The 67,431-nt window shown below is 48.2% G+C and overlaps 1 protein-coding gene across 1 annotated transcript; it reads right to left on the bottom strand.

The window, feature by feature from the left end:
• Positions 1 to 23,903: 23,903 nt before the first annotated feature.
• Positions 23,904 to 57,580, bottom strand: PIAS4 (protein inhibitor of activated STAT 4). The gene is made up of 11 exons (XM_074939163.1): positions 57,488 to 57,580; positions 52,709 to 53,138; positions 43,908 to 43,992; positions 42,114 to 42,155; positions 41,559 to 41,649; positions 41,047 to 41,175; positions 40,853 to 40,958; positions 37,399 to 37,472; positions 37,022 to 37,182; positions 31,175 to 31,305; positions 23,904 to 24,411 (listed from the first exon to the last, which is right to left on the bottom strand). Exons 1-11 carry the CDS (start codon positions 57,512 to 57,514, stop codon positions 24,206 to 24,208), a joined length of 1,482 nt encoding a protein of 493 aa, XP_074795264.1. The 5' UTR covers positions 57,515 to 57,580; the 3' UTR covers positions 23,904 to 24,205.
• Between the last annotated feature and the right edge of the window lie 9,851 nt (positions 57,581 to 67,431).

Here is a 67,431-nt window from a genome sequence, read left to right as displayed (position 1 = left end):
GTTTCATCAGTTTTATGTGTAAACTACTTTGTGTGGTATCTGGGTAATGAGCGAGGCAAGAAAAGCACAGAAAAGACATTCCATAGATTGTAACTTTGGTAGTTCTTTATAAAGTGTGGGAGACGAGAAAAAAAAAATAATAAAAAAATGCACTTTTTGGGGGCGTTAAAAAAAATAAAAGAGATATATTAAAAATATAAAAATGCAACCGGTTTTTCTTCTTGTATATAAGAACCACTAAACCCCACCACACAGCGATGTAACAATCTGCCCGTTACGAATGTGGGGGTAGTTTTTGGTTTTTTTAAAAACTTGTTTGAAATCAAAAGAGAAGAAAAGAAAAACTACAGCTGCATAAAAACTGCCCGTTTCTGGGCTAAAACTTGAGGTGAGCTAGGATCCTGGTGGGACGAGAGGCAGCAGCTAACACGCACACTCCTGGCATGTCACCAAATGCATGGCAATTCCAATCCCAATCCCTCACGATGCCCCAGTACTTTCCCCTGCATTCCTCAGGGGGGAGAGTTTAGGCCCCGTTGCAGCTGCTGTTCACCCCAGAGCAGAGAGGCTAACACCTCTAATGGCCCGGAGGCCTCGTACGGACTCCTTTGCACCAGGATGGGATCCAAGGACAGGCAATGACGGCAGGCTGTGGCGTTGAGCTGAACTGGTGCACGGGCCTAGCAGATGCCACAAGATAGTGGAGCGGATGCGGAGAACAACCCTCTTATGCCTCCCAGGTGTACAAACCTCACCCCCCACATCCTGGTCATTACCTGGCATAAATCACCTCTGGCTCTCTGGACTGAACGGAGCGAAGCCGATTTACGCCAGCTGAGGGTCAGGGGAAATTGTTCTGACAGGTGTTTTCATTGGAGCTGATTTCCCTTTTTGTTGATTTCACTTTTATTTGGATTTGGGCTGTTCAGGATCAAGCCAGGAAGAAGGAGGTTTGGAGCTTTGTTAACTAGGTTGCTGCTCTTGGATTCTTTCTACTCCTTTCCCCCCAGCGCTGAGCTTGGAACAGTGTTGGGGGAAATGGGGGGGAAGGATGGAAATTTGGGTTTTATATCCATGCTCTTGGCTTTGTTTGCTGAAGGAGGGCAGGGGAGTCTTTGGATGGGGCCATTGCTTGGTCATTTGCCTGCATCCCGCTCCTCAAGCTCACTGCACTCTGGCTAATGGCTCTTTCTGAAAGCTGCCTGTCTCACCCAGGTCCTGTTTGCTGGGCGCCTCGCAGCTGGACTTGTGACTTGTTTCACAGCGACCAGCCACTTTGGACTCTCCTTTCTGTCTGGTGCTATTTATACGAGGGAGCTGATCCCATTCGCCCCAGATGTGGGTCTGGCAAGTCAAATCCCAGTGCTGAGGAAGCCAAACGTAGGTGGGGGTGGAGGCAGGTCTGCTTTTCAGACCCACCACCCCAGTGGGTGCCTGAGACCACTGAAAATTAGTCCCCAAGACTGTGGGGCACAATCCTCAGCTGATGTAAATCCGCATCACTCAGTTGAAGCCAGTGGGCTGATGCAGGTTTACGCCAGCTGAGGATCCAGCCCTGGATCTACACTGTGAAAATGGCCTGTTGTTGGAAAGTGGGTGGCCGATATGGCTTTTCCCCACCACTGCACTCCTGTCAGCGTTCTCCCCTGGACCAGGATCTGAACAGTGCTGTGGATCTGTCCTGGTTCCCTCTGCGATAGGGGATGTTGATCTCATTCCTGGCCCGGTAAGACAGCCCATTCCCAACCCCAGCTGGACGGAGGCCGGGAAGGGCTGGTAAAGTTTTGGGGCCCAAACTCTACCCCGTGGTACCAGGTCAGTGGCTGTCCTCCCGACTGCCCGGGCTGGAAGCTGGAGTAGAATCAGAATCTGGCCCTTTGGTAGTCCTGGTATTGGAGAGAGGCACGTTTCTCCCAAGCTACTTGGCGCTATCGACAAAGTAACTCAGAGCTCTTTGCCTGAACTATTAGGTCCCATCTGAGGTTCTGCTCGGAGGCTGCTGGGTTCTAATGCAAACCATGTGCCTGGCCTGGCCAATTCCCCAAAACCAGCCCCCAGCCCAGGCAGGGAAAGGTCGAGGGCTTTGGAACCCGCTTTGTGCCCATCCTGGCTGGGCAGAGTCTAACAGCGGTCGATGGACCAGTTTTCGCCAGCATAGACAAGGCCTTAGTGAGCTCAGGGCCCCGACCGAGCCAATAGATTCACAGAAGTTTGGGATTATTCACCGCACACCGCTGGGGCAAACGCCCATCTGTCCTGCCCTGTACTAACTGCTGGGAAACACCAAGTCACCGCCCCAGGAGCTAACCGCCTGATTTTAATTGTTCTAGTTTGGTTTGGGACCTGCCTGCAATTGGAAACGACGCAGGGATCCCTGCCAGTCTGGTTCTATCCCAGGCCCCAAGATGAACCCCAAAGTCCTTTTGCAGGAAAAACTTACACAGGAGTGAGGACTGGAGAGTGGAAGAGGCCAGCGGCAGCGAGCCTGGGAAAAGGACAGGGGTGACACTTAGATTGGAAATCAGGCATTTGACTTCCTGGCTAAAGGCCAGAGTGGACTTGCCTCACCCCTCACTTCACTTGGGTTTTTTCTCCCCTAGTGAGCAGTAATATCCTGGAGGGACTGCTCAGGAAGGGAGTGTTTTCAATCACCTTCCTGGGGTGGATCCACTTGTTTTAAACTGGCTCAGTTCGGCAGCAGGCCTGAATTCCCCTCCCCACCTGCCCTAGAAGAAAGAAACCAACCAATGACTCCACCCCAGCCCCAGAATAATCGAAGAACCCGACTCATTTTGCCCAGGATCTAGCAGCAAACATGCATCTTCCTCGCAGACGCCCTTTTAAAATCCAAGCGACGAGGGGAGCGCGGTCACATTTTGTTTGGGCCCGAGTTCCAACGGTGGAAGAAAGTCAAGCCGTTGGGCCCACCGCACAGCTGTGTGGCTCGGACGCTTGGCTCGCTCCCCACCAGCCGCTGGTCCAACAGAAGATGGGACCTCGCCCCTCTTGTGGCTCGAGTAGCTGGGGCCGACACAACAATTTAAAAACCAAGTCAGGAGCCTTCCCCGCCCTGCCCGTCTCCTGCTGAAAGTGACAATGACCCCGGGGAGGCTGAAACAGGGACGCTCCCACCCCGCCTCCCCATAAAGTAGCTCCCTCCTGTAAATGGATGATTGCAGTAGTGCCAGACTTCACTGCGGTACCTGCTCCAAACTGCAGAGGAGGAGGAGAGCTGCACTGGCTCGCCGATGGCCTCGAACCCATCGTTCCAGGCCCGTTACCCTCAGAGCGCGTCTGCCCGAAGCGCCGGCAGTTCACGGTGTCGCTCTTTGGGCTGCCCTGAGACGCAGGGCTCAGGCCGATTCCGGTGTCGCTTCGGGCTCCCCCACGTCGCTCTGGAGTCGTCGTGTCTCCTTTATGAGTCGACTAGTGACCGATGGTCAGGGCGGCTGCTAACGCCCAAGGGGACGCGGGCTGGAGAAGGCCTGGCTGGTTTGCTGGGAGACCTGGGTATTTTTTTTTTTAATTATTATTATTAATCGACATCCAGGCTGGGGCAGCCACCACTAATTTCAAGTCTGCGCAGGCAACGTTCCCGTCCCCTGGATTTTCTGTCTTGTAAGGAGACGCCAGTCGAAACGCTGCGTTTGATTCTTATCTGCTCTTGTTCAGGATCGGCTGCTGACTGAAATGAAGGCCGTTGTCTGTTCCGTTCCCTATATTGTCCTGTAATAGAGAAATGGTCATTTTTGCACTCACAGATTGTTGTCTCTCTGACTTCCGGCATCTGCTCCGTTTACTTGTGTCCGACTCTCATTCCCGTGGCGGCTTCCTCGTGACCACTGGCGTTCACGACTCGCACGTGGCTCCGCCGGCCCGGGGAGTCGTGGCTCACGCCCTTGTGGCCAGTCCCTGCGCGAGCGCTAGGGCACCTGAGAGCTCCCTGCGTAACCACAGCTTTCCCAGCACCACCTGCTGGGAACCGGCCCCGCAGCCCACGCTCCTGCAGCGCCTCCTGCTGGAAGCTTCTTCACAGGCGCTCCTCCCACCCCAGCTCCTGCTGGGGGAGGCTGAGACTGGAGAAGCTCTGAACTCTCCCGGCTTCTCCCCCTAGAAATCAGCTTTGCAACCCCACTCCTGAGAGCTTCTGCCCTGTGACAGGCAGGGGAAATAAGGAAATCAAATGCCATCGACCCATGTGGCTCGCCAGCCCAGTTCCACCAGCTCCCCCCGAAGGAGGGAGGCTGGAGCTCTGCGACCACTCCCCTTCCACTAGGGGCTCCAACGCAGCAGGACCCCAGCAGGGGCAGGGGCTCCTTCCCCCCCCAATCCATGCGGGGAGGGGACGCACCGCGCTGGATGGCGCAGTGATCAGGGTGCAAGCCGGGGACTCAGGAGGTCTCTGTGCATAGGCCCCGATTCCCCCCGAGCCCTGCCGCAGAGGTGGGGGGGGGTGGGGGGCTGTGCTGCGGGAGAAGGTGGTGCGGGGCAATCTAAGGCCCTCTGGGAGATGCCAGCTCAGCCCCCCCCGCGCTCTGCAGTGACTCCTTGTGGTGGGAGCTGGAACAAACCCAGCAAGCGCCCGGTACCAGGCCCTGTGCAGCTGATGGCCCCTGCTGGGTGGAACACACCGGGGGGGGGTTCCTCCCCACCCCTGCCTCTTGCTTATTTATTGGGTGACACAATGTGGCCCATCTTTGCTTATTGTCTTAAAGGAGCTTTCCTGGCGCTCAGCGCTCTAAGCCGCTTGCCGGCGCTGGCAAGAAGTGCGAGGTGATGCTGCCGACGCCGGGATAGAAACACAAAGCACGCGTGTAATCCTCGTTTTGCTCAGCTTACTGCCTGAACGGCTGCTAATGCCCCCCCCCCTTTGCGCAGCGTGTTAAGGAGCTGGGCCAGAGCCGCTGCTGAGCGCAGGCCAACCTGTCGCCCAGCGGGAACGCGGCAGCATATGGCACGGGCTTAACGAGCCCCCCGGGGGCTCAGCTGTGGGCCAGGGCCGGGAGTCAGCAGCCCCGCTGCCGGCCCTTCACAAGGGGGGGTGGGGGCAGTGCATTAAGGCAGCCATTAAAACAGCAAGGATGGCTGGAGCCACACCGCCCAGGGCGGTCAGGCGTGGTTTTTTTACAGAAGGCCCACGGGCCATAAAGGCTCAACAGGCCGGGGCAGCCTTGGCCTGATGCACAGGATGGGGGCAGGGCCACGTCCATGAGCAAAAATGAAACTAATCCCACAGCCGGGCCGAGAACCTGAGGCCTGACAGTTGTTTCTCTTCTCCCCACCGCCCCTGCAGCCAGGAGCCCTGCCGCCCATCCCTGCCCCCCGCCCACCCCTTTCCCACCCGCCCGCTATGTGTCAGCCAATGCAAGCCCCGGGTTCTCGGCCGCTCCCTGCCTCGGAGCGCTGCCCCGCGTCATGTTACCCCACGGATGGATTCGCCCTGAAGCTCCAGCACCATCCCCCCCCTTCTCCTGCCCCCCCCACCCCCCCAAGTTGTGTGCTGCCCCTGGCAAGGGTTGGGCCACTCACGCTCCCCTCTCCCTCACTGCCGGGGTCAGCTGACGGCCCCCGGAGCACAGTCTCGCCAGCCCCAGTGTGGCAGCGGGGAGGTCTGTGGGGTGGCAGGGCGTGTGCGCCAGGCATGGCTGTGCTGATTAACCCGGGGTCTGCCCGGCCCGGGCTGGCTGGCTGAGGGCCCCACGCATTGAAAATCTGCAGCTGATCCCCCCTGGGCTGGGGGGGGGCGCGGGGGGGCTGCTCACGCCACCGTCCAGCCGGGGAACTCCACGCAGCCGAGCCCATCGCTGGCAGGGAACCCAGCTCTCGCCCCCAGCGCCCCTGCAGCCTCCCTGCTGCTGCTGGGGGCATTCACACCTTGCCCAGCAGCACCTGGGGCCGCGCCTGGCACAGCGCAGCCTTCCCCCCTGCCCCCCCCAGCCAGGCTATTTCAGAGCAGCAGTGGGGACAGGGGATTGGGCCAAGCCCTGCACCCGCAGGGGCCAGCTCAGCCCGGCCGCCGCTGGATAACCTGGGCGGCCTGCAGTTTGGGGGTGTTGGGATGAGGCCCCCCCCAAAAAAACTAAAGCACCTACATAGGCATGAAACCCCTCCTCCCCCCCCAAGCACATCCCTATACAAGCAGGTTTGCCTGGGCGGCCAAGGGCCGCAGCTGCCCCCCCGAGTTGGTCGCATTTTGCTGGCCCTGGAGCTATGGCATGTGCAGTGCTCCGGCCACTTGGTCTCGCCCCCCAGCCCGAAGGTGGGGCCTGCCTGAGAACAGGAAACCCTGGGCGGGTGGGAGAGGCCACGCCAGGGCCTGGGGGAGCTGGGGGGCGGGGGGGGGGCACACAGCTGTGTCATGCTTACATAACTGTGGACGCGAGTAAGCAGGAACGCAGGCCCTGTGAAACGCATGGGATTGGGTAACACTTCCTGCGTGCCAACCCCCTTGGCCAGCATGCCCCCCTCCCGCCCCCCGAGGCGGCCAATGGCGGATGCTGGTGCAAAGCAATCGCCCCGGGTGGGACATGCATGAGAGCCCAGCTGGCCCCGCACTAGCCTGGCCTTGCACAGGCAGCATAGCCAATGCTTAAGCCCCTGGCACCTCTGGGCTCGGCTGTTCCTAGCCCCCCCGGCACCTCTGGGCTCGGCCGTTCTGAGCCCCCCCCCGGCACCTCTGGGCTCGGCCGTTCCGAGCCCCGCCCCCCGGCACCTCTGGGCTCGGCCGTTCCGAGCCCCGCCCCCCGGCACCTCTGGGCTCGGCCGTTCCAAGCCCCCCCGGCACCTCTGGGCTCGGCCATTCCTAGCCCCACCCCGGCACCTCTGGGCTTGGCCGTGCCGAGCCCCCCCGGCACCTCTGGGCTTGGCCGTTCCTAGCCCCCCCCGGCACCTCTGGGCTCGGCCGTTCAGAGCCCTGGCACTTCTGGGCTTGCTGCATCAGTTATGAAAGTAAAATAATTGCTTGAGTCCCGGCCCCTCTTTCATTACAAATTAAGCACTGGGTGTATTGGGTCCTGGGGTAGACATGCCAGAGGGAAGACTCAGCAGTGGAGACTCCAACAACGCGCTGCAGGGCGCGAACGGGCGAGACGGGAGAGGAAAGACAGATGGTTTGGTGCCAGCCCAGGCCTTGGGCCCTCTGGGTTTAGGTCTCTTTGCTGAGTGACCCTGGGCAGGTCGCCTAGACCCACATTCTCAAAGGCATGTAGGCACCTAACTCCCATTGGACCCCATGGAGGAGCTAGGCCATAGGCGCTGTGTGCCTTGGTCCTGTCCCATGGGGACTACAACTCTGCCCGCCCGCACAGGGGAGGAGAGAGGCATTACAGATTGGCAGGCGCAGCGTGGGGAGACACGCCCCAGCCCCGGGGAGCCCCTGAGTGCTGCATCGTCAGCCTCACTAACACAGAGATTAGAGTCTCTAGAACTCCAGGGCTGCTGGTATTAGCAGGGGGGCAGTGACGCCCAGAGGCCCCACCCAAGAGCAGGGCGCTGCACGGACACTGAACGAGAGAGTCCCTGGCCGAGGGTTTCAGCCTAAAGGGGGCGGGATGGGGAGCAGATTGCTCAAGGATCCAGCGGTGGGATTAGAACTCAGCTCTCCTGCGGCCAGCAGGTGGCCCTATGCCCCGGTCAGGCGGCCTCCCTCTCGTGGGGCTCAGCGGGCCAGAAGATGAAGGCCGTGCAACTACAGGGCTAGGTTAGGGGAGTCAGGAGCTGGCTCTTTACCTAGAGAAACGGCTCCCCAGGGCAATCACAGCAGCTCTGCTCCACCTGCACCGCCTGGGCTCTGCCGCTGACCTTAGACAAGCCACTGCCCTGCTCGCTGCCTCAGTTTCCCCACCAGTACCCTGGGACAGTGCTACTGACCCGCCTCCTGGGAGGTCGGGGGTTTTGGATGGGAAGGTGCTTCCTCGTACTGCCAGGCCCCAGGAAGTCCAGCCCAAGCTGGGTGTTGGAGGGAGACAGGCAGACACCTGTAAGCATCCCCACCTCCCTCAGTAGCCAAAGGCACCGGGGGTGATGCTGCAGCCCCACAGTTATGTGACCATGTGCTCATCCCGCAGGGGTGAGACAGGCCCCAGCTGCCCCCCGGACACAGAATGGGGCACCCAGCCCTGTTCGAACGTTGCCCCTGCCCATGGGGGGGAACCGTGGTTTGGCCCTGCCAGGCGCCTTGATTACCAAGTGGTCAGAGGCTTGTTCTGACTGGATCCCACACCCACGGGCCAGGCTGTTCCTTCAAGAGCTTGCCCGGTGGCAACGTGGTTAGAAGCACAGCTCGCCGTCAGGGTCAACCAGGGCTATTGTGGTAGCAGAGGGAGGGGCTTTGATTACAGGTCTCACCACCTGGGGGAAACTGGGACAGCTCCACCCAGGACCCTCCCCAGGGTGGGCAGCGGGTGCAATTCCAAATACCCCAGGGCAGAGGCTGGTGCACAAAGCCGCGATGGGGGGGGGACTGGTTTGAGACCCAAACTCATTTCCCAAAGGCCCCCACCCAAGTAAGGAGGTAAAAGCGGCGAGTCTCAGCCTCTGCCGTGACCGCCCCCCCACCCCCCATGTCGTGAAGTCAGGACCCTCCTCCCATGGAGCCATGGGAAGGGCGGGGTGACCACCGTGTGCAAGGCCCCCTGCGGCCTTAAAGGGTCGAGAACAAAACTATCCCCAAGCCTGCAGAGAGAGGGGGACCCGCGTGAGAAATCGGGCTACTTTTCTTTGCCGGGGGAAGGGAAGCAGGTGTAGTTGGGTCTATCAGACAAAGCCTCAAATATCGGGACGAGCCCAACATTCTCGGGCCGTCCAGCCGCTCGCTGCGGAGCCCGGGCGCACGAGCTCGGCGTCAGGACCCTCGCTGGGTGGGATCCAGGCATTAGCTGCTAGTTAAAGAGAAAACAATCACATCTCCTGCTGCTTTAGCATAGCGGCGCCTGGTTCGCCCGGGCCCACTCACCACAGCCCTACCCCCACTCACCCTGGCACGGGCCACATTTACTCTGCTAGAGGGTCAACGCTCAAGCCAGGGCCCCCCCCCCGAGGTAGCAGGGGAGGGACTTGAGCTAGGAAAGGGCCCTTCTTTGTTCACAGGAGGGGCGTAGGATGTTCGGAGAGGACCAAGACGGTGGCTTCCCCCCTGGGAAAAAAAGATGAGGGCTTGCGGGAGGTGCAGTGGAAAATCGGCTCAGGAAAGGGGCAGGTAACTAGCAGCCGAAAGCCTTAGCGGCCGGACATTTTGAGAGAGAATTTCAGTGCACCAGCCCCCTTGCAGCCCTCGGGCCTGCACCTATATGTACATTTGACCCAGGGGTTGAAATGTGTTTCCCCAGCAGCCTCAATCCAAAGGGCACGGACCACGTTAAAAGATTAGTTTGTGTCATAAGCTTCCTATTTTGCGAGGCCGCTATAAGATTTGGGGGGCTTAGCCGCTGGGCTTAAACCAGCAAAGTCGTCTTTCTTAGCAAGGCTGCTAATGCCACTTAGGGCCTGGGATCTGCGATTTTCATTAAGGGCGTCAGGAACAATTAGCAGGGGGAAATCAGGGCAGGGTCGTTCTTAAATAAAAATGGAGGCTTATCCCATCAGTCAAATGAATTTCCAATCAAAGCACCGCAATACCCCTGCCCCCCATGCAAGGAGGAGATTTTAAGCCCCATATGTGTAAGCGGCTTCGGGGAGGGGTGGGAGGAACCTACATGTGCACACTTCTAGAAGTCAGGAGAGAAAAGGAAGTGGCCGTTCCCAGAGGATTCATTGCACTGTCCCAGGAACAGACTTTCACACTGAAGCGTTGATGCTTGGACAGCGCTTTAATACGAGGCAGGGTGGCGGTGTATTTCCACGCTGGGGGTGGGGTGGGGGGTTCGCTCGATTTCACTCCAGCTATGTCTGAAAAGTGTTCGTGCTGCACAAGACCTTACCCCTCAAAGAAACCCACCTGATGGACTTCACAAGCCAGCCAGGGTCGGAGTCATTAACACAAGAGGAGGGTGGGGGTCGCTGGCTGGGTGTCCGCAGGGAAGGGGTCACCCAAACCCACCAAGACAAAGCGCAAGGCAGAAGTAGAACATTACTGCCTGGTTCAAACCAAAATGCCACATCAAAGTCTCAAAGGAATTAAGAGCCTGCTAGGTCCCCGCTTGCCCGCTGGTGATTGTTCTCTGCAGCCCGTTAGCGAGTGCTGGGCCCAGCTTGGTTGTAAGTGGCATGGGAAGAATCATAGAAATGGAGGGGGAAAGGGATCCGAGAGGTCATCAACTCCAGCCCCCTGCACCGAGGCAGGACTAAGTCAACCTAGACCATCCCTGACAGGGGTTTGTCCAACCTGTTCTTAAAAACCCCAAATGACGGGGATTCTACAACCTGGTTCAGAGCTTAACTCCCCTGAGAGTTTAAAAGTTTCCCCTAATATCTAACCTAACTCTCCCTGGCTGCAGATTAAGCCCATTGCTTCTTGTCGTCCGTGGGCATGGAGAACAATTGATCACAGTCCTCTTTATAACATCCCTGGACAGATTTGAAGACGTATTAGGTCTCCCCTCACCCCCATCATCTTTTCTCAAGATTAAACATGGCCATTTTTTTAACCTTTCCTCAGCGATCAGGTTTTCTAAACCTTCCCTCGCTTTTCTCTCTCTCCACTTTGTTCACATCTTTATTACAGGGTGGTGGCCAGAACTGGACACCGTGCTCCTCACCGGTGCCGAGGAGAGCAAGACAATTACCGCCCATGTCACCATGACACTCCCGTTAATCCATCCCAGGCTGATAATAGCTGCGAAAAAGGCCAGTATCGCATTGGTGACTCACATTCAAGTTGTGATCCTCTGTAACCTGTTCAGCAGCACGGCCACCTAGCCAGTTATTCCCCAGGTGGTAGCTGTGTATTGGATTTTTCCTTCCTACGTGAAGTTCTTTGCACATCACGGGTAGCTGTGCTTCCATCCCATGTTCCCTCAGTCGCACGAATACACTTCTGTGTATTGCAACCCCGACTCCTCCTCTCTATCAATACCTTCTGGCTCCACCGCCAGGTGGGTTTGCACCGGCTGGGGGTGCAAATTCCGTCCCAGCTTCCCGGCCCTGAATAGGGGAATGTGGGCCAGGCTAACCCTGGGCTCAGCAGCTTAGCCTACAAGGCAACGTTGAGCGGATCAGTTGCCCAACTGGAAAATGGTTTTGCTTGTGAACATCAGGCCATGGCCCAGGGAGGGTCATTAGCAGCAGGGCTTGAAGGTGGGACCTCCGGCTCTGGCTGCCTGAGCTGGCGCACCCGTGTGCGTTCGCCATGGCTGCAGATGGGTCGTCAAGATCTATCTGTGACCCAGACGTCCCTAGGGGGGCCCAGAGCCCCACACTGAAGGGAGGCAGGTCACATTGTCTTTATCTTCGGCATCAACATGGTGCTAATCCTGGTATGTGACGGCCCTGCGTTTGGCCCCAGCCCAGCAGGAGAATGGAGACTCTATGACCTATGCAGTCCTTGGCCTGTCTCCAGAGGCTGCCCACAAGAGTGGTGTGGGATGCAGACAACTGGTTATCATCACGTTAATGCCCAGCCCAGCGAGCAGCTGGGGCCAATCTCCTCCCACCAGTACTGCACTTTACAGTCACCCACGAACCATCAGCGGCTGAGCCGAGCCACGCTTGAGCTCAGGAGCTAGATGTGAAAGGCTCTGTGCATCCCTTTACCGATGGCCTGGGCCCCCAGAGCAGGAGTGGCCAAGTCTGAGGTGCTCATAGACCAGAATTGGCAAAGCTTCTGGGCGCATTGCAGAAGACCTAGGGGACGGGGAGAGGATTGCATGCATGCCCCTGGAGCAATACAGAGGTGGACAGATGTCCTGTAGGTGGCTGGCAGGCTGAGTTCCTGCCTGCTTGATGGTTTAACAGCAGTGGGGTGCTACGGAGCTTTAGGGCCCCTTCAGTCTTGCGTAGGCCTCTTGTCTTTTGAAATCAAAACCACGGGGAGACACAGAAAGGAGCAGCCCCAAGCAATGAGGAAGGGCAGCCCGTCAGCATTCAAACGCTGAAGACGCTGGGCAGGTATGGCCATGAGCATGGACGGTTCCACGGCTGTACGTAGGGAGCCAGATGGAGCGGGGCTACTCGGGGGCTGGAGTTGCAAGAGTCACTTCCCCCTTTGAAGAGGGCGGAGGTGGGGAAGATCGCCAGGCCCCAGGGACCCAAAGGCAGACCATGCCGAGCTGCTCAGGGGCTGCTCCAAAGCCGCGTCCCAGGCCAAGCAGGGGAGGAAAAGCGCCCAAAGATCTCCTTGCTGGGACAATCCCTGGTGGCCCAAGGCTCGCCGGAGGCTGGCGAAGTCGAGGCTACAGGTACGGATGAGCCTGCAGGGGGCGATGGAAGTGGGGTCTGTGCCAAGGCCAGCTGAGCGGCTTCTCCTGCAGGCCTTTGTGGGCGCCCGCGGGAAGGTAGGGGTGACGCTGGGAGGCGGGCGGGTAGAGGGGGAGGAGGGGGAATCCAGACTGGCAATGCGCAGAAGGGCCGGGGCCAGCAGGGTGCGCGTAGGGAGGGCAGCAGAGGCAGACACGTCCCGGGCAGCAGCTCAATCCGTAGAAGGCGTACGGGTGGCAATAGCTCAGGTTCACCGCCATCCTGCATCGGGCAAGGAGAGGACAGTCAGACAGACAAAGGCCCCTGCTCCCAGCCTGGGGCAGATTCACCCGAGCTGGCTGCAGAAGGGGAAGATCGCGCCTCCCGCGGCGGCCAGCTCGCCAGGAGGGTTGGCCCTGATGGAGGGGAGGGAGGGTCGCCCCCGGCTCCCGCCAAGGCAGGGCAGCTTCAGCAACCCCATGGGAGGGTCAGTTGTCTCAGCTACGTCCCCTACTGCAGCTTCCACCCCACTGGCACAAGAGTTCATATTGGCCCCCAGGAGGGAACATAAGAACGGCCACACTGGGTCAGACCAAAGGTCCTCTGACAGTCCTCTGTCCTCTGACAGTGGCCAGTGCCAGGTGCCCCAGAGGGAATGAACAGAACAGGGAATCATCAAGTGATCCATCCCCTGTCACCCGTTCCCAGCTCCTGGCAAACAGAGGCTAGGGACACCGTCCCTGCCCATCCTGGCTAATAGCCATTGATGGACCTATCCTCCATGAACTTATCTAGTTCTTTTTTGAAACCCGTTATAGTCTTGGCCTTCATAACATCCTCTGGCAAGGAGTTCCCCAGGTTGACTGGAAGTGGGTCTCTCTCCAACATGCCCTGATTTTCCATAGTCCCCCATCTCTTCCCATGGGACCATTATTTTCCCTTCCCTAGTATCTTTCACCTGAGCGCCTCTCCGAACACGCTTACCCGACATCAGCCCTCTCTCAGCAGCTGGGGAGAGAGGTGAGCGTTATGCCCATTGTACAGATGAAACTGCGCCCCACACGCTGACTGGTCTAGAAGCTGCACAGCTGAAACCAGGAGTCCTAGCTCCCCAGTGTCCATCTCCTGCCCACAGAAGAGCTGGAGCCCCAGAAGCCAGAAACGAATGAGGCTGCATTTCATTAAATGGCCGAGAGCCTGCAGTGGTCCTTGGTCTCGTGCACCAAGGAATGTTTGGTAAACACGGGAGGCCAGGAGCCCTGGTGCACTGGGCAAACGCCCTCCCCGGAGACCTGACTTGGTCTCTTCACGCCTCACCACAAACCACCACCAGGCCGAGTCTCCCCAGCTGGCTGAGAGGAGACGTGGCAGTTTTTCTCCTTCCAAGAGCAGAAGGGTGATTTTAGAGCAAGGGTGGAGACGAGGTCACCTGCGGGACCAGGCTCCAGGGAAAGGAGAACGCGGGTAGCATTTGGGGTCTGGCAAGGTCAGATTCAGGTCAGCATGAAGGAATAATGATCTTAGCCCTGAAGGGGGAGTAATGCCGGCTGGTCATCAGGCTAGAGGCTAAGAGTCCATTAGGGAGGGGGTTACCGGAGGGATAAGCGGAGGCTTTGAGCGCCTGGCCCCACTCCCCCACCCTGAGCCACCTCTCACCTGCGGATGCGCCTCCGGGCTCGGCGCCGGTGGTAGTCGCCCTTGGAGAAGTCGTCCAGGTTGGCCGGGTGGATGGCCCAGAAGTGCCCTTTGCCGTTGTCGCTTCGCCCGGCCTTGATGAAGCATTCGTTCAGGGACAAGTTATGCCGGACACTGTTGCGCCAGCTCTTCTCCTGCAAAGCCAATGAGCGGGGGAGGCGGGGGGATTGAGATACGGCAAGCGGGGTAGGGACACAGGCAATCAAACCTCCATGGCAAAAGCCCACGGGGCGAGGCAGCGGCTACACGAGCCGCAAATCTCTGTTTTCATGCTAGGATCCCAGATCATCGGTGGGTCCCTCAACCATCCTGTCACGTCCCCAAGCTCTACAGATGGATAAACCGAGTTATAGGGGGCCCAGCAAAGGACTTAAAAAAATAAAGCCCACCATCTCTGGACTTGAGACTTACACACTCCTGCCATCTTTCTAATGGATAAAGGAAGTTTTTCCCTCCCCTGGTGTTTTCCCCCCCCAACTTTAGAAATATCCAGTCTGCTCTTCTCCAGTTTTGCTGGAGCAAGGGTGTGGCTGGAGGTGCTTGCGATTGCCGGGTGACTCTTAACAGAGACGTCTCTGCTCCAAACGGTTCATTCGCCAGTGGAATTAAAGCAGCGTCGAATGACCCGAGTTTTAGTGGTCGGAACAAACCGCTTCCCTCTCTCAGTTGCTGCAGCTTGCAGCCTCTCCGCTCATGTTGCTTTTGCTAGGTCCCCTCTCGCCCCGCTGCCATCGGAGATTCTTCCAGGGACGACCAGCCCTCACTTTGCACTGTGAGCAAGCAGGGGTTTTGTTGTAACTTATGGAAAAAACAAAGGCAGATGCGGGATATTTTTCTGCCTCCTTTGCAGGTCACTTAAATGACTCCCGCAGCAAGCCATGGGTTGGCCCCACAGCTTGGTTCCCTGCACCCTACTCGAAGCCCTAAGCAGAACCGACGACCCCTTTCCCCCGCACAGGGGCACCCCTCCCATGTACTCCAGATGGCAGTGTCACAATTCCCATTGTGTTTGCTCAATCGCTCGGACGACCCAGGGACGGGGACGCTTTCCTAGTACAGTCACAGTCCGATTGTTTTCAAAGATGAGTCTGACCTGAAAACAAACAAACCCCAACCCAACACCACTCCAGGCCCGAAAGCTATGGATCCTCTCTGCACCTGCACCTCAAACCGCTGCATTCTCCTGCCAGGCTGGAAAAGGGCCTTTGAAATGGAAAGTCTGCTCTAAACCTCCATTGCTGGGGGAATGCAATGTTTCCTGACCTTTTCCATCCGTTATAACCAGAGTGGCCAGAAGGCAGGAGCGGGAGCATTACCTTCACCCTGCCCTCTCTCGCAAGCGGCAGATCACAAAGAGCAAGTTTGAAAATCAGGAAGAGGAGACACAACAGCAACGAACAGGATACAGCACCCTGGGGACTCAACTAGTTCGGGGCGCGAAAGGGCGAACGGCTGAGAACTTTCCACTCGCCCTCAAAAAGAGGAGCTTTTCCCTAGTTCTAACCCACCGCCCTTCATCTCTGCTGGTCTAATTTCAGAGGCCAGGCGATCTCGTGTCTATTACTCACCAAAGAGGGAGAAGTTTGTATTGGACAATTAAATCCCCCCAAAATCCCAGTGAAAACATCAGAGAGAGAGAAGCAATGCTTTGCGATTCAGCTGTGCAAGCCCCCACGCCGATAGGCTCAGACGGGGCCGGTGGGTTTTATGAAAGAAAGCGTAACCGAGTTCTATAGAATCGCTCTGCTCCCCTTGGGAACGTGCCAGGGGCCAAAACACAGCCCCAAAGGAGTGACTCCGGAGCTAGAGAGGTTTGGAAAGCTTGAAGCCCAGGGTGTGAACGCACTGGGGACTGCTGGACCCGCTCCAGCCCTCACCCCGGCCCAGAAAGCCTACCAGCCCAAGAGAGGAGGAACTCACCTTATTTTTGAAGTAAGGGTAGTTATCCATGATCCACTGGTAAATATCCGAGAGCAGCAGCTTCTTTCCCGGGGAGGAGAGGATGGCTGTGGAAATGAGGGCGATGTAAGACTGGTTGGGTTTGTCCAGTGGATCCAGAGACTCCGGGACGGGCGGGTTCCCGCGAACCACCTCCTCCACTGATTTCCTTTCAGAGGAGCCAGGGGTGTCCTGTGGCCGGCAGCTCCTGGGCTCCCGCTCCCTGCTGGCTGGCTTCCCCTTAGCGAAGAGCAGATAATCAATTGTGAAGGAGGCTCCAGGTTGGCGTCTGCTCCCAGCTTCTGCCTCCTCCATGGTCTGGGCAATTCTGGGGGTTTCACCTGAGCTCTTGCCCCTCTCCTCCTCCGGCACGAGGAGCGGCTTCCAGTGGGGCCAGGGAAACCCTGCGCGAGCCGAGGGGAATGAACCTCCTGAGTGCTGCCTGATAATTAGTGCAGATTACAGGGTTTGCTAATTGTGTTTTCACAAACGGGCTGCCTTTGCAAAGCAGCCTGTTTATCTGGCAAAGCCCCGGGTTTAGCAGGATTTGGCCCGTAAGCCTAATAAATAAAATGATTAATCCGCTCGAGGTGGAGGAATTCTGAGCCAAGCTCTCCAACAAGGCCAAGGTTCACAAAGAGAAGAGAGCTGCTCGAGTGATGCAAGGGAGGACGCAGAAGAGGGCTGGGAGATATTTAAGGAGGGTGGCTCTTCCGGAAAAACAAAACCTGAAAGCCATCAGCACGCTTATTCGCTGGCTCTGTTACCGCGGAGGGGCCGCAGATCCATAAGCGAGGGACCCAAGATCAGCTTTCTCCCTTGGGTGGAAAGGTGTCAAAGGAGAGTTGGGGGACCAGTTGTGGAACTACATTGCTGAGCAGAATCAGCAAAAAGCCAACCAGGGAAGTCGATAAAAGAAGCCAAGGTACCGGCGTGGCTCGAGTGTGCCCAAGGGGTCTTGTGCTCCAGGCCGCTACTTCTGATGTCAAAGAATCACAGAGCAATGGGTGTTTTTTTCAGCCGTGAACAAGGATCACAAGACTGGGAATCCCATGGTGAGGGTATCTCTGAAGAGCTACATTTCTCATACTGGTCACAGGATAACTGATCACAAAGAATCATAGGATGAATCGAAAGCTTTTGAAGGGAAGAAATTTCACATCCTCAGCCAGCAACTTAAGAATGAGGCGCTAGCCAGGCAAACCAGCAAAGATGTATTCAAGTAACAACCCACTCATGTTGCATCACCAAGCACTAGCTGCTGTTAGGGCCAGATTTCCAAAGGCGCAAATGAGAGTTCAGTGCCCAACTGGCCCGGCAAATCAACGGAAGTTGGGTACCTCACTGACCTTGCGCCTTTAATCTCTGACCCTCAGGACAGCAAGAGGGGTGAGATGCTCAGTAACTAAAAGCAAAATTGCTCTAAACCACTGAGGTTAGAGCAGCTGCCAATTCTTAAAACCTTCCTCTGACCACAAGAAGGTCAATACAAAACCATACTGACCTTCGGCGTTAGGTCTGTCCACTCCGATGTGCGTATTTGTGCATTTAGGATGGCTTGTGTCTCTTCTACAATTGAATGATGTGTCGAGCTCTCATCTCAACCAGCCTCCCGCTTACTGTGTTCTCATTTTCTTCTAGGCCTGTCTTGCAAAAGGACAATTTCAACCCTTACCCTCCGACCCTTCCCCTCCCCACTTTCCCGTTGGAGTGAGTGGCCCACCTGTTTAAAAATAGAACTGAAAGATCACCTCACTCCACCCCTGCCGTGATCAAACAGACACGCTCCTTCAGAATAGAGAACAGGCCTTGGTCTGATAGAAGCAGGGCATTTTACCCAATTTTTTTAAAGTGCCCATAAAAATTAAACCAACTTAAAATCCCAATGTATTTTAATACACAGGTTAAGAGAACCAGCTGGCAAGGTTCCTACTTGGCCTGTCTAGTCAGCCTCGTGCATGAGAAATTAACTCCCCTTCCTCCACTGTACGGACCAATTCAGAACTTAGGGCCTGATTCACATTTAGACGTAAGGTTCTGCCGGACTTAAACTCGAAGCCGTTTACACCCAAAGGGAGACCCCTTTGCACCACCAGAACAGTATCGGGGGCCCTAGTGTAAATGAGAACCAGGCTTTTGCAGAAGAACCTAAGGGTACATCTATACTGCAGATGGGAGGTGTAATTCCCAGCTTAGGCAGACGGACACGGGCTAGCTCTCCTCAAGCCCGTGTGCTAAAATAGCAGGGTGGCCCTGGCGGCGCAGACCCCCAAGCATGTATCCAGGATTTTGGATGAGTGACCCAAGGTGCTGTGGCCACGCTACCGTTTTTCACGGGGTAGCTTTCGCAAAAAGCTACTGCACCTTATTCGACCCGTGCTGGGAAGCGCCCAGAGGTAGCCGAAGGAATGCGTCTACACTGCCTTGAAACGCCTGTAGCTGGCCTGTGTCAGCTGACTCACGCTCTGGCTGTGGGGCTGTAAAATTTCAGGGTGGCCGTTCAGGCTGGAGCCCAAGCTCTGGGGCCCCACGAGGAGGGAGCTCAGCCTCCAGCCCGCATGTCTACACCAGTTTTACAGCCCCAGCTCGAGTCAGCTGGCAAGGGCCAGCTGCACGTGTTTAACTGCAGTGTAGACAGACCCATAGTGACTTAGGAGCACGCCGAAAGCCAATGGGACGTGTGCTCGTAAGCCCCTGAGGCGCTTTTGAAGATTCCCTCCAAATCTCATGATCTTAGGCCCCGGATGGGCCACCCTTACCCAGCATCCGTGTACTCCTGCAGTAGGGCACGGGAACATTAAAAACTCTGTGCAACTTACCAGGTTTCTTTGTGCTAATTTGTACTTTCAAGCCACGCATCAGGGCTTTGGCTACTGGTATGGGAAGATTTTTATGCCCTTTCTAGGGAAGGTTTTTAAAAGTGGCTTGATAGATGGTACTGTAACTGTGTTCCTCGCCAAATGAAAGGCTGAATGCTCTAACGCTACAGAGAACGCATGGAGAAACCAGAATTTGACTGTTACGTGGGAAGATTCCCTTATCTGCAGCAGCTAAGACAGCTGGTGTTATCCACAGGGAACCAGCCCACCAGAGGCTGCGGTCTCTCACTGTCTGCTGGTGGATGGGCCAGCGTTCCAAGTGCTTTAAAGCCAATTTCCAGCCCATCAGTTTGTTGGAATCGCTCAGACATTTCAAAGCCAGGATTCGAGACCTGCAGCAGGATTAAGCAGGGCCGCATCTTCCAGGAAGTCCAGTGCTTGGCGTATTTTGCTTTAGACCTTTGCGCTGTTGTTCTCGTGCTGGGTTGCCTGTTAGTGGATCTCATCGGCCCAGCTCTCACTGATCCTCGGTCATTTTTTGAAGATTACGTAGCAAAAAACTCTTCCAGGACAGAAGAGAGTTATTTAAATTACAGTAACACCTAGAGGTCCCAAAGCCCTCGGCCTTTTACTTACACAATGGCCCCCTGCTCCAAAGAACTTACAATCTAAGTGGACAAGTCAAACAAAGGGTGGGAGGGGGAAGAGGCAGAGAAAGGAAGTGACTTGACCAAGGTGTCACCGCTATTCAGTGGCAGAGCTAGGAAAAGCTCTCTCAAATCCCAGTTCAGTGGACCATGCTGGTTAGGGTTTGGAAAGTGTAATTCCTTCCACAATTCTGGCTGCTACGTGCTTTTTGTTTCAGTGGCCATGCCCGAGGACAGGCTGTTGCTGATTGGTGCCCTCTTAACATGGATAAGAAACAAAATGGTGCACTTCTGTTTTGGTGCTGATCTAAATTCCAGACATTTATATGAAATAAATGGGTCATTGTATAAAGCCTAGTTTGGTTCAGTGTCCTATTTTAAGTGGTGATTTGAGCATATCTGCAGGGAATGGAGCCAGAGCTCAGTGTGAATGCTGATGGCTCATAAGACCTCCAACACCAAAAAAAGCCCCCAACTTGAATAGGAGAGAGGAACAAGGGCTGGTCCCAGATTTAATCGGTAAAAGGATCCATGCAAGCTCAGAGCAGCCTTTCCCACTCAGAAGCCCCGTTAATGATACAAGCAGGAATGCAAAATACAGGACAAGGCAGCCACTTTATTCCTAATGAATTCAGGAGTTATGGTGGGGGACATGTGGGAGGTTCATTGCTATAATTTAACAGATGTACACACCCCCCATTTATGGTCAGGAGATGAACACACTCCGACAGACCAAGGCCCCATATAAACTGAGATTACAGCTATGTCTTAGTAACCAGTCTGTGACACATTTCTGGCCCAGGCATGGAGTTGTCCACGCAGCAACTTATTCCACGGCAACCACACATCCACTAAGCTCGTCCCCCATAGCGCCTCTGAACAGCTGAGTTTTAACTCCATGCAGTCTGGGAAAATGTAGGCAGCTATCGCCCCGTGCCTCTGCCGGGAACACGTGCCCACAGAGTGGCAGTCCACCTGCGCATTCTAGGATGCCCTGCCTGCCGCACTGAGAACTAGGAGGGAGAAGCAGGCAAACTGGTTAAATGGTTAAAGGGAGTCTCCTCCACACAGCCAAAAAGGCGGCTGTGACCAATTTGACATCCGTGTTCCCGCTTAGGATGCATGTAGTAAGCTACTACAGCTCTGAATATTAATCATATGTTGCCGCAAACCGTATCTGAAGTCAGCCACGTCACTATCGAGTTATTAACTCAAAGTTACAGCATAGGAGTTGCAATGTTACATCTTCCCCTGGAGAGTCACAGATTAAGGATGACCATTATGATCATCTAGCCTGGCCACCTACATGATACTGGCCAGAGAATCCCATCCCGTGACTCCTACATGAAGCCCAACGTACAGTGGAGCCAGACCATCTCTTTTAGATGTCTGGAGCACCGGATTCTCCCTTGCCCTGAACTTTTCACTGAGTTTAAAAGTGCTAGTAAATCACCATGGTAACATTCACGCCCACTTCCCCCTGGTGTAATTGGGAGCCCGATGCCTTGTTACCCAGCGTTGTCAATCTTGACCCCACACAATGGAGAATCCACCATCTCTCCCGCCCGCTCTACACTTAAAAATTACATCGACCTAGCTCTGTTGTTCAGTGCTGGGAGAAACGTCTCGCTCGGTGTGACATCAGGTCGACCTCACCCGTGGTGGAGGCGCAGTTAGGTCAGAAGAATTCTTTCACTCTCGAAGAGGTGGATTAACAACATCAATGGAAAAACCCCTTCCATCCATATATGGAAAGCAGGGTCCACATAATGGCACTCCAACGGCCCAGCTCTGGTGTAGACTGTGGAAGCAGCTGTAAGGTAGACATGCCTTCAGTCAGAAGAGGGAGACCCCCAAAGTACACAACGGAAAAGGACAAGCTGGGAATTAAATGTAAATCTTTCTTTTTATTTAACAAACACTAGAATTCTGAACGCTGAAGAATGTGTACGGAGGGAAAGAAAAATAATTTTCTTTTGTTTTGTTTTTTTCCTCTTCTTTACAAAAAAGAAAAAAAAAACAGGCTATAAGAACAAACATATGTACAGGAGGAGCTGGCCAACTCCAAACAGAAAGCAGTAACAGAAGCATGATGTCTCCAAACAGTGGCTCGGCCTGCAAAATTTAAAAACAATTAAATTAGGATACAAATATTAGGAAAAAAACCAGACTGTAACACTACCGGGCGGCTGGGGATGCAAGCCGCCAAACCCTTTATACAGTAAAACAATTGGAGCTCTACCAAGGTTTTATTTATTTATTTGTTTCAACCTGAAAACATATTGCTTATTTGCAAAAAAAAAAAAAAAAAAGAAAAGAAAAGAAAAAAGGAAAAAAGTCTTCCATACAAATAAAGGTTTTCCTGTGGGAAAGGAACTAAAATGGTGGAAGAGTGAACGAGATTCCAGGGTTGCCTCTTTCCCTCCCGTCCCTCATCCCCTCAATTGCTCTTGAGGGGGGCCCTGGGCAATTCCTTCACCATCGTGTTTTCACAGGCTGGTGCTGCTGAGGAAATGCAAGGGAGGCTTCTTGACAATCCCCCCGCCCTGATGTGCACCTGCCAGTCAGCTTTGCAAGTGTTCGTTTAGGGGGGAGGGAGGGGAGAAAAGGCAGAAACATGCCTCCGCTTCCGTTTGCTGGGCCAAATACAGATTTGCAGGAAGGACTTTTCCCTTCAAACATGCCCATGCGGTCCAAGGTGATCAGCTCTCGCTCTCAGAGGATGCAGAGTGAGATAACCCACCACCGCAGGGCACGGGATTTCTTGAAGCAGCTTAATCTGAGGGACAACATGCCTCACTGGAGAAAGCTCTATTCATACATCATGCAACGAGTTTCAGTGAGAATTTGGAGAGGGAAGGCTCCAAAAGCCAGGGTCTAGCTTTCTGCTCAATAGCCTCTATGGGATAATATTCGGCTCTCTTCCTACATGCTTTAGAGTAGGTCCTTAAAAGGGTATTTTAAAAAAGAGTTCTAGTGGAACTTGATGGCTTTTAAGTTGATGGGGTATTTTAAATGCATTACTTTTTCTTAAATGCATCAGAAGTGCTTTGGAAAGCACCATCACTTTGGTTCTGTGTTTTAACATAGCTGCCTCCTTTCCTCCAGGCCCAAGCTTTAGGGGAAGAGGTAATTATAGGAGATGAAATAGGGTCCATGCTCCCCATGTCTCTGTACTTTCACCGCAGCTGGGCTCGATGGTTAGAGAGTACAGTGTGAGCAGAAGGGGTGGTGGGGCTGGAAAGGAGAGAACATCCTTTGCCAGCAGCTGGGAAGTCTATACACAGCACAATTGGAAGCTACTCGCATGGCCTTGGTTACAGCATCTCTGCTCAGCTGGTGGGGTGGTCCAGTGCATTACTAAGGGCAGTTACTTTGAGTTCCACCCTTCCCTGGTACACGGGCAAAGTCAACATGCCAACTTCCTTCTAAAGTTTATTCTCATCCACAGACAAGAAAGTCAGCAAAAGAGATGCAGACTTCAGAGGCTTTTAACTAGGAACAGGCAGAGCGGCGTATGCAATTTAGTTACCAAAAAAATCTTTACAAGACAAAGGAAAAGGTTACCATTTGGAAACTCAAAAGCAACAATGTTTTGCCATTAAGAGCTTAACAGTAGCTTTGGGTCTGGGATCAAAGTCTTAAAAGAAGTGGAAAAGTCCAGAGGCCATTAATACGTGGTCGCTGTGCTCCACTTAGCCCTTGGCTAAGTCTCCAAACACCATGACATGAATGCGGTCAGCAGTACCAGTGATGGGCTTTGCACTGTTTCATGACTGAAATAAACCTGAATTGGAGTTACCGAGGTAGTTGGCTAGAAACTGAGATTTCCCCACCTGGCATTTTCTTGAAGGCCATACATCCCCTCCACCCCACCTCACGCCTACACAATGCCACGTGTCCAGGTGATGGGCGTCAGCTGTCCTGCAGGCTCCTGGCACCGATTCCCGAGACAAAGCCTTCTTTACAAAAGGGAATGCCCAGCCCTTTTCGTCTTCAAAAACACCAAGTTATTGCACTTCAAAAATACAACAGATTTGTGGTTCAAGCCCTCCCCACCCTCCCCATGGCTTCTGCTCAACTAAAATGATTCACTATGCACGATTTCTACATTATCTTCAGATTAGATTAAAAGGATTCAAAATGTGTCTCTTTACATGAGGTGCAGAGCTGCTGGAGCTCCTAACTAGAACAGTGCGATTCCAATCTTAAGTCTCTTTCCTTTCATTCCTTCCCCCACCCCTAAAAAACCCTCTAACCTTGCTGGGATATATAAACCTCCCCCCTCCACCCCAAGTCCCTCTCTTTCCCACCCTAACCCACCCATTCACATGTCCAGCAAAACTTTAGATAGTCAGGAATGGTTATTTAACAAGACAATAAAAATGCACACAGCTTTGGAGATGCACTGGAATTAGCCATCCCGTAGATTTTCAGGGGAACTCCAGCGATTCACACTGTAATGCTGAATGGCAGCCGAGGTCAGTTAGCTCTGGATCCTGGCTGCCTGGCTTAAGACACTTTCCTTACTTCAGACTCCGCGTCAGGTTGAGCTGGCAGAACTCGGGTCAGGCTGTTTAGTGGGGCAGTTTTCCAACCAAGAAGCAGCTCAATGGTTTTATTTTTCGTTTTAATGGTTAACTTGGAATAGGAACGTCAAGAGGAGACCAGGGAGGAAGGGAAGTGAGGCGAAGGAGAAATTCCCCTCCCCTCCAGTTTAGTAAGCACCAGAGTATTCAAGTCTGTCCATTCTGAGATTCAGAGCTACTTCCGCAGTCAGCAGGCAGAAACTAAACCTTTCTCGTAAGAGCAGCGTCGTTTCGGTTGGGGTCCGTCATCGTCGTCATCGTCTTCTTCGTCTTCCTCCTCCTCTTCCTCAGATGATGAACTGTCCAGTGTTAAATCCACAACGTCGGCGGCGACCTTGCCGTTCTCTCCATTACCGTTGGGAGTGGGCAACAGCCCGTTCACATCAGAAGAACCTGGGAAGAAAGGCTTCATTAGAACATCTACAAAACTTACTGGCTAACACTTCTCAGCAGCTCTTTCACCATCACCATCACAGCAAATTCCAGAGGGATGCAACCTCCTTGCATATCTGAACAGTATTTGGAGAAGGGGCAGATAAAACATTCCTTCTAGGGAGGCTGCGTATGGAAATCCATCTACTTCAAAGACCAGTGGGGTAAGTGAATACTTCCTGAGATGCCCTGGAAGGCCCATACACCCTGGAAGGAAGATGGTTACTTATCTGTACTGTAACTGTTGCTCTTTGAAATGTGGGTGCAGACATTTATTCCACTCACATGTGCACACACCCAGAGAACTTTGATTAGCAGTACCCATCAGGGCACTGCTCATGCACTCTGGCCCCCAAAGCCCCTCCCCGTAGCTACATACGGGCCGCTCCACCCTGAGCCCCCTCAGTTCTTTGAAACCAGAATCCAAGACTGGAGACTCTGATGCAGACACGACAGAGGGCGGGACTGCAGAAGACAGGTCTGCACTCACATCTCCAAGAACAGTTACAGGTAAGTAACCATCTTTTCTTTGAGTAGCTGCAGACGTATATTTCACTCAGATGATTCTCCAAGCCCTACCTCCTACTGGTACTGCTTGAATCTACTCATACAAGGACTTCAGACCTGCCTTCCCTAAGTTTGCACCTGACCTAGATGCCACCACAACAGCATTATGTTTAGTAAAAGTACGTATGGAAGACCATGCAGCAGCCCTGCAAGTGTCCCCTATCGAAACACTGTTGAGAAATGATAGATATCACTAGGGCTACTTCATAAGCCGTCATAATGTTGGAAGTTCTCCCACCTGGAAATTGTTTGTGTTGAGACCAGGTGCCCTTTCATCCAATCCGCATAAAAGACAAAAGGCCAGTGCAATGATTGAAGTGGTTTAGTCCTTTCCACATAAAATGCCAAACATTGCCTCATATCGAACATATGAGGACACCGATCATCTGAGTGTGGCTTAGTAAAGGATACAGGGTAAGTAAATTACCTGCTTATGGTGAAACTGTGAAATCACTTTGGATAAGGAACTTCAGATGTGGCCTGAAGGACACTGTGTTTGAAGAACTGTGTAGGAGGAAATCCTGCCATTAGGGCCTGCAGTTGGCGGACTCTTCTTGTGGATGTTATAGCAATAAGAAAGGCAGTCTTCTTGGAAAGAAAAAGGAGAGACAAAGAGCAAGCTGGTAGCGGCTCAAATGGAGGATACAGGAGGGTGGCCTGTACAGCATTAAGGTCTCACAATGGGACCATTTCCTTCACAGGTGCACACAGACGGACAATACCTTTCAGAAATCTCACTGTTATGGAGTCTGAGAAAACTAACTTCCCCTGGATTGGAAAATGGAATGCCGAGATAGCTTGTTGAGAGTTCAGTTAACAGCTAAGAGGCAGACGGGAGGACTTCAGATGTAACAAGTAATCCCAAAGCATCCTGAGCACGAGCGAACATCAGCTGAATTCCCCTAGATATTGACCAAAGGGAAAAAACACTTTCACTTGGCTAAACTGGTGGTCCTAGAAGATGATTTTCTACTATTAAGTAGGACCCTCTAAACTGCTTCTGAATACTGCCTTTCCTCTTCATCTAACCATCCATACCGTGAACTTTAGACAGCTCAGCATAGGATATGCAACTTGGCCATGGTGCTGAGTCAGTAGGTTGGAAGGAGACGGAGAGATCTGGGAGGTTGGACAGACAGATTGAGAAGATTAGAGATCCAACCTTGTCTTGACCAAGCTGGCACAATAAGTATCAGTTTGGCAAGGTCTGACTTCAGAGTTTGAGGATAACCTGAGAGATAAGAGGAATAGGGGAAAGGTATACATCAGGGCTGATCTCCAATTCAAATGGAAGGCATTGGTTAAAGATCCTGGACTGAGGCTTGGTCAAGAACAAAACTGATGGCACTTTTACTATCCTTTGTTGCAAACAGGTTTACTGAAGGGATGTCCTGTTCCCCGAGGATGGACCTCACCATGCTGCTTTTCAGAGACCACCTGTGGTGCTCGGAGAAAGTCCTGCTGAGATGGTTGGCCAATTGGTTTTGCGAAGCCGGTAAGCGTGAGGCGGTAAGCATGATGTCTTTGATGCAAAAGTACCAGAACTCTATTGCTTCCTGGCAAAGCTGGTTGGAGCGGGCTCCTCTCTGGTTGTTCACATGAACCATTGTGATGGTATTGTCAGTTGGTATGCTCCCCTGATCTGATCCCCAAAGGCAGGACAAGCATCATAAGTGGCTCAAAGCTCCAGTATGTTGATATGAAAAGACGCTTCCATCTCTGACCACAAATCATGAACCTTTAATGTCCCTAGATGCGCTATTATGGAAGCATCATAGACTGGAGTCCTGGTCAGTAGGGGACAGGCAAAGGGAACCTGACATGCCTTGTTCTGTTTAGCCCACCACAGTAACAAGACCAGTATTTCTGGCAGCACTCAGACCAGCCTGTCCAATGACTGGCAATTCAGGTGATAGGCCAACTTCAACCACGACTGAAGAGGACAAAGATGCAATCTCGTGTGCTGGACCACATAAGTGCACAGGGCCAATATGGTCTAGTAATTTCTGGTATACGTGGACCAGGGTCGAAGGCTGAGATTAGAGGTCCAGAGGCACATAGGCATCATATTGTTTGGAATCGCTGACACAGGAGAAAGGCCCTCAAATTCATAGAGTCTAGTAGGGTCCCCATAAAAATCAATGTCTACTTTGCTGTGTTCAAAATCAGACCCAGGTGATCAAAGAGGTACAGCGTGAACAGAAGAGGACTGAGGACTTATTCTTTGGATCTGCCCCTCACTAGCCAATTGTCTAGGTACGGGAGGACATGATTTCCCCTCCACTGGAGATAAGCCACTACAACCATCATCATGCATTCACTAAAGACACGTGGGGCTGATGACAGGCCAAAGTGGAGACCAGTGTATTGATAATGATTGATTGATGACTAGGAAACTTTCTGTGGTCTGGGAAAATCACCAGATGGAAACAGGCATCCTGAAGATTGAGAGCAACAAACCAGACGGCGTGATCCAATGTGGGAAGAATAGTAGCCAGGGTAACCATGTGGAATTTTATGCGTTTGATGTAATTGTTGAGACCATGGAGATTGAGAATAGGTGTCAACCCTCCCTTGGACATAGGGATCAGGAAGTACCAGGAGTAGAATCCCTTTCCATGATGAAGAGGAACCACCTTCTCTCCAGCTCCCAGAGGACAGAGTCTGGACCTGCTGAAGCAGCAGCAGCGGCTCGTGAGATGGGTCCGTGAAAAGGGATGGGGGTAAACGTGTGGAAAGGGGAAATAGACAGAAGTTGGACGGCATAACCTGACCCCACACTGCTTATTACCCATCCGTCTGTAGTTATTGCTTCTCATGCACTGCAGAAGTGAGACAGCCCGTCCCTGAACTGAGATGTAGTTGAGACGGTCAAAACTGGTAAGCTGCTCTCGATAGGCAAGTCAAAGACTCTGCCTGCCCAAAGATGGAGGAGGAGGAGGATGATGGGCTGGTTGGTTAAAATTAGAACCAGGTCTCTTCTGTGATTTATGCCCCTTTCTGAAGAAGTCTTGTGGCCTAGCAAGGTAGGATAACAGCTGGAAGTATCACTGCAGACAATGTTGCTGGGCTGTTGCTGACCCCGCAAAATGACGACTCTCTGTGGCCTGGGTATAAAATTCCTAATGACTGGAAAGTAGTACAAGTCCTCAAAATAATGCAATGTATCATCAGTTTCTTAGAGAACAAAAAAACTGACCATAAAAGGTAAGTCCTCTATGCTCTTTTGGACCTCAGGAGCTATGCCAGAATTCCGTAACCTCGAGGCCCTTCTCAATGTTACAGATGAGGCCATAAATCTGGATGAAGCATTTGCCACATCCAATGTTGACTGCAAAGAGGTTGTGGCCACTGAATGGCCTTATGCAATAAATGCCTAAAAACTCCCCCTGAAGGATTCTGATAACTAATCTGTAGACATGGACACAGAGTCCCAATTCACAAAGTCATATTTAGGTCATAGTTTCTGCTGGTTGGCAACGCACATTTGTAATGAAGAGACTGAATAAACTTTCCTCCCCATCAAGTCCAACCTCTTAGACGCCGACGTGAGGAGTGGATTTATATCTCCCCTGTTGTAACTTCTCGTTTTCACCATCACAACCAGGGAATCAGGAGCTGGATGTGAGAAAACACACTTGCCTGGGAACATAATTTCTCTTATCAGTACACTGTGGGTGTTAGAGACAAGGTGGGGTATTTCACACATTTGGGAGGCTCTAATTTATAATGAGAGCCACTCTCCTAGGAGCTGAGAGCTGAAGGATATCCAGTAACGTCTGTTTGTTCTCCTTAAAAACCTCAGCTTGAATAGCTAAGATCAAGGCCATTCATCTCAGGAGATCTTGATAGGATTTTAAATCCTCAGGTAGCAGAGATGAAGAATCCACCAATATAGTATCATCTGGTGACAAGGAAGAAGAGGGAAGCAGTGGAAATACATGACTATAACAAGGGATCCAGGATGCACCGATTAAGAGGGAGCTTACTCAGCCAATGGCTGAAGCTCAAGCAGCTCAGAAGGGGAGAGAACAGGTGATCTTGCCCTGGAGTTAGTGGAAGATCGGGACCTTGCCGAATAAGGATCCACCCAAGGATTCCAAGTAAGCCACTTTGGATAGGGTATGACATTAGTGACCAGTAGAAGCTACGCCAGGTGCAGTTATCCCTACTGCATGAATGGTACCGATCCCCATACCACTGGCAATCACCCAGAAGTTTAAGTGACCTCAGAGTGGTACTGTGAATGTGAAGGGATGGAAATGTCTCCTAACTAGATCCTGAAGACCCTTCCACGTAATCTGACTGTAATGGAGAAGCCACTCCAGATGAAGCCAGTAAACGCCTTGCATCATCTGCCAGAGATGGCACTTACAGTCCTGATAAAGGCATTACACTCGGTATCGAAGCTGGCATTGGTACCAAAACCAAAGTTGGTCTCAGACTCAGAGTTAGACAGCGCTGCAATCGTTGTCGGTACTGAAGATTGTACTGAGGGGTTTGCCCGTGCAGATGCTGACCAGGAAGCCACCTGCAACCCTGCCCCATAAGTACGAGGTGCTGCAGTCGACAGAGCCAACAACAGTCTGCAGCCAGTCCCAGTGGTACCAAGGACACCGAATACTAAGCCACCACTGTAAAATGCTCCTGAACAAGTGGTGAGTCAGGAACAGAAAGGCACAGCAAATCCACTGCTGCCCAATACACCGCCAATATGGGAAGCATCCATGATGACACCACTGTTGTTGGGACTGGACTCAATGGATGCCCCACAGGCGGTACCAGAGCTTACTGTACGGTCTCTAACTGGTTTCACATTGGTACTGCAGGGTGGGTTGACAGTCCACCTCTACCCCACATATTGAAAGACTCACGGTGCCAGTCTACATTCTTCTTAGAAGGGGAGGAGGAATCTCTCCAAGCTCTGGAGCGGCTCCAGTCCATTTTGTGAGAGCTTTTCCTCAGATTTCCAAAGGAAGGAGAACAATCGCTGTTCCTCCTGGGCGAGGAATCCAAGTGTGACTGCGGAGTCGCGGCCCGTACCAGCTCAGGTGCTCTCCGAGGGGCCTGATGATCTGTGGCAGTCCCCTATGCTGAAGCAGGCCTCATGTTCTGCTCTAGTAGGTGCTAATTTAAGTGCAAGGCTCTAAACATCTGCATTCTCTTCTTGAGCTTACAGACGGAGCATCTTTCCTTAATGTGCCCTTCCCCAAGGCACAATAAACATTGAGTGTGGGGATCACTGGTAGGGATAGCTACTCCACATGGTGGACAATGCTTAAAACTCAGAGAAGGCGTCACACCTGGCTAAAAACTAACTACACTAAACACTAAACCCTAAACCCTACTAAACTAACTATTTCTTGTTTTTTTTCGGATAAACACTGCGATGGAGAACGTGAGGTGAGACACTACACTGAACGCTCCAACTCAAGCCGCGGCTGGGCGAGAAGGAACTGAGGGGGGTCAGGGCGCCGCCTCCCCTATATAGCCATGGGAGGGGCTATGGCAGCCAGTGGGCACGAGTGCCACCCCAACAGGTACTGCCAAGCAGAGTTCCTTGGCTTCAGTGCTGTGGACAAGCGCACACGTGAACGGAACACACATCTGCAGCCACTCAAAGAATTAGTGTTTGCTCGGGAAATATTTGCACAAAAGTAAGGGACTGCTTCAGTCAGAGATGTTACAGAACAACGCAGATGGATTTGTTGGTAACACCACCACTAAGGAAAGGTCTGGCCTTCCACTGTCCATGAGTGGAGGCAGAACATTTCAGGGTTATTCCATAAGTGAATATACAAAAGATATTCATTCCATGCCACTTTGAAGGCATAACCCAGTTTTGCTAAACAACTGATCTGAATGCTAACTCAACCATTAGGGATTTATTCAAAGGGCTGGAGGACCCCAACCAGAATGATCCCCTCCTTACTGTGCAGTTACTACCTCTCTGATACTACTTACTCCTTTGTGTAGAAAGACGGGGGAACCTATTAGCTGACTTATAATGGTATTCTGAGCAGAGCTCATAAGGTGTTCTACAACTCTCCAACACTGACCCAGCTTCCTGATGTTGTATCAAGTGATTTGTGTATGTTCTTTACAGTTTATCTTTCAGTGCATTTAAAATAGTTCACCCCACTCACTACACACCCACCTAGTACCAATATTGGACACTGAGGGCTGCAGCTTCTCTCTTTCTCAGCTTTGATTGGACACCAGGATCCATCCACCAAGTATTCTATTTCATCTGCATCCTCGCATTCCGTCAATATTTTTGATAGCAGCCTGGAGAGGAAAGAAGATGCCATCTGTTAACCTTGAGGCAATCAGCAGAGCACCTTTGATGACAGAACGCTAAGATGGATCCTCACCTTAAATGGCCCTAAAATTTATGTTTGAAGGGAATTTGGTAGTGAAAAGCTGCTACACCCAAGTCCTATTTTCCCCCCACACAACAGGTACTGGCAGTGCCAACATCCCCAATCCATCCTGACATGGCTTAAACCATGAATCAGAGCAGCCTCCATGCTCAATTCAGTCCTTGGTCTCTGTTGACGCTGCCCATGGTGTGGGAGAGGACAACTACTGTTACTTATGACAGGTGGTAGTTATGTAATGAAGACTTTCCACTAGGAAGTGGGCCGAGATAGCAGCTGTTATTAGACTACATTTGAACACTATGCCAAAGACTCAGCTCCTCATACCCCATCCTGTAGCCCATAAGATCCCTAAAATTTTAATTATAGTAGAACACATTCCCACCCTGCTGCAGGTGGGAAGTTAGACCAATAGACAAGTCCCTTGTGCTGCTCCCCAGACAATATTCTTACGATGCCACATCTATAGTACACTGGGTGACTTGTGCACACATATTCAGTTTATTACGTTATGAAAGGACAGAGTAATCCACCAGATTAAGAAAATCAGGTAGGAAGTGTAGCCTTCCTCTCTTCTCACTCTTTATCAGTCCAGACGCTGGACTTCCCAAGCTAGTGCTGAAATCTCTGGGGAAAGTATAATGCATGCAATGTCCTCCCGCTAGAGGCTGCATCAGAAAAAGCTTCTGTGCCCAGCCCATATTGTGTTGAAAATACAAAAATGATGGCATAGATCCAGATGGCCACCTTACCTATCTCTAATCACGAGGAGACGGACCTCTAACTAAATAGAGACTACCTCTCTGGTTCATCATGCCTTAGAGGTTGGACATTTGCTTTACCACTGTTGAAGTGTTTCTCATCACTGGCCTCAGGAGGGTGCTTAATAGCTATTGGAACAGACCATCTAGAATTCAGATTGTAGAAAGCATCGCTCATGCCTAGGCTGTGGAGTTTTTCCTTTATCAGTATGAGGGTGAACCAACACTTGATTTGTAAAAGGCCATTCATGAAGTTTCCTTGAAGTGCGATACCATTCTGAGCACTGCTTTGCCCTGATTGAGTAGGATCTGCTATTTGATTCACGACAGGATCGGGACAGCTCTAGTCTCCTAGCCTAGCAAAATGAATACTAGAAATAGAACTTTAAGGATGTAAAATGGTTCAGGGACGCTTACACGAGCTCCCTCAACTAGCTTGGTCTTCGGTAGCTTCTTTGGATCTTTACTGGATGAGTTGTGTTCCGTTGCTTGCTGAAACGGACAACATCCAGATGAGACTCCAACATCGTCCGTTCTCGTTTACTCCTAAAGACTGACTATTACTACCAATTTTACAAAAACCGAACAGGTATCAAGTCCAGCTGTCTAGAGAAATGCCAGATTAGTGACAAAGGCACGGACTGGATCGAGTTCATCTTCTCTACATCAGTGTTTTCTGCTCTAAAATAAAGACAACGAAGCTTTGCCAGTGGAGGTAGCACTACCAGAACACCCTTTCTTCTATAAGCTAGTCCTCCGTAGCCAGGCTATAAACGAGAAAGGGAAATGTTCCTGTTGTATTTACTCCGGGGGGAATTCTGCGCACAATGTTTTAAAATTCTGCAAAAATCTGCATATTTTGTCAAAATAATGCAATATAATCATTCTGGTTTCAATTATTTTGGTAATTTATTTAAACTACCATACAATGGATGGAGAATGGGGAGCATCGGAGGAAGTACCCAACCCCCTTTGCCTAATAGTAATGTAGCTAGGTTTGACCCTTTATTTCTAGTTATTAGTCAACAAATATATGCAGCCATATGCTCAGTGTTACATCACAGGCAACTGAAGAGCACGTGAGGGCTGGGGAATGAAACTCACAATTTACATTGGCTACTAACCATCTCCAGAAAGGCCAGTAGCAAACAGTTCATGGAGCACATTTTGATAGGAAATGTTTTCAGTCCAAAAACTTAGACCAGTTCTAATCACAAAAGCACAATAAGCATTTATAAGGCGATACTGTCCTTTACACCCTTCTGGCAATGTGAAGGAGCCTTAAAACTTTTGCAGCTGTTTTATACACCTGGGGGGAATTCACAAAGACAATGGGAACAATTCATTAAGCGGGCAGGCTGCTACATTCTGCTCTGCCTGAGGGGACAGAGCCTGCCCCATGCCTACCTCCTCAGAAACACCCTGAAGCTCTGCCGCTCCATGCCGAGCATGCTGCAATAGCGAGTGAGAGGGACAGAGTGTCTCTCTCTTTCACTTGCACGACTGCCCAGCTCCTCCCTCTCGGCGGTGATTTACGCCTCTACCAGCTGCTCTGGGCACCTGAGCCAACCTGCCTGTGCTGTCGGGAAGTGGCGCATGACTGCTCTTGCAGCTTCCCTTTGCTTTCCTGTCAGAAGTCATTTTTCTGCGGGGAAGCAAAGAAATCTGCGGGGGACATGAATTCTGCACACACGCAGTGACGCAAAATTCTCCCAGGAGTATGTATTGGTAGGCTTGGCAGAATTTATTTAATAATTTTGAAGGATAATCTCAAAGACTATTTAAGCACCTTCTTCCGTTTTCATCTGTTTAAATAATTATTGTTTGACCCCACCTAATTTCCTGAAACTGTGGAAAATTTAATGACAGTAGATGTTGAGATTCAAAAAGTTAAAGCTTTATGACTGTTAAAACAAACATCAAAATATACAAAGTAAATATCTTTAAACCAAACTCTAATAAAGTTCTCAAGCATTTTGCTTACTTTGCATATCAGTAACTTTGAATTTTTACTGTTTACCAAGAAAAATCTAAGCCTATGTATTGGCCACAGGGCAAAGTGAACACGTAATCTAAGCCTAGGTTGCTTCAGATTGACCGAGGAGGACACAAGAGCCAGAGAAGATCAGTAACTATGAATTCCTTGATGCCCTGAGTACTGTCTGCATGACTAAATCCACGGGAATATATAACCTAGGTTGAAGTTCACATGTACTCACTCATCTGCCCTTTGTAGAATTCATCTGAGCTCTTGTGATTGGGTCCATCAGTATATTTGAGGGAATTCCCATTAGGAGGTCTGAGATATCTGGGGCGGGGGGGGGGGGGGGGGGTTCATTTCCCAGAAACAAGGAGCTCTGCAGCTTGTTGCCACCACCATTTTTATGATTGTCAGCAATTTCCACACTGGAGCTCAGTGAATAGTCAGGCTGTCTAGCCATTTCCTGACTCCTGTGCTGCCTTGTTCACATAGGAAACAATGGCATTCATCACTTTGTTCCTTACTTTGCTCTTGGCAGAGCAGGCAGCCAGTTTACCGAGCTCTCCTTTAAGGTGATCAGCATCTAAAGCCATGTTCCTGGAGCTATCAGGGATCCTAGTCAGGTCTGTAACTTGTTTAGGGTGGCATCTGTTGCCAGGACTAGCTAATTCAGTGGTTCTTATAGAGGACTCTTGTCCAGGTTCTGCATATGGAGACCAGATCTCAATGATAAGAGGCAGACATTCCTTGGATAGGGCTATCCTCTTGATAAGACTCAATTCCATCTCTCCATGTTTCTTTATATGATCTTCCAATATCAATGAATCAAACCTTGTTCAGAGATGCACAACGGAAGCAGATCACCTCCAAGGTGGTGGTCTATTATCAAGCATTAATCTTTGAGCAGCTAACATTCTTAAAGGTCTTCCAGGCTAAGGGTTAAGGACTTTCTTTGACGCAGCCAGTTGCCCACGTATGGATAGACTGTGAAGCCTTCTCCCTTCCAGGCTGATGTATAAATGGTCACCATGTTAGTCCAAAGAAGAAAGCTTGGTACGGGTATGTGGACCCCAACACTGAATATTGCATCTGTAGGACACGCCCCCTCACAGGCCAGTTGTTCTCTCATCAAGTTTTTTCAAAGGGCATAGAAACCCCCTACGGTTCACAATCTGAAGGCATGGGCTTTTAGGGTCGCCACCCTAATGTTTGGGACCCACAAGAACACACTGGGCAGCATAAGATGACAGAATGAAAGAACTCTCCTCCAGATATATTAAACACAGTCTCCACAAGGGGCAAAAAGGGGAGATTGGTTTGGGGTTGGCCAGTCTTTAAGGACCTTCCTTAAAATTTGTGGCTTCAGACTCTTGCCCCAGCTTGGGGGTGACAAAATGCAGGCCCTCCTGCCTCCCAATGTGGACCATAATGCTCTTGGTTCTCTGGTCTTCCTCCTTCATATGCTGTTTTAACAAAGTGATCCAAACTCGACTGGCTGGATCAGAGCCCAGCAGGGCCATCTACAAACCTTAGAGACTTTTTTGGAATCCTACTGGCACACTTACAAACAGCATGGAAGGCACAGTAAGTGCTGGGGAGTGCTACCAGACCTCGTAACATTGTTAGAGGTACAATGCACAGGATCTTCCATCTGAAAGCTTAACGCTTACTCACAAAAAGCTCCTCTCAGAAAGCAGCACAAACAACTAGTGTGACGTTATAACAAAGACAATTCAGTTCTTAACAGCTTGAGGTTCTTTGAACCTACCAAAGTAAGGTTATTGGATGCAGACACTGTACCACTAGAACCATGAACCAACAAGCCCCTTTTATTCATGGAAGAACATTATAAAAGCATCTTCGTTGTACTGTCTCCATCTACTGGCAGGGAAGAGCCTGGATTAGTACTGAACGATGCAAGACTACAACCCTAAGCTGCTTTGATGAACCCAGACCAAAAGAATCAAAAGTAAAAATAAAATCATTTCAAGAACATATTCGTAAAAACAACGGCTAAAAAGCCAGGAAAATTCCAAACTAAGCTTACAAGAACCCCAAACCTTTGAAAGTGTGGATATTCATAAACAAGGTGCCCAAAGTACCCTAAATATACCCCTACAAAGATTCCAACCCCATTATCTTGTTCCTTTTATAGGAACTCAATATATATATATATATATAAAAATTGCCAGCAAAGCTTTTTCTAAGGACTTTAAGGAGTTTGCAGCCTACCACTACAGACACTATTTGCACAGTTTGCAGGTGGAGTATCCAAAAAAATGTACCCACAGAGCACTGGTTTATAACTGCATTCATACCTCCATCTTAGATGTGCTAGCTCTGCATCTAATGACACCTGGATTAATGGCTGGCACATACTTATGACGTGCTGAGAACTGCTTGTGAGGTACTGAGCACCTTCAGCATCTTGCAGGATCAGGCCCTTAACGAAGGAGTGGGAGAGGAGTGCATGCCGAAGGCAGCCTGTCTTGTCAGGAGTGTGTAAAGTAGTTTTACTCTAGGGAGTGTAAATGACAATCAACAATCACTGCATGGAAAAGAGCAAAGCATCCTAGCTTTTGCGGTCACCAAGATGAAAAATGAATACGGTTGTATGAGTTTCAGAGCGAGCTGATGAGAAACTACAGAATCAAAAAGCAAAGACTAATGACCGAGTCTCACGCAAACCCACTACCACCCGTAACGGGGAGGTTAGTCTCTTACATGTCCATGGAGCAATTATATATTTTAAACTTAAAAATAATTTTGAAATGGAAGTGGATCAGCTATAAGGCCTTAAAAATCAGAGCATGAGCCCAACGTGGAAGAGGGTGGGGAGGAATAACCAAAGGGGCAGAAGAGGAAAGAGGGTGTGAACTCACCCGTCAATTATTAGCTGATCATAGGGTGCTGGTTTGTCACACACAGGGCACATCCAAGTGGGTTTCTTCTCATTCATCTGGAGGTAGAAGACTGCATCGAAGCACTGTAGGTGTGCACAGGTCTCAGCCCGGCATGGGACAGACAGACGCATCTTCACCAGCTACGGGACCAAGAGCAGACAGACCAGTGACCCATCCCACCATTGCATCACTAGATGCTTCCCCTTCCAAAATTGGATACTGGTGCCATGTGCAAATACACAAGAAACTGCTTCTAGATGTTTCTGGTGAAAAAGATGATTATCCTGTAAAGATGGTTTGGGCGGAAGAATAGGAGAGCTAATGTTAAAAGCTTGGATTGCTGTGCAAAAACTTACCGGGCAGATGAGAGAGACTCGAACACCTGTAGTAGCAATTTCACTGTCTGGATCCAAACGCAATTTCTCTTTTACTGTATTCAGGAAGACAAGAGGGGATAACATTAAAGCAATAAACATTAAGTTTTAAACCTGGGAATAACATGTAGTGTAAGAGGCAAGCTTCTGCGATTGTCACATGGGGAAAAAACTGCTGATGCCGGGGAGGATGCAGTAAATTCTCTGCAATATGCAAGCAACTCAGTCAACCATGGAGAGCAGGGACAACAGGGTGGGAGGTGGTAGTAGGTCACTTCGCTGCAACCTCAGGGCAGACACTGGACAAGTACCTGGCACTCAAGCTAGGGGCTCACCACCCAAAAAAAAAAAAAAAAAAATCATAGTAAAATGCAGAGTAATGCACAGCAATAATGAGGCAAGCACAAGAGATAGCGAGGCAGCTGGACTCCTAGTCCAACTGACCCTCCTAGTCTCACCTGAGCTGAATAGACTAGCTCTATCCAGACCCCAGTGGGATGCAACTCTGGAGCTAACCAATGAGCTGGGCTGCGGGCATACTGGCCAGTTTCTACACTGCAGCAGCCTTTGTCAGGTCTGGGAGATTAACATGTGCAAAGCCAGAGAGCAAGCAAGGCAAGAGGTCCGGCCAAAATGCTGTTTTCCAAGGAGGGAATAGGCATATTTGGAAGGAATCAACACATTAGGAGAGGAGGTAGGGAGTTCAGTCTCTGCTGAAGCTCACCGGTGTAAAAATCTGGTGGGACAGCAGACAGAATCAAGGATGATACTCTAGCTGGCAGGTGAAATGTGGGGGCCTACATGACTGCAGAGGCCACAGGGAGACAACCACTTACAGCTTTTGGAGGGACATGTTTTTAATCAAACAGGTGCTGAACACACACAGAATACTGTCCCTAAACAAAATCACTCCATAAACATTACAAAAGCTGCCACTAGCGTGGCTGTTCATACAGGTTTACTGCATTTCCACCATCTCCTCTCTTTGGGGAAGGGTGCATTACCTTGGCTGTTTGAGACCATAATAAAACAGCTCTATATAGAATCTTTATGCAATTTTGAAACAGAAACAGCTCTATGCCAAGATGTTGCTTTACAACTAAAACATAATGGCTTGTGGGGTTGTATAGTGTTGTTTTATGAGAAAACCAAGCACTAAATTCTGCAAACAGTTAAATTAATTTTCCATCCAGTCCAGCTGATCATGGGAAATGAGAACAACTATATCCTAGGAGCTATTAACTAGCATCATGTTCTTTTTTTTTAAATGGGTGATGAAACTTTGGCTTTCAGCTCCACAGTTAGGCATCTAAGTACCTGATTTCAGAAAGTGCTCTTATAGCAGTCAACAGAAACATAGGCAGAGGACAATAAATCAGCCCTGGGAAGCAAGTGGAGTTAAGGGCAGTGTTAGTGGTTAATGAAATATAGAGGTGATCAGAATCCAAAACTATCTGTCAAATGCACTGGTGAGCTATCGTAGCAGGGTTTACAAGATACTTGGATCTGGCAGATTCAGATGCCCCAAAAAATGAGTTTGTGTAAACCCAAAGTGATGGTAATTCTCATTAGCTCATAACGTGACCAGAGAAACTAAACAAAAGAAAGATGACTCCAGCGTTAAGAATTTAACAAAAGTAATCCACCTCTGCCAGCCAAATGAAGCCAAGGTTTTTATTAAACTATCTCACTGGAGTTTGAGGTGATGACAAAAATCAAGCTTGCGAACACTGAAGGCAGGAAATCCTGTTTGTAGAATATTTGCACGATGGTTCCAGACTTTGAGGGGATATATCATAAGCATTAGTTTTGAAAAGAAGAGCCATTCTACTCTGATTACCCACGGTCCTGTTTCAAGGAAAAGGAAAGTGCTGAGCTCAAAGAGGAATGATGGGATCTGGTTTTATTTATAGCACTAACGGCTAGGGGAAATGGGAGTGCAGTCCACAACCGCTGCTTCAGATATGCTAGATACATAAGCCTCACAACAACTAGTGACTGCCAAACACTTAGCTGGTTGCCACTTTCCTTCCCCTTATGCTCAGACTGTCCTAAGCAAACATGCAACAGTTCTGCTGATGTCCATCAATCACATGGGACCGCTGGTTATTTAGGCACAATTGTGCCAAAACCACTGCCAGAATGTTGAGCTGGAAGAGATCAGCATGGCCATCTGCACCACACTTGGGCAGGGATGGGAGCAAGGGGCAAGGTACAAAGTTCTATTGGGACCACAGAGAACCCTAAAGATAGTTGTACAAATGGATGCTGGAGTTTGGCTGAACTGCTGCAATGTAATAAGTCTTATCTAGCACTTTTCATCAGTAGATCTCAAAGCACTTAAAGGAAGTTAGTATCTTTAGCTCATTTTATCAATGAGGAAACCGAGGCATGGAGCAGGAAGTGACATGCCCAAGGTCACCCAGCAGGCCAGTGACAGAACTGGGAATAGAACCCAGGTCTCTTGATTCCAAATTCAGTGTTCTACCAACTAGGCCACACTGCGCCTCCTAAAGGCATGTTGACTTCTCTCTTTTCAATATAATCAGTCATTTGTAGCTAGTGACCAGGCTACAAGGACCTGATACATCTGAACCATGCGTTTTCCCCAAGACATTAAATAGACCCTTTTTTCAAATTGTGCCTCCTAAGCCCGGTAAGTGCAGTCTTTGGTTAGTGTAGAATACCATAGCATGATCTTTTTTATTGTCCTCTTATACAGAATTAAGTGCTGCGGCCATTATGTCATAATATAATTTGGAATCACTGAAAGACGAGGTAAATTCCTTGGACTATTAGGAACTGATGGTCTGGCCTTGCCTTTGAAAGGTAATTTCCCTAGATTTCCAATAAGGTTCTGCATTTACCCAATACCATGATCTATCTGAAGGGGTTCGACCAAGGATCACCTCTTTTCTAAAGGTCTATCATCGGATTTGAAAGAGGTGCTGTGAACTCCTGCTCTCAGCCCTAAGAACTGAACACAGGGGAATTGGCAGCAGGGCATCTCCACAGAAGAGTTCTTTGCTCCAGAGATTTCCTCTGGAGATCCTGCAGGTGCTCTGGCAACATTCATAATTATTCACCCAAAGGCAGGAAACCTCTCATCAGAATGACATTGACCCTCAGCAGCACTCACCATAATATGATCTGGGAATGAATTCTAAATCCAACTGAATGTCGTCATGATTTATCTGTATAGCCACAAGAAAAAGTGCTGCAAAAATCTCTGCACAGATCTGGGGCAATTTGATAATGTGCCTAATACACAACTTAGCAAAGTCACTCAAATTTGACAAATGTTTTTTTATAGAATTGCAGAGGACGATTCTATAGAAGTTGACAATTGTTTCTGCACAAATTTCTAGTAGCCTTACTTCTCAGCCTTTCCAATCTGATGAAGGCTGCATGAACTTTAACAATGACATGGACTTACCGAGTGCCTTGCAGAGCTCTGGATGTTTGATTCCAATGGTTTTCAACCTCTGCAGCAATTCTGCTGAGGTCATCTGCCGCACTAAGTATAGGCCCACTGAATAACTCTGAAGAGAAAGGAAAGGGACAGGGTGAGGAGAAAGGGCACACTCCACACACATGCTCGTTTATTTCCCAAGTCACACAGTCATTTACCTTTCCATAATTCCCCCATGTAACCGTGATACGATTGGTCGCTGCAGACAGGTACATGAGATGCGTGAGGTTAATGGGACGACAGGGCCTTTTAGGCTCCACTCCAGGCTTGTTGGATGGATAGTAGCCCTATAGCAAAGACAGACATTTCTCTCTTTATTTTACCAGACACGCTGCTGTGGATTTTTTCCTTTTCAGCTACAAGAACATCAGCCTTGCAAAATTCTACTCATGCACAGAGTAACTTTTTTGGATAAGATCATCAAGTCATAGTAAAGAGCAGGGAAGTTGACACTGTACTTTCATGGCAGTTTCGCAAGAATACTGTTAATGAACTCTACAAAACAAATCCATTACACAATAAGCTTCAAAGCCAAAACAATCTACTTCTAGCACTGCAGCTCCCCTTCTGTATTCGCCAGATAACAATTTCCAGAAAAAAACAGAACCATTTAAATTGCACACATTCTCCCTGTGCTGTCAAGTGACACTTCGTGGCTGGGTTGACTTACCGGCACCGAGCAGTAACTATGATTCACTTTTACTGCGATGTTTGGAGGGTACTGATCCTCCTGTGGGGAACTAGTGTCCGTGTAGCAGATTCTGGAAAGAAATGGTGACCTTTAAATGTCTACATCCCATATGCGATTTAAAAGATCTCTAACCTAATATATACTATTGACTTCAACAGCAGCCAGCTATGAGTACCAGCCAAACTAAACTAGGCTTGTCATCGGGTCAAACCAAGCCCATTAAACCCAGGAATCTCTACTGAGGACATGATATAGACTTAGCATTATGCTGTGAAGCCGAATTTGATATAACCAGCGGTTTCTATTAAAGCAATAACTCACATCATCTGCAGAGAACCAAGAGGGCCAAAGCAGCAGAAAGTTATGTTGTAGACGCTTGTGCTATCCTTGCAAACAAGGGCCTTGCTTAAAGTGATCAGTTATTTTAGCTACTGAACACAGAGCATTGAAATGGTTACCATGTTGTGCTAGTGATCTCCCTCCCCTAGTTTTCTGCCTCATGGGTTTAATTAATTTCATGCTATTCAGACGTACCTTAGCACAACCTGAACAGATTTCACACCGGCTTGTAACTCCCTGGTAAAACAAAACACAAACAGACTTTCATTTAACAAAACCTCAGTTTTCTTCTTTATCCAATCAACAAAATAACCTAAAGTTATTAGAACTGATTTTTTTTTTTTTTTTTAAAATCACTTGTCAGGGTTTGTGCCGTTTACTTTTAAGATTTCACTTGTTCTGGAAAATAGGAACAGTCTGGTCAGTTTCATTTTCCAGCTCTCGTGCACTAGACCAAGGCTGTGGTGTTTGGGTTTCCAAAATCGCAGAGAAATGTTTAAAGACAAATATCTGTCTTCATCAAAATATGAAGTGACCAAGGAAACATTTCCAGACAGATGAGATTTTGTAAAACATTCCCACCCTCTGCCCCCCACTATGCTTAGGCTGACAATGTCCCTACAACATCCTCTTCATTCAATTAGTAAACTAAAACTGCTCCTTCAAATCGAGGAATCTGAGCATTAGGGTACCAACAGAATATTCCTGTTGACACTATTCGCTTTATCAAACTGCATATTAACTAGTTTCAGAAAAGCTGCACAGCAGAATACGGGGTTCTTACTAGAATGTTTTAGACAGAGGCACAAGATGTACTCAAACTTATGCCCAGACTGAATTCAGAATTTTGCCTGGATTTGACAGTGAGCGTGTTTCACAATCCAATCCTACTTTTAAATTGTTTAAAGTTTTCAGGAGGTTGAGTTCAGCCCGTAGCTTACAGGAAAAGGAGTTACTCTGACAGCTTTAAAGAGTCCATCAGCAGGGACCATATTTAGATACTTCTTGCTGGTGTCAGAGAAGGCAGGACCTACCCCGAATGAGCACTGCATGTGATGTCAGGCGCTCACTAGAACCTCTACAGGGAGTGCATGCTACATTCTAATCAGACTACAGGTGATGAGAATCCCCTCACAGATCCAAACAGTCCTGGCTTTTCTTTTCTCCACAGTCAAGATACAGAGTAAGCAGTCTTTTGTTAGATCATCCCGAAAGGTCTGCCCAAGTCTTGGTATATTGTTTCCTCTCTGCTGGTCTTTGAATGGCATTTCCCAGCACTACTTTCATCTACGTAGATCACCATATTATTTGGGTACTTAATTTAAAAATAAATATTCAAGAAGGAAGCTCGCCCCGATCTGACACATTATTATTCAGTTGTTTACTGTGGGAAAGTTGTATCAGAGTTTTTACATTTCACTCAGAAGCCCAAAAGGTTTGTCATCATTCTGATCTCTCATGGCAACAGAGTCACAGGCCAGCTGCAGAGTAAGCTTTATCTCCTGCACTGATGTATCTTGCTCCTGGGGTTGAAAGTTATGTCACTGAAGAGGAACATGGTTGTCATGGGAAGTTCTAGTGGCAGAGTGCAAGATAATTGCTCAGGTAGCTCTTATAAGAATCCTCATGTAATGGCATTAAGTGTAGAGCTTTTAACCTGTGATTCAAAAAAGATTCTGCAAACCAATTCACACTGTAGGCTTAAAAGAGAAGTTTCAAGACCTCAATAATTGCATGCTGTTTGTCCTGCCTAAACTTACTATTCTAACTGGGATTTATTGCACTATCCAGAAGGAAACCCTACAGAGACCAAGACAGATTGGACGGTGCCAAAAATGGTTATGGGCCTCATGTTGGGGAAAAGCCTGTCTGCTGGTGTTCTCAAGTGAGCAGTGTTACCAGACAGAGAACAGAGACCCAATATGGAGGGAAGACTGTCAGGAAAGTTATGCATTTAACCGGGTTTTAAAAATACACAGCACAGAGTACCTGGAATTTCTGATCAGCTCCACTTGTCTTGGTGTCAGTGCAAAAATGCACGGACTCTCCTGAAGCTTCTCGTTATTCTGTGGGACTGAAGAGAAGGAGAAGAAAAAAAAGAGGAGACTTTATACTCCAATGTACATCCAAGTGCTACTGAAATGAGTAGTGTTCGATCCCTCATTTCACTTCCTGTTTATCAATACACCCACAGTTTGTTTAGAGAGATATTTGCTTCTTTAAATTGGCATTGGAGAAGAAGTCATCTGCTGGGCTTAGAGGATGCTGCTATAAAGCCAAAGAGATGCATGGATAGTCCAAAAAGGGAACCTTCTCATGGTAGGATAATGAAGGGAGAGATTAGTGAGACAAATGTCTTTGCACCATTGATCAAAATGCACTGCTCACTCCTTGCCTGCCTGTTTTGTTACCCATGCAACTAACACGCGGTGGAATCTGTCCCACCCATTTTTTAATGTGTTCCCTCAATTTCCCAATCAGGCAACAGGTGCATACTTTAAAATAAGAGCACATTATGAGTGGAATCACAGCATGAAGACTAGAATTCAGGGGGAGAAATGTAAGCATGTGTCAACGCATAACATGAAAGTATTTATAGATAGGACCATTAGACTGGCTGAGGAAAGGGAAAAAAGCAATCTAACATCAACATCAGGTGATAAGATAGCATGAGAACGCTGGCCCCAAAGGGCAGAGAAAAGAGGTGTCAACAAATACAGTAAGTTAATGGTGCAGTTTTAGGTATGGTAATGTAATGATCTGTAGACCGATAAGGAGATACTGTTAGCCACAACCCAGAGCAGACAAAAACTGGATTAAAAAAAGTCAGTTTAATTTTAATAAAAAAAATCCAAATGACATACGTTTTTCTTTTTTAAAAGAAGCTTATTTAAAATTAAAATAGAAATTATGACAGCTATGTTAAGGCCTAACCTTACTCTAAGGTATTAAAATATTTCACACTGAACAACATTCAAGCAGTACATGTTTCCAGACGACATTTTTAAAGAAAGCCAAACCATGGCACTGGTGGAAGTCAGAGTTTAAGGCCAGAAGGGACCACCAGATCATCTAGGCTGACCTCGTGTATATTGCACACCACATCATGGGGGTGATGAAGAGGGAGGGGATATTCCTCCTATCCCCTGTTGCTGACCAGTTTAGAGGCAGCAAATCTCATTGGCTAAGCACTCGTTACCTAAAGTGCTAAGCAGCAGTAGCCTCTTCTGCCGGTACAGACAGAATATTTTCTTCATTTCAGTTTATTAGACTAGATCAGTTCAAAGACTAGATCACTCAAATTTGAAAAACAGATTGGGAGTTGGAAAAGCAGGAAAGCTTGTTTATCTCTTTTGATCTATGAATAAAAACTAGGTGTGAGGACTACATCTACTAGTTCTAAAATCTTGAATGACATGGTGACCAGAGACCAATTCACCAACTGCAAATAATACTTCCTTTAATAAATTAGTTTTAAATGCAAATAACCAAACAAAACAATTTTTAAAAGCTGCCTTGTGCATTTGCAGTTGAATTCCAATTTCCATGCAAATGTAGCTGGACACAAATTACCAGTAAAAATGAATCTAGTAAATAAATATTTCATTCACCATTTTCTAATGTAATAAAAAGTCAAAATTACAAATCTGAATAAATGTATATGAAGTTCATACAATTGCTTAAGTGTGTACAGGGTATCCTTCTGGTTAGCAAAAATAGTTTCCAAATTACACCAGTGAGAATCAACCTCTTCAGAAATTAACTAAAAAGTACAAATAAAAAACAATTAAAATCAATGAGTCACATCAAGGTTTCCTGCTTGGTGATTTAAATTACTTTGATTTATTTTTTTAAAATCAATCCACCCTGCAAGAATCCCTCTTCTTTTTCAAAGCAGCCACCTTTTCCAAAAGAAATGCCTGTACCCTGATTGAGAGTACAAACCTCAGCATCAGCAGCGAAGCCATGACCCGAGCAGTCTCCCCACTTATCCCATCATCACTGTAGGATTCGGTTTTCATCTGAGGTTACGATCATCTCTCTTCATCAAAGTATTGCCCAGCAGCAAGATATCTAGCATACCACCTACCTCAAAATACATAAAAGGGCCTACCTCTACAACATGGCAAATGGCAGCGGGCAGACACCACGGGTGAGGTGTCACTCCAAGATTACCTCTTTCCCTTGTCACTCAAATGTAATTGGGCTACAAGTCCTGCCAGAGGCTGGGGAACAAAACAAGTATGACTGTGAGGCAGCATAGCAGTGCTTTCCTCAGACCACAAAACAGAGACTGAAGCAACAGCAGCCCTGGTCAATACGACTCCATAGGAAAAGCAATATCTGCCAAAGCAAAACTCTCCCTTTCCTTCTGCAGCTAGTGGGCTATCCTTGAAAGAGAAAAGGAAACAGAATTACGAGACCTGAGCCACATGGGTCCCTTTGATCTTTCTTTATTTCTCTCCATGAAGGAGCTGGGCAACTCATCTTTCCTGGCAGAGAGTTCGGCTCCTCTCACCCATAGCCAGTCAATACCTCTACTGGGTGAACCAGAGGAGGCTGCTAGAGGCTGATGTGAGTGAAGAACTCTTAGATACTCCTGATTCAAAAGAAGCTAGAAAAAAATGTAAACTGGGTCAGCCCAGTGGTCCATCTACTCCAGTATTCCATCAACAGAGGCCAGTACCAGATACTTCAGAGGAAGGGGTGTGTGTGTGTGTGTGTGTGTGTCCGGGGGGGGGGGGGGGGGGGAAGAGTGGGAGAAAACGGTTCAGTAAGTTGTTATGGGATAATCTGTCCCAAGGGAGAATTCTACCTGATCTCAACTAGAGGTTGCTTTATGATCTGAAGCATGAGACACTAGTCCCTTTCAAAATCTTACGGTAAGCATTAAATAACTCATACATGAATTGTCCTTGGCCAACAGCCAAAAAAAAAAAAAGTCATGTAAAACTATTCAATACTTAGAACATAAGAATGGCCATACTGGGTCAGACCAAAGGTCCATCCAGCCCAGTATAGTGGCCAATGCCAGGTGCCCCAGAGGGAGTGAACCTAACAGGTAATGATCAAGTGATCTCTCTCCTGCCATCCATCTCCACCCTCTGACAACAGAGGCTAGGGGCACCATTCCTTACCCATCCTGGCTAATATCCATTAATGGACTTAACCTCCATGAAACTGTCCAGTTCTCTTTTAAATCCTGTTATTGTCCTAGCCTTCACAACCTCCTCAGGCAAGGAATTCCACAGGTTGAGTGTATGCTGTGTAAAGAACTTCCTTTTATTTGTTTTAAACCTGCTGCCCATTTAATTTGGTGGCCCCTAGTTCTTATATTATGGGAACAAGTAAATAACTCTTCCTTATTCACTTTCTCCACACCACTCATGATTTTATATATCTCTATCATATTAACACTTAAGAGTTGGGCACTTTTAATCAAAAGCGAGTTTCAGCCAAAAACCTTTTCTGAAAGTGAGCTATCCCCGGTACATGAGTTACAGCTTTTCTGAACTGTGTGGCTTTTGTGACTTGCTGGGATGAATTTCTGTTAAAACCCCAGGGTAGCAAGATATAAAGAAGTCAATTAATTATGAAGTTTGAGCTAGATCAGCAAATCTCAGACTTTATGACAAGACATAGAACCTAACACTTACAAGTACTTGGCATAGCCCTTTAGGATTTTAGTCCAATATAATTATAATGGATTCTTATTCTGAGAAGCCAACCCACAAGCCAGTTTGAGAACAGCTGAGCATAATCACATAAAGCTCATGCTCAAATAAATTGGTTAGTCTCTAAGGTGCCACAAGTACTCCTTTTCTTTTTGTGAATACAGACTGACACGGCTGTTACTCTAAAGCTCTTTGATGTCAGAATGATCGTTAGTTTTAGGGTTTCCCTACACCAAGCTGTATGTTGTATCAGTGCATCATATTTAATAGCCTGGGAGCCTACTACCTAACTCACCACCTCTCTTTCTGCAACACACTCCCACAGTTGTGGTCAGTGGAGGCAATGCTAGATTCTCCACTTGATATATGAGAGAAGGGGCTGCTGGCATGGGAGTCTCTGTAAGAGCTCCGGAGCTCTGAAGTGTCCTTCCACCCCACAATCCAAAGTAGCCCAGATTTGATGACTTTTATAGTATGGTGCAGTGCCCATTCATTTCCCTGACCTTTGAAAATACATATTGACTAATGTAAGGGGATGGTAGTGGAGTTCATACTGGGACTTGGGTGAGAGCCCATTGCATTTTGTTTTTATAATTTTAAATACAGTAACTGGCAGGGTTCTCAGGGAATATGGATGGGCACTTTTTATTCAAACTCAAAGTGAACCAATAAATCCTCCAATTTGTTCACCTCTGAGAACTAGCCCAGAGAGAGAAATGAAGCAACAGCTTGAAAATATGCTCTTGGGAGGATTTCTCAGTGGATGTCCAATGCGGGGATGTGTGTTTTGCAATCAAGAGAATGCAATTGCCTCAGCCATCATAGGTATGTCTACACTGCAATTAGACACCAGTGGCTGGCCTGTGCCAGCTGATTCAGGCTCGCAGAGCTCTGGCTAAGGGGTTCGTTTAATTTCGGTGTAGAGGTTCAGGCTCGGGCTGGAGTCAGAGCTCAGGGTGATAGAGCCCAGGCTCCAGCCTGATCTTGAACATGGGTTCCCTAGGGAGATGGTGGAATCTCCTTCCTTAGGAGTTTTTAAGGTCAGGCTTGACAAAGCCCTGGTTGGGCTGATTTAGTTGGGGTTGGTCCTGCTTTGAGCAGGAGGCTGGACTAGATACCTCCTGAGGTCCCTTCCAACCCCGATATTCTATGATCTATACTGCAATAAAACAGCCCATTAGACTGAGCCATGCCAGCCTGAGCCACAAGTTTTTAATTGCAGTGTAGACATCCCCCAAGGCAGACTGAATATACACAGGAACTGAGCATGATCTTCAACAGGGGAGGAAATATTCTGGCAATTGTATTACTCATAGCTAGATAAAAAGCAGTATACAAATTGCCAAGTAGATACCATCAAAAGGTATCAAGCAAACTGAGATACAGTTTACTCTGACAGTGGCTGGAACACGCAGATTATGTAGCCCTCTGTTCCCACAATGATACCAGCAGATCCCCCTCAGGCACTGCCTCCAAGTGAAGACCACAGCACTCTGCATCCACAATAAGCAAGCATCTCTCCCCTCAGGAGAACCAGCCAAAATTCCCTACCACACCACATTTCACTATTACCAAACCATGTTCATCTTTGATAAAAACCAAGGCATTTACTGACAGCCACAGTACAGCTAGGAAAGTCTACAAAAACATCCTGTCAGCAAATACTAAGTTTTAAGCCTTGTCTACACACACAAGCTGTACCGATTCAACTAAACCAGCACAACTAACCTGCGTGGACAATCTTAAAACCAATTTAGAAGAGTCCACACAAGGAAGTTGTGATGATTTAATTAAATCCATTACTAAACTGAATTGGTATAACGTGTGTGTTTACGTAGTTACCAAATATGGAATGTTACCAGGTTCACAAAACACTTCAAGTCTCCTCGCCCTAACACCTGAAGCTGTATCTTTGTCTGCAAGCATGGTAATCTGACACTCTCCTGCAGAGAAAGCATGTCTGCCTAGAGACACAAAGTGGGTGATGTAATATCTTTTAACTTCTGTTAGTGAGAGACGAGCTTACACAGAGCTCTTCTTCAGGTCAAAAGAGCTCTGTGTCAGCTCAAAAGCTTGGTCTCTCTAACCAACAGAAGTTGGCCCAACAAAAGATACTACCTCACGCACCTTGTCTCTCTAATATCCCCTGGGACCCACATGGCTACAACACCACTGCATACATATGGTAGAAATCTAGTTAAATATAGCCCACCTTTTGATCTCAATGTGATAATTTAAAGGAGGCAAGAAATCCTCTGTTGTTTCTCAGCACATATTAGCTTTTGATTAACAAAGATCCTTCTTTAATACACAAGTTACAGTTCCCTGGTTTCCCTCATCACAGTACATATGCTTAAAATGTCTTCTGTAGCAGGACATTTACCCAGGCCACATTATGATGTGCATGTGAAATAGGTCTTTGATCTCAGATCTGTTTCAGGTATTTCTATGGGATACCACCAGTAGCATCTGAATTTTCTACAGAATAGCTCTCGGGATTAGTCTACACACAGGAGTTGCACTGCTTTAACAAAAGGTGTAAAGTTAAGAAGAGACAGTAAACCAAAGTAACTGATAAGCCTTTGTTCTTTATTCTTTTTTCGGTCTCATCAAGTAGAAATCCATAGACATTTAACTTTGCATTGGTATTCTTAACTTAATACTCTTGGAGTTAAATTGTCAACATGCCAGTTTTCAAAACACAAACAATTAGTGTGTATTTGTGCGTATAGTTCACTAGCACACTCATGAGCATTGTTCTTGGGTTATGATAACTGGAATCTTACTGAGCCAAGTACAAAAGTTAGCCACTCAGATATCTATCACCTCTGCTAATGTTAATGCTAGGAGAGCAAGAGTCCAGAACCAGATCTCAGTAGAGATGCCTCCTAGTCTCATTTCCAGTTACCAAAATGAAAGAGTACATCGCAGACATTCCGCCATGCTGAAGCCTATACACTGGGATCATACACTGGGCTTGCTCCCCATTAATGATACTCAGCAATTGTACTCCCTGCCATCACCAATGCTGGACCTCCAGAGTCGGTAACGTGAAGTAGAAATGTAAATAATCTATATTTTAGTGTGGATTCAGAGTGATAAATCAGGATTAAAAAGAGCACCTGGTTCCACACCTAGCTGCCCTACACCAAGTCCCACAGATAAAGCACAAGTTACACCTATCAAAAGAGAAAATTTGTCAAACATGCACAGGGAACAAGAGGACTTCTAGGAGGTGCTAGCTTTCATATGGAGTAGGATGCCAATCTAGCCAAACTAAAGATCTGATCTGACATAGAACTTTTATGTATTGTCAAACTTCAGTACCCTCTGGCAATCAGGCTAAATATATTTATCATCTTTAGATGCTTCCACTCCTTTTTCTTGGAGCTATAAATAGGAGATGGGGTTGTAGCTGAAAAAAAATTAAGTTTTTTCCTCCCCCTTCAAAATATTAGATTACATTGCATTTGTGTTTCCAGTGGACTGGCACACGAAGTGTTCAAGACTGAATTAACCAATTTCTAAAACTCTGTTTAAGTCATCACAGCCTTAACGTCTGTACTGCCTTCTTATGCAGACAAATCACATACATCTGAAGCCTGTATAATATAGTCAATACAGTTTTCTTTTTATACTGGTAAGTAGTCCAGAAGCTAAGAAATATGGAAAATAAGAGTAAACAGGGAAACTCCACAAGTAGTAACAAACATATGGAATAAGTTAACAAGGAAGGCAACTGAAACAGAGGATATAAATAACCTCAAGGGATACCTAGCCTAGTTTGTGAAGGCGGAAGGGAGTGAAGGGTTATGATGAAAACAGCAGGAAGATGGGATTAAGAAATTATGAAAGTGCAGGCACACAGGGCCAGATGGCTGTTTCCTGTTCCTAAAATTTATGTTCTCTCGAATTAAAGAGAGCAGTTTAAGTATTATCTGATTTGTGTTCTGGCAGGTTTCTCAGAGCCATGTAACATGGTTAAAGAAAACGCCTTTTATGTCCACATTAGAAAAACAAATCCACACTTCTGCCTAGTGAGGGTATTCAGCAATGGCTGCTTCCCACATGCCTTCAAATGTCCAGTCCATGTTCAGACACTGCAGCAGTTCATCGAGCTGCATCTTGGTAAGATGCACTACCTTCATTTATCAACACTTCTTTCATCTCTGTGCACATTAGGGTCAAGCCTTTCCAGCAATGGGAGATCCTCAAGTTCACTCTTTATTTTGCTCAGAACAAGGTCCGTTTTGTAACGAGGCCTGAGGCTACCACGTTTACTCTACGGGCCATTGAAGATGGGTGTAGTGTGATGGGTCACAAAGCAAAGGGAGCCACAGCCATAGCAAAAAGGCACATTTTGCCTACGCCATTCACAAAAAAACACATTACAGCCAGTTATGGCAATCCTCGTCACTACCTAGAACCATAACCACGCTAACCCAGACTCTGGTTATCATGGCTTCAAGGTGGAAGGAGCTGCTTCTTTCACCTTCCAAGCTCCTCTAGCTGCTCCTCAAAACACAAGGTATGGTGCATACAGAACTGCATGACAGGTTTATAAAAGTAAAAAGAGGGGTGTGCGTGTATTAAAATAGTAAGTCACCTTTCTTTATTTGTGGGAAGCTTTAAGTCTGTCATGATTAAGTATAGAACTAACTGGTATCAGCATAGAAAGGGCCACTGTTCCAGTTTAGCAGAGTTGTGACAATGACGGAGAAAACAGCCGCTCTCCTAATATACTGCTACGTTAGCTAGAGGACAGATTATGGTTCAGTACACAAGGATGCAATATGTTAAAAAGGTAGCACCTTCAGCGAAGGATACAAAAGCTACAGCAAAACAAGACAGACTTTCAAGTCACTTATCAAAGTGACTGCAGCTCCTGCTTTAAGAAAGGTTAAAAAAAAAACAAAAATTAATCTAGGAATATTCTGAATAAACACACACCAACTAGAAGAGAACCCACTGGTTTTCTCTTTCTCTCGACTATGTGGCCTCACTGCTCACCAGAAATGCTACCATCATTTCAAAACTTGTATGCTTTTTCACCGTCCCTTACCAGATGGAGTCCTGGGCATTACTAATGTATCTGCATATATGAGAGAGACTCACCTAGCTCGGTTGGCTTCAGCAGTTCATCCAAGGTGGTATAGAAGGGAAGTTTCACCAGCCGCACTTCAGGCTTTACAACTTTGGGTGGCAACCTCCCCAGTCCGTTAAGGTATTTCCCATAGAGTGCAGGATAGTCAATGTTAGGCGTGGAAAGAGAAGTCCTAGCAACAGTGCTCCCACGGTCATAGGAAGAATGTATGGAGAGTGCCTCTGGAGGTCGGTGCTGCTGTGGCTGCCCCGGTTCAGAGCTCTTCTTAGCATAGCGAGTCTCATAGAGCTCTTTAATTTTCTTGAAAACTTCAGGGCTACAATCAAACTGGACCAGCTGCAATGCTCTAGTGACCAGCTCATGTTTAAGTCCACTCTTACTCCGGCCAACAAAACCCAGTAACATCTGAAGATCTGAGACTCTGAAACTCATCACCATGTTCTAGGAAATAAAGGTAAAAAATTAAAATAAAAGATTCTTAAAGCTATAAATAGATCAAGTGACAATTCTCTCCAAAGCCTGTACCCTGGAACTCAAAAGATTAAAATTCACTTGCAAGAGTGACACCAACCCTTCTGTTTAGATCACCTGCTTTTCAACTGATTTAACGTGCCATGCATTAGACACCTGTTTGTGCAATGGGAATACACAGTAGACCTACTGAACATCAGCCAGTATACACAGATCAGAAAGCAGTGACACAAGCTAGTCACTGAATTACTACAAAAAAATCTGTGATAAATACTAAGTAATCTCATGGTAACAGCTGGAAACAATGGCAATCACAAGGACACTAAATATCTTGCATCAGGTTGTTGGAAAAGCAAGCGTATTTGGGGTTAACAACTACTTCAGCTCACACCCTTTAATCAGCTCTCCTGTGAATAGGACCAGTGCCTGCTTCTTTTACTGCTCTGAGGGAGCACCATGAAACTACCTATTTCAAGGCTGATCCTCAGGTTTTGAACAGCACTGAAACTGACCAGTCTTGTCAACTTCACTTTTCTTCTGCCTGGGGAAGCTCAGAGGGAACCTGAGCTGTCTGTAGACTCAAAGACAACACAGAATTGATCTACACAGGGAAGATTGTCTTCATAAGGATAAGAGCGAGATAATAATAATTAAAATTAATGCACTTGTTCTGCAGAGATGGATTGTTAAGGCCTTCCTCATTGCCAAAAAAAGCTTCACATACACTCAGGGTGAAGAAAGTGTTTTTCAAGCCCTGAAAATATGTTTGAACATTTGCATTTATTCTTGCAGCTTGCTCACTGGTTTGTGAAAAATATAGGAGAAATTTTCCAGAAAACACTCCTACATGTCCAGCTGCAGGCAATGAAATCAGACACGCACTAGGTGTTTTCCATATTTATTTTCTGATTATATGGAAAAGGCATACAGAAATCAGATTATTAGTTTACCAAAATAGGTTGAAAATAATATTCTTACTGATCATTGAAAAAACTGACAAGCCAACTTTTAAAGGAAAATGGCAACTGATTTAAATCAAGAAATGTTCATTAACACTGTTTGTGGGCCATGAAATTTAACAAAGGTCACGTCTACACTATGGGGGCTACAGGAGCATAGCTATGACACTCTACCTCTGCTGGCATAACCCTGTAATGTAGACACAGCCTACAGTGACAGGAGGAGTTTTTGGTCACTGCAGGAACACGACATTCCTGACCGATGGTAGCTAGGTTGATGGAAGCATTCTTCCCTTGAATTAGTTGTGTCTACACTGGGGGTTAGGTGGGCATAAGTATGGCATTCATGGATGTTGGTTTTTCACCTGAGTGCCACAGCTATGTCAACCTAAATTTTAAGTGTAGACCAGGCCACAGGAAGAATTAACCTCTTACATTTTATTGTTCCCCTTTCCTGTGAAATCCCCTTGGACTTCCTATTTCACTGAAGCTGTCCTAGAATGCATCCCAAATGCATCTGGGTGCAAGGAGACATTTAGTAGTGTGATGTGTTCTGGAATCTCTTCAGTGAGAAAAAGAAAGTGAGGGGGGTTGAGAGATAGAGCTTTGACAAACCAAGGAAAGATGTTCAGTGGTTAGGGATCTAATCTAGGACTTGGGAGACCCAGATTCAATTCCCTACTCCACCACATGCTTCTGGTGTGACCCTGAGCAAGTCATTCAGTCTCTGTGCATCACTTATCCATTTGTAAAATGGGGGTAATAGAACTTGTCCATACCCCACATGGGCATTGTTAGAATAAATACATTACTGATCATGTGGTGCCTAGATACTACAGCAAAGCAGGCTGCATAAGCACCCTAGACAAGGGAGTTAGCCCTGTACTCATTGTTCCTCATTTCCTGTTCTCTTGGTGTATTGGGCATATAAACCAGCGCTTAACTCAATTGCTTTTTGCAGTTTACATTTACCCAGATTTCAGGTCTAGAGATGTTATCAGATTTGAACAATAAAAAGCAAAACAGGCTATTCTGGCACAGAGAAATATATGTCTAGAACCTCACACCTCTAACTCTGAGTGAGTGGAATGAATATGCAGTTCTCATTAGCTAGTGAGATTATTCATTTTAAAATGAATATAGATGTAGGCTTTGGGCAGCAACAAAAGACAGGAAATTGTGTGTTCAAGGAGCATGGAAGATAATGAATTCTCACTACAGCCAAGCAACAGATCACAGAAGTCTTCAAGATGCTTCCTTTCAGAAGAGTGGTGGGCTTCTGCCCAAAATAATCAATGAGGAAGGGCTAACATATGGAGAAAGGGTCAGCCAGTGTTATGCCTACATTTAAAAACAGGGTTCTCCACATTTTACTTCTGCCCTACATCAGCATTCACTGGGTCTGCCCTGTCATTCCATTACTTAATGCCTAATCCTGCCAGATGCTGAGCATCTTCAACCATCACTGAAGTCACTCAGAGGTGTTCAGCATCTGGCAAGAATGGGAACTTTACCATGAAAGCCCTGTTGTGTGCACTGAGAGATTACAGTTCTGCTTCACAGACAGTACACCTGTGATTCCACTCATTGGCAGGCAGGAACTGAAGAGCCCCACTCATGCAGAGAGCAGTATCACATAGCAGAACTGGACTCAATAAAAAGAGAGGCTTGGAATCTGTGCTGTAAGTCTTCCTCTCCCCAAAGAGCCTCGTTATGCACAAGGTATGTTGTAAGTATAATACAACTTAACATATTTTAAAAAACGGCACATCACTAGACAATCTCCAAATACGCCAGACATCACAGAATCCTCTAGTCTATGCAGATTTATAGACATATCAATATTTTCTCCAGAACTTTTAAAGCACTGGATCCCATTCATTATCCACCACCATATTCACTTCTCTGAAAGCCTCTTCATACCTTCAATTTAGATAATAAAATAATCCATTTATGCTTTCATGGAGGGGTGGGGGTTTAAAGTTTGCAAACAATCTGACCCACTGGAGACATTTGGACAGTTCACTCACCCCAAAACTATTTCCTAAAATGTCAGGGGAGGAAACCCGTATGTCATCACTTCACACTCACCCCCCAACTGCACTTGCAAACTCTTCACTCTGAAGCCCACTGAGCTGAGATTGGAACAGGAAAGGGGGTGGCATGAGGGAGTCACAGAGGAAGGGGAAAATGAGAAGAGTAGAAGTGAGGATGGGAGAACTGCAGGAGGGACCTGAGGCAATGACTACATGGAGGAGGCAATAGTGAGAGAAGATGAAGCAGCAGGTGGGGAAGGAAGCCAAGGTGTGCAGGGAGCAGCATGCCTGTTGTAATGATTTTCCAAGGACAGTTATAAAAAATGATGCCCTGAAATGGGGGAGTAAGCTAGGGATCTTCAGGTTCAGTGTTGGGGTGAGAAGAGGCTGAGACAGCAGTAGGTGGGGAACGTGTTAAGTAACAGTCACAAGGAGTGAAAGCAGGGGAAGCATGGGTGGGGGTGATGAAAAGGCCCTGAGGAAATCTCAGCAATCAGCATGGGGATGAGAAGGGGCTGAGCCAAATGGACTCTGGAGTTGGCGGGAATAGGAAGGCACTGATGCTGGTGGGATTGGGGAGGGATCTCTGGACTGGAGGGGAAGGCATTAAGTAATGGTGACACCAGAGGGATGGGGGCTCTCTGGGGTCGTGAGGGTCAGGAAGGCGCTGACACGGGTCTCGGGGTGGAGTCTCCAGAGTCAGGAAGGGGCTGATGCTGGAGTCAGCTGCAGAATGGCAGGATGGCACTGATGCCAGGGAGGGGGATTAGGGAGAAGCCTCCAGGGAAGATTATTGGGGGTGGGGGAAAGCAGGACGGCACTGTCACCAGGAGATGGGGGGTGTCCAGGGACAGGACGGCGGGGATGGGACTGCACCAGTGCGGGGGTGGGGTGGGGAGGGAAGCGTGTCTCCAGGATTGGGACGGCGCTGACGTGGGGGTGGGGGGGGAAGGTGATCGGGACGGGACGGCGCTGACGGGGGGGGGCGGTGATCGGGACGGGACGGCGCTACGCTGAGGGATGAGGAGGCGAGTGAGGCCTCAGACCCGCAGAGGCGGGGCTGGTCGAGGCCCAGACCCCCAGGGAGCTAGCGGGTGAGGGCCCTGGCGGGGGAGCGGCGAGCAGGCCGGGCCGGTTCCCCGCGGGGGGCCGGCGGAGGAGGCAGGAGCCGGGGGCGGCTCCCACAGGGAGGTTCCTGGGTCCCTCGTGGCCCGGGGGTAACGGGGCCGCCGCCCGCGGCCCTGTCGCCGCCGCCCCCCCAACCCCGTGCCCCCGCCGCGGCCCCACCCCCCCGCCGGGAGGGGGGGGGAGGCCGCTCACTCACTTTCGCCTCCACCAGCTCCGCCGCCATCTTGGCTTCCAGCGTCCACCGGCGCGCCGGGAGCCGCCGCCGAGTCACGTGACCATCAAAGTGGGGAGGTGCGAAGGAGGACGGGGGAACCAATCAAATCGCGCTCCGCCCCCTTCCCCCCTCCCTCCGCCAGCCGGCGCGAGCGCACTGCCGCGCGCTCGCGCCCCGCCTCTGACCCCGTTCCAGCCGCCTCGGGGCGCTTAAAGCCACAGGGCCGGGGGGCGCGCCAAGCTGCCCCCCCCCCGAGCACAGGGCCAGGCCAGGCCATGATGGGAACCGCTTCAAGCCAGGGGGTGCTGCCCCCCCAGCACCCCTAGTTCCAGCACCTATGGAGGCAGGATCAGGCCCGTTGTTTAGAATGAGGGGCCAGATCTCCCTTTGGGGAGATTTCACCTGGGTTGCGGTTTGCCCCTTCCCATCGAAAAGGCTGGGGGAATAAGCCCTCAAACATGGCAGATTTCCCAGGGTCATCCTCAAGGAGCTCTTATGTGTTCTTGCTCTGCTCCCAAAGCCAGCTCCATGGCAGAGTGGCTCCTTGGAAGCCATGTTACTAGAGCATCAGCCTGCCCGTGGAGTCAGACTTGGCTAGACTAGTACAGTCCTGGAGCTGCCTTACTCCCCGCTGCTGGTGGGAAGATGAGGAACTTCCATGCAGGCTCACCCGCTTCACCACACCTACCCATCCAGTATCCTCCGGCTCCTACCACGGCGTGGACCCCAGACTTGTGCAGTGAGTCCGGCAGGGTCTGGATGGAGGGAAGGGAAAGCGCCACAGAGGTAGCTGATATCCCGTCTCCTACAGGGCAGAGGGATATTTGTACATGGAGCGTCTCCTTTGCACATGGATCAGAGGGGTTTGATCCAACTCACTGTTAGGGGGTATGTTATAGAATCATAGAATATCAGGGTTGGAAAGGACCTCAGGAGGTCATCTAGGCCAACCCCCTGCTCAAAGCAGGACCAATCCCCAATTTTTGCCCCAGATCCCTAAATGGCCCCCTCAAGGATTGAAGTCACAACCCTGGGTTATAGTATAACAATAATAATACACCCACTTTAGGTGGGACAGCCTGTAATGGAATGTACTTTATAAGGACCCCCCCCCCAGGCTAGCGCTACCCTGTTACAGGATGGAACAATGCCTGTGAAACCAAAGACAAGGTCACTCCGGGGGAGGAAATAGTCTTAGGGAGTTCGGGGTGTGGAAAAACCATTGCTGCTAATTCTATTTAGGTCTCAAGGCCCGAGTCCCCAAGCCAGTTCCATGAGCCGGAACCCACCTCAGCCCCAGTGAAGAAGAGTCAAGCAGTTCTGAGGAATGGGGCAGTGGGGAGTAAATCTCCTATTTCATTAAGGAGATTGCGGTGGTGGGGAACGGAGGACATGCCTCACTGCTGTGACTAGGGTAGGACTTGGCGACTCCCACATTTGTTAATCCTGTTTGGCTGGAGAAAGGCCATGTCTGTACCTACAGGCATGACAGGGGCACAGCTACCAGCGCCATAGCTAGGCCGCTGGAGCCCTGTCGTGTAAATGCAGACTGCAGTGACAGAAAGTGGTTTCCTGTCGATTAAGGTAATCCACCTCCTCGAGCAACGGTCGCTAGGTTGACGGAACCATTCTTCCGTCGACCTAGTTGTGTCTGCATCCGGCAGTTAGGTTGACATAGCTACAGCACTCAGGAGTGTGGATTTTTCATTCCTTTGAGCACTATAGCTGCATTTTATGTGTAGATCAGGCTAAATTTTACTGCAGAACTGGATTATATATGGCCAGATTAAGAAATCCCTTTCGAGTGCATCTGAAATGTTCTTTCTGGCCTGTTTTTGAAAACAAACAAACAAACTGCCTTCCCCGCCAGACACACATACCCATCCTAGCAAATTAAAATAGAAAAACCTCTGGGAAACCAGAAAACCACTCTACAAAACAAATAAACCCTTTCAGGCTTCCTTGACCCATCACAGAGAAACATAAAAGGACACAAGCTCAAATTTGTTTTCCTTTGCAAGTCACCCTTTAAGAAACTGTCTACTGAACAGTGAGCAGTTTTCAAACTTGTATATTTGTTCCGGCCGCATTTGATTCTAACTTTGTTGTGCCAGCCCCAGGTGTTCAACAATCATAAGTCAAAATATCACGAGAGTGGCTTAAAAATCATGGGATTTCAAAAGATAATATATTTGGGGTTCTTTTAATTTCTCTTCTGGTTTCTAACCTTTCTACTCCGGTCATGATTTTAGGCTTTTTTCACAACCACAAGGGCTAGGAACTTAATTTTTTTTTTTTAAAAAAAAGAGAGCTAAGGGCTGGTCTAAAATACAAGTTAGGTTGGCTCAACTGCATGGTTCAGGGCTGTGAAATATTTAATGTCCTGTGCAATGTAATTAAAGCCAACCTAAGACTTGGTGTAGACACTGCTAGGTTGATGGAAGAATTCTTTTATCAACCTAACTACCACCTTTTGGAGAGGTGGATTCACTACCTCAGTGGAAGAACCCCTTCTGTAGCTGTAGTGTGTGTCTACACTGCAGCACAGCTGCAGCGTGGACGCTCTGCTGCGGTAGTGTTTCCAGTGTAGACGCACCCTGAGATGTTCATGGAATCACTTGCTTCCAGGAGCTGGGGCTTTAAGAAAGTCACCAAATATCATGAGACCTGGTAATAAAACTGCAAGCGTTGGCAACCACGCAAACTAGACAAAAGGCATTAGTGCTCCTTGGCCAAGATTTTCTGCAAAGTCTTTATGAATATGGTTAACATTATGCACTGTGAGGAGTCCTGCAGTGGGTTTTAACAATATATAACTTTAACAATATAACTTATATATTTAATATATTAATATATAACTTTAACAATATATAAAGTTAACCATGCGCATAAGCATGTCCATAACTCTTTGAAGGATTGGGGCTTGAAAGGCCTAAATTTATTCTCGTTCTTTTTTCTTTAAATCTTAGCCTTTAGGGACAATGAGGGAGATTTGCACAGCTACAGATGGCATTTAGGCAATGAGAGTTGGGTGCCTAACTCCCGTTTGTGCCTGTGAAAGATTCTAGTCCGAATGTTCGAAAGCACCCAAGTCTGTTTGCAAAAGTCACAGATGCGTGTAGGAGCCTAAATCTCATAGAAAGTCAATAACAATCCTCATCCCGAGTTCTTAGCCAGCCCTTCTTACCAGAAGAGATTCAAGTGCTTTGCAAAGGATGTCAGTATCAGTGTCCCCATCTCACAGGTGGAGAAACTGACGTACAGAGTGGGGATGTGATTTGAAAAGTCACCCAACAGGGTAGTGATAGAGTTAGGAATAGAACCCAGGTCTCCTGAGTCTGACTTCCGTATGCCAGCCATGAGGCAACGCAGTTCAGGCTTTGAAAGGCTATATTACATGCAGAGAGGCGTCAAGTGGGTTTTTAAATGTACTCAGGTGCCTAACTCCTGCTTGTGGGGAGCCCCATGTCGTCAATAAATAAATAATCCCCAGTTTTTATATACTACTTTTCATCAGTAAATCTCAATTGTCTCTGGGATTCCCCCCCCCCCCCAGTGCTTTACAATGGAGGTCAATATCCTTTAGTCCCATTTTACAAATGGGAACATCGACACACAGAGAGGAGAGACTTTCCCAAGGACATGCAGCAGGCTGTACATGGGTGCAAGGGTCTATTCAGGTGGGTCTACTTGCAGGATCTGGGCCTGAATGCAGGATTCTGCATTAATGTAACATCTGGATTTCTATTATTACCCCTTCTGTTTTCACTCGATCAGAACTTTCCAAAAAAGTTGTCTTTGGAGTTGAAACTTTGCTTAGGGTCAGCCCAGAGTTGATTTTTTTTTAAAGGCAAATTTGAAGAAAATCTTTTCAGCTGGTTTTGAGTTATGGGAGAGTGGGGGAAAATATTTTTTTCATCTTGAAAAAAGAAAGGGAGTCTTCTTTCCCTTACACTGTTCTTTAAACCTGAGTGAGGCCAGGACTACACTAGGAAATTAGGTTGGGATAATTACGTCAATCAGGGGTGTGAAAAATGCACACCCCTGAGTGAAGCAGTTAAACCGATCTAACCCTTGGTGTAGACAGAGCTAGGTCAATGAGTGAATTCTCCCGTCAACCTATTTACCGCCTCTCGGGGAGGTGGAGCACCTACATTGACCGGGAAACCATCCCGTTGGTGTAGGTAGTGTCTTCACGAGAGCAGTACAGCTGTAGCATTTTAACTGTAGAAGAGCCCTAACTCCATCGACTTGAGTGGAGTTACTCCTGATTCAGAGAAGAATCAGGACCTAAAGTCCAGATTCGCAAAGGCATTTAGATACCTAACTTGACATTGGAAGTTAGGCACCTAAATACATTTGAGGATCAGGGCCTAGGCCTTTTTTGCTCACCAGTTGAATATGACTTGAATGATGGACTATGCAGGGCCAGTTTATACAGAGCATATTACAAGATGCACCTGGCCAATCATATTCTGTAACATGGATGGATTCCCTCCTGACCCTTGTTGTTAATCAATTTATGTTCTGAAGCACGAGGATTGATCACCGTGGTCATTTTAACTCTATATGTTTATGGCAGCCAAGTCTCAGCTGGTGTCAGGGATCTGCTCCCTGCAGTTTATTACCCAGCCTTGGCAAAAACTCTCTCCAGCAGCCCATTACCCTCGCTGAGCAGTGACCCCTTTCTTCACCAGCCAGTTCACTTTGATGAGGGGGTAAAGTCTAGTCTTTGTTCAAGTCAACAAGCTGTTGTCTTCATAGCCTGGTTGGGAAGATGTATCCTAACAGCTCAGCTCCATTGATGGCAACACAACATGGGCCCTCTGGCTGCTACCACCATTGAAAGCACTTTGACAATTAGATCTGCTCTGTGGGGAGGGTGAAGAAGCCTGTAGTTACCAGGAAAGGGACCTTCTAGCACAGTGATGGGGCGTATACACCCTGCTTAGCGGACGGCAGGGAGGAGGTTAACTCTTTCACTCGCTTTTTCTCCCTGAAGAAGGACCACAGCTGCAGGGAGCCACTCCCCCAGGAAAACCCCTCGGCGCTCAGGGATTGTTGGGGATCCAGGGGGGCAGGGCTAGCCCCAGTTGTGGTGAACGGTCATCCTTCTGGACACTACAAGACGCATGTGTTTGGAGGACTCTGGGCTCGCCCTACACTAGGGGTACATCGACACCACAAATTACAGTGCAACTGTAGTGCAGGTAGGCATAGCCGTGCCAGCTTGAATTTAGCCAGCGCAGCTACCATTAGCGATGAAGACGTGGTGGCATGGACCCTGGGACAGGCTAGCACAACCCACGTATGTACCCAGAGTCCCCAGTGGGCTGGACAGAGGTAGCCAGAGCCCATACGGAACCCTGCCGCCTTGTCGTCACTACTATTCTTACCTGCGTACGCTGAATTAAAGCTAGTGCCTCCCTGTGCTGCAATCCCACCTTAATGTGCAGTGTAGACATGCCCTAAGGAGTCAGTTCCTTGTTGGGCTGCTTCAAGAACCTATCTGAGCATATGAGCTGTGCAAAGCCACTCCTTGGTTGATTTGGTTGAGAGACGTGGGCAAAGGGAAGCCCCTTCCCAAACTTTTCGGTGTAGGTAACTCCCTTAGCTATCTGTGAGTGTTGCCCTGGCTCTGTAAAGCCTGAGACATTTAGGGTGAAAGGGGTGCTCAAAAAACTCATATACCGATATAGATAGATATAGCTATATTAGGGCTGTCAATTAATCGCAGTTAACTCACGCGGTTAACTCAAAAAAATTAATTGTGATTAATCACACTTTTAATCGCATGGTTAAACAATAGAATACCAATTGAAATTTATTAAATATTTGTGGCTGTTTTTCTACATTTTCAAATATATTAATTTCAATTACAACACAGAATACAAAGTGTACAGGGCTCACTTTATATTATTATTTTTTATTACAAATATTTGCGCTGTAAAAATGATGAACAAAAGAAATAGTATTTTTCAGTTCACCTCTTACATGTACTGCAGTGCAATCTCTTTATCGAGAAAGTGCAACTTATAAAAGTAAATTTTTTGTTTGTTTGTTACATAACTGCACTCAAAACAAAACAATATAAAACTTCAGAGCCTACAAGTCCACTCAGTCCTATGTCTTGTTCAGCCAATCACTCAGACAAACAAGTTTGTTTACATTTACGGGAGATATTGCTGCCCACTTGTTATTTACAATGTCACCTGAAAGTGAGAAGAGGCGTTCGCATGGCACTGTTGTAGCCGGTGTTGCCAAGTATTTACGTGACAGATATGCTAAACATTTGTATGCCCCTTCATGCTTCAGCCACCATTCCAGAGGACATGCTTCCATGTTGATGATGCTCATTAAAAAAAATGTATTAATTACATTTGTGACTGAACTCCTTGGGGGAGAATTGCATGTCTCCTGCTCTGTTTTACCCATGTTCTGCCATATATTTCGTGTTATAGCAGTCTCGGATAATGACCTATCACACACTGCTCATTTTAAGAACACTTTCACTGCAGATTTGACAAAACACAAAGAAGATATCAATGTGAGATTTCTAAAGATAGCTACAGCACTTGACCCAAGGTTTAAGAATCTGAAGTGCCTTCCAAAATCTGAGAAGGAGGAGGTGTGGAACATGCTTTCAGAAGAGTTAAAAGAGCAATACTCTGATGCGGAAACTACAGAACCTAAACCACACCAAAAAAAAAAAAAAAATCAACCTTCTGCTAGTGGCATCTGACTTAGATAATGAAAATGAACATGCATCGGTCTGCACCACTTTGGATCGTTATCGAAACCCGTCACCAGCATGGATGCATGTCTTCTGGAATGGTGGTTGGAGCATGAAAGGACATATTAATCTTTAGTGCATCTGGCACATAAATATCTTGCGACACCGGCTACAACAGTGCCATGCGAATGCCTGTTCTTACTTGCAGGTAACATTGTAAACAAGAAGCAGGCAGCATTATCTCCTGCAAATGTAAACAAACTTGTTTGAGCGATTGGCTGAACAAGAAGTAGGACTGAGTGGCCTTGTAGACTCCAAAGTTTTACATTGTTTTACTTCTGAGTGCAGTTCTTTATTTGTACATAATTCTACATTTGTAATTTCAAATTTCATGATAAAGAGATTACACTACAGTACTTGTATTAGGATTAATTGAAAAATACTATTTATTTTGTTTTTTACAGTGCAAATATTCGTAATCAAAAATAATAATATAAAGTGAGCACTGTACACTTTGCATTCCGTGTTTTAATTTAAATCAATATATTTGAATATGTAGAAAATATCCCAAACTATTTAAATAAATGGTATTCTATTATTGTTTAGCAGTGCGACAACTATTGCCTTATATTATGGAAACACAAAGGGTTTTAAACCTCTCATTAACTCTTCACCATTTACCTTCCCTTTTTGCATCAGACAGATTTTCAAAGGCGCTCAGCTACCATTTACACACCAAAAGAAGTGGCCAGATTTTTCAAACGCAGGTCGGGTCCTGCTGAGTACTTGAGAAGCTGGCTCGAGAGCCTTTCGTGGATGGGAAACTGATGACACAGTGATAAGTGCCACTCTTGTCTAACCTTTTCATTTTCCACCTCTTATGCGTTAGCATCAGGCTGCAAAGTCTGGCTTGCAAACAGCCTGGAAATATTTCTGTTCCCTTTAGGGCTCATACCCTCTGCCACTTTTGTTCCAGCTGTACATTTGGGGTCTAAATCTAGTAGAGTCCATTTAATGCTAATAGCTTCTGGACTCAGGGCAGGTTTACACATAAAGCGCAGCATCAGCGCAGCTGTTAAGTGAAGACACCCCTACACGACAGGAGTGTTCTCCCGTTGGTGTAGTTAATCCACCTCCCAGAGGCAGTAGCTAGGTTGGCGGGAGAAGCTCTCCCATTGACCTAGTCCTGTCTACACAGGGGGAGTTAGGTCAGTATAACTGTGAGTCGTGCAGACCTGGCCTCAGTAAATGACCATGGGAAATTCCAGAGTGAGCTCTCCGCAAATAAAGTCTGCAGCGTTGCTGACTCAGGAAGTGGCAAATCCTGGCACTCAGCACACCGCCTGAATAACTGGGGTCACCGTGGGGAGCACACAGAAGAATCCCCACCAACAGCCCAGGCTGTGGAGCCACTCCGCAGCGGCCCCTGCAGCTTGGGACTGCAAAGCCAAGGTAGCTGATGTGCCACCTACAGGAATAGTCACTGATCCACCTGCCCTGCACCACTCCTCCCCTTCCACCTGCTGCACAAGGAGCCCACTGCGGAGCTGAGCTCTGTGGCACGCAGGGGTTATGTGCCTTATGTACTTCCAGGCAGCCTGGCTCCGGGCACGGTGGGAATGTGCTTCCAGGGAGAGGGGCCACGGGGACGGGATTTGCCTATAAAAGCCCAATTCTTCAGTCCTCATGCAACCAACACTGCCATTGACTTCAAAACTAGCGGCCTGAGTGTGCACCTAGGATCGTGGACGGGGGCGTACTCAGGCGGCTAGTGCTGCTCTCCCATCAACGTAGGAATTCTTCCCTCGACCTTGGGCTGTCTACATGGGGGAAGAGGTCAGCTTAACTATGCCATTCAGGGGTGTAGATTTTTCATGCCTCTGAGCAACGTAACCAAACTTTTTAGCATAGCCTAGGCCTACATCTACCCAGGAATTACACCTCCCAGCTGCAGTGTAGACACACCAAGAGGAGAATAAGCTCCCAGACATGCAAAGGGAGTGCATGTAACCAGTGCTGCTGGGGAAGAGAGAAATTTCCAAGAGACTTTCGCACATTGACAACAGCGACAAATATTCACTGAAGACAATTTCCCTGACAGGCCGGTGTGTTAATCTGGCCAATGGTGCCCAACTTAAATTCTGGCAAAATCCAGGGTTTGTGCTAAAAATGCAAACAGTTACCGTAGCAACTGCAACAGCTGATAGCACCTCATGTCACAGGGAGAAAGTACACCCCCAGACAGACTCAGTGGGGCAAAGCAATCCCTGATGTAACACCCCTGAAGCCACCAGAGTTACACTAGGAGTGAATTTAGCCCTTTCTCACCCATACACGCTGCCAACCGCTGTCTGTGATCATTCTTAAGTAAGCTGGGGGAGGAGGTGTGAGGAATTCAGCAGGAGACTGCTGACTGGCACGGTAGTTATGAAACAAAGTGACTTTGTTGTGCTCTAACTTTTATTATTGTAGTTTATTGAAGTTTGAAAAAAAAGAAATACAGTTCTTATCCCATAATGCTGTTTATCCTGATTGAAAATAAATAAAAGAGAGGGAATATATCTATCCTCTAAAGAAGGAGAAAGCAAAAGTCGGGCCGCCTGGATTCTATCCTGCCACTAACTCACTGTGTGACCTTGGGCAAGTTACTTAATTGCTCTCTGCCTCAGTTTCCCCATCTGTGAAATTGGGACAAGGCGACTTCCCTACCACACAGGGGCTTGGGGAATCTTCATGAATCAACATGACTGATTTTCCTCTCGCACCAGGTCGACACGGCTGTAACTCCACTGCCTTCAGTGAAGTTACTCCTGACATCCCCATGTGAGATATGAATCTGAAGAGGTTTTTGAAGCACTCTGAGATCCTGTGAGGGAAGTTGTTCATGGGGCAGAGTAAAGTATGAGATGGAGCAGTAGATAGCTGATATTTAGGCCATGTCTACATGTCGTAGTGTAGACGACGCTATCATCAGCTTAGCCATGTCTACGCTTGGGGATAGGTTGTCTTAATTTTTCACATCCCTGAGTACCTAACTTTTAAGTATAGACCAGGCCTTAGGGGCCATAAGGATGTATTTTCTGAGTCATACTTTGTTTTTTACATGCATTTTAACAGAAAACAAAACATCCAGAGTAAGCTAATTGCAGAATGATTAAATACTGAGCAAGGTGCAACTTCTGAAAGGTTCTGG

The sequence above is a fragment of the Natator depressus genome, chromosome 25 (assembly GCF_965152275.1).
Source record: "Natator depressus isolate rNatDep1 chromosome 25, rNatDep2.hap1, whole genome shotgun sequence".
Lineage (NCBI taxonomy): Eukaryota > Metazoa > Chordata > Testudines > Cheloniidae > Natator > Natator depressus.
Note: the sequence above shows the minus strand (reverse complement) of the source record. Positions and strands in the feature narration are given on the sequence as shown.

Excerpts from the sequence above, each read along its gene's own strand:
- PIAS4 (XM_074939163.1), bottom strand. The coding sequence starts at position 57,514 with ATGGCGGCGGAGCTGGTGGAGGCGAAA. Across the intron at positions 43,993-52,708 it reads GCTGAAGCCAACCGAGCTAG|TCCCACAGAATAACGAGAAG; the intron begins GTGAGTCTCTCT and ends CCTTCTCTTCAG. Across the intron at positions 37,183-37,398 it reads GAGTCTCTCTCATCTGCCCG|CTGGTGAAGATGCGTCTGTC; the intron begins GTAAGTTTTTGC and ends TTGGTCCCGTAG.